Source organism: Cryptomeria japonica, chromosome 1, assembly GCF_030272615.1.
Source record: "Cryptomeria japonica chromosome 1, Sugi_1.0, whole genome shotgun sequence".
Taxonomy (NCBI): domain Eukaryota; kingdom Viridiplantae; phylum Streptophyta; class Pinopsida; order Cupressales; family Cupressaceae; genus Cryptomeria; species Cryptomeria japonica.
The window spans coordinates 391,227,099-391,299,187 of NC_081405.1; the positions used below are offsets into that span (position 1 = coordinate 391,227,099).

Genomic DNA, 72,089 nt, shown 5'->3' on the forward strand with positions numbered 1-72,089 from the left:
AACATAGTCCCTAACATGATCACCCTACAATAATTTAAGAGTGTCCTTAGTATTATCAATAGACTATCAAAACTCAAGAGACTCACCCATGAATCCTCCCAAAATAATTATTTTCAACCATCGTGAATATACCATGTGAGGTAGTCAGTAATGATTGACTTACAAAATTTCATAGAATTCCACACCTTAAATATTTTATGAGGGTTAGATGTTGTTAATAATGTTTTTAAGGTCATCCCCATCCAAATATTTTCCCTATAGAACCTTTACCCATTTCCTATGGGGCCTTTGAACATGTGCCATACTAGATTTTCTCTTAATGCTTTGCTATGTAGGATTATATCCCTAATACCAAGACCCATGTTATCCTTTTATTTGCAAATTTTGTCCCACGATATGAGTGCTATTTTGGCCTTGTCCTACGACCCTTGCTAGAAAAATTTCCTCATGTGTTGACGTAGGGTATGGTTAAAACCAACTAGTAGCACCAAGTATGACCATAGGTAAATAAGGATGGCAAGGAGCACTGCATTGATCATCATGATTTTGCCTAGCCAAGAGAGCCACTTCCCCTTCCAAGTTGATAATTTGGTTCTCACTTTAAAATTAAGGGGTCCCACATCTTCGTTGATCTAAGTACCTTAGCTAGTGGTAAGCCCAAATAAGTCCACAATAGTGTTCCTTTTATAAAACTCAAAACTCTTAGGATTTCTTGTGCTTTCCATGCAAGTGTGTGAAAGAAAAATAAAACTTCTAATTTTTTCTTGTTCATCGTCTACCCCAAGGCCTTTGACTATAGGCTCAAAACGTTATTGAGAAGGAGAGCCTCTCTCCACTTTTCCACCTCAAATAACATGGTATGATAAACAAATTGTTGATGGGATAAAGGTGGGAGTCCACTGGTAAGGTGGGAGGCATGGATATGCAGTTGAAGATCTAATTAAACAATATTCTACTAAATCCAAAGGCTGCCATCACCTCCAGGAGAAAATGCTAATCAACCATGTCATAGGATTTATTGATATCTGGTATGATAACCATACCCTACATCTTGGTTTGTTGTATAGAGTGAAGAGCTTCCTAGACAATAATGACTTCATTAAAATGGATCTTTCTTGAATGAAGCCAGTTTGCTCATCAAAGATGATATCTGGTAGAATTTTCTTATCTATTAGCCATTGCCTTAGTCATCACCTTGTATATGGTATTGCAAAGGGAAATCAGTTGATAAACATCCAAAGGATTCATAGCCTCCTTGGCAATCAGTGCTATGAAGGTATTGTTTACTTCCTTAATAAACTTACATGAGTTCTAGGAAGTCTCAATGGCCTCCACTAAGTCCTCTCCCACTGTGTCCCAACATTTCTAGAAGAAGTTGGTGGGAAATCTATCTAGGCCAAGAACCTTGTCAAAATGCATTTGAAAAAGAGTGTCCTTGATCTCCCTATGTGAGTATTTCTCATTCGACATCTTATTCCTAGTCTCAATTACCAAAGAAGGTATTTTATGAAGCATCTTTTTCTGAGCCTCCAAGTTAGAACCTTCCAAGTTATTTGTAAGATTGGAGAATAAATTGATTGTTTCTCTAAGATTATAATTTGAGGGTCCTCCAATAGAGTGTTAACTTGGAGTTTGCACAAGTTAATTCATTTGATTGTTCACCTATGCTTGGTGAGATAATGGAATAATTTAGTATTCCTATCCCCAACCTTGATCCATGTCTCTTGGGATTTTTGTTAACAAAATACTTCTTCCTTTGCTAGAATGTCTTTGTAGGCCTACATGAGCTCCTTTTCTTTAGAAAAGCAAGCTTGGTCCATACTAATCCTGAGTAATTCTTCGCCAAGGTGATGTAAATCATTTTCAATCAGACTTTTTGTATCAAAGATATTTTTAAAGTGTATCAAATACCACTCCTTAATTTTTTGCTTCAAGAGCTTAAGCTTAGTGACAAATTAGAACATCTTTGAGCCCCTAGGTTGTTCCTTCCACAAACAATCCACTAGGTTTAAAAACTCGTGATCTTTCATCCAGATATTTTCAAACATAAAGGGGCATCGTTTTGGATGCCTCTCCCCCAAGATATCTATCTGAATTGGGAAGTGGTCCAATGTAGAGAAAGGAATAATTGAGATTGTTAGGGTGAAAGGGATAGAGTCCATATCTCTTAAAAACCACTACTTGTCCATGTATCACACTTAATATCCCTTTTGAGCAAATCAAGAAGTATGAACTACATTTTCTATTTGATATTAGAGCTAATTTGAATACTGCAAGATATAATTGCTTTCGCAAAGATGCTTGGGAAACATGTCAAACAAAAGTATCTTTTGGTAAAGAAAGTCATGTTTCACATCTTATGTGTAAATGCTCCAATTGAATTTGTTGATGGATATAAACAAATTGTTAGATTTATACATTACGAAATAGATGGCTATGATCGAATCATTGGCAGTAAAACAATGCAATAATGGGACCCTATCACAATGACTTCACGATCATTCATTATCAGAGGAAATGAAGTCCCAAAGACTTCATACAGAAAAGGTTATTACTCATAAAATAATAGTACAGCTTCCAAGATCCCATAAAAGAGATACTTGTGTTTGGTTCACTAGACAACAAGACACCTTAAAGGATAGTTTTTCACAATTAATTGAAGAATTCAAAACTCAAGTATTGTCCAAAGACCTTTAATCAACAAAAATAAATCCTTCCTGCACCTTTCCCATCAAGAAGAATTCAGATGGAACGCAAGTTTTGCCTAAGGGGCATGCTAATTATTTTCTTCTTAGTCGAACTAAAAATGAATTATGTTAAAAATAAATTTCTAATCTTCTCAACAAAGGTATTATCTCACCATATTCATCACCCTTTTGTTGTCATGCAATGTATGTTACAAAGAAAGATGAAAATGGAAATGAACATACAGAGAAATGCCTAGTTGTCAATTGTAAACTCCTTAATGTTTGTTTACAAGATAACTAACATCCTTTGCCCTCCGAGGGTCATATATGACAAAGCATTCAAGGATCGAATGTTTACTCCAAATTTAATCTTACCAAGGGATTGTGGCAAGTTTGTCTTGATCCTTTAGATCACTACAAAATTGCATTCTCAGTACCTCAGGGTTTATACCAATGGAATGTTCTTCCATTTGGCATCAAAACTGCACCCTCTATTTTTCAACAACATATGGATACACTGTTTCAGCCTCCTGCCAAGTACCTCATTCCCTATATTGATGATATTCTTGTGTTTTCTCAATGTTCTAAAACTCATCTTGAGCATCTTTATCTTTTCCTTCACACCTATGCTACCCATGGTCTTCCCCTTAACCCTGACAAATATCATTTTGCTCAAGAACAAATCATTTTTTATTGTTATTCGTCTTCTTCCCCAAGGGAGAATGGAGGCACAAGAACACATTTTGAAACAAATTATTTCTTTGCTAGTTTCTAATCTAAAAGAGCTTCATCAATTTCTTGGGCTAGTTAATTATATTGCAAGATTCTACCCAAATATTGCATGGGATAGAGCTCTTCTCAATAAGCTTCTCCATAAAAATGCACCTAGTTGGGAACAAAACTTGATGCTTCCATTCAATGCATAAAAGATAAATGTAAAAGTCTTCCTACTCTAAGATTGCTAGAAAATCATCCCAAGATAGTAGAAACTAATGCAAGTGCAAAAAGTTGGGGAGGAGTACTCAAGGAAAAACTCCCTAATGGCCATGAGAAAATTGTTCAATATGTATCACACAACTTTAAAGGGAGGGAACTCAACTATCATAGCACACACAAGGAAATTATCGTGGTAAAATTCTTTGAAGCATTTAAGATTTTTATCTTAGATCAACCTTTGTGCTAAGGTCTGATTTGTATAATCTCCAAGTTTTCTTCAAGAAGGAATCCAAAAATAAAATCAATAGAGGAAGGCTCTTGAGATGGGCACAATTTCTGGATACTTTTGATTTCCAGTTTAAACATCTTCTAGGATAAAATCATATTTTTGTTGACTTTCTATCTAGAGAAGGACATATCATTGAAGAAGCCAATGTATAAGTCATCATAATTTGTGAAGAAAGGTGGATTGAAGCATGTGCTCTAGAATTCAATGTAAATCCTTTCAATCGAAGGGATTGATGCAATTTTGACCTTTCTAATGATTTTCTACATGATAGGAAAAGAATGTTTGAGATTCTACCATTCTTGCTACTCCAAATGTTTGGCATATAGACAATTTCATCCGGACCTATCTTATAGAAGAAGTGGATGATAAAATTGCTCAATATTTAGGGATTCAACATCCTTTTCCTTAGTGTCCAGTTAGATTTTTCAATCCCCACATCCATCATCTTGAACGGTGATTACATGTTGAAGGAGGAATAACAAAATTAAAAGACCTTTTCTAGGGACTTGAATCCAAATTTGTAATAAGTTTTCCTTTCTCTGAATATAAGGGCAAGTTATGGAAACTAACATTTCAATCTCATGTTGATAATCTGATTAACAAATAGGTTTGTTAGACATATGAACCAAGAGGAGAAGGATCTCAGTATCAACACTAGAGCATAGGAACTCGACTTCATTACCTATTCAATAACCAAATTCCCATCAGGATCCAAACCAATACCTACTATGCATAATTGGGAAATCCAGTTGCACATGCTCTTGGAATCTACTGACCCTACAAAACAAAGACTCAATGCATCATGTGGAAATAACCAGATCTAGTGGTTCATCCGTGCTCCTTGGGACTACCAAAACTACATGATGATTATAATTGTCCAGGATGTGTCCATGGTGAGCTGGATACAAATGATGACTAGTGATTTAGTCTGTGAACCACCAAAGTTACCTATCACTTTGTTATAAAAAACAAGAGTGGACCAAACCACTAGCAAAAGGAGTAAGGTTACCACTTTAACATAACCATGAGTTATACTTCTCGTGACCAAAAAGTAGATTCCCATATTGGCTTTTGGGTGTAAAGCCACCTCGTTAATGCATCAAGGGTCCCAATGTGTTTTGTCATTAGTTCATGCCTTGTTGGTATCTGTGCCATCATATAAGGCTACAAAATGCTTTAACAAAGTGGAATGTTTCGTTGTGGGATTCCATGTGTAGAGTCCAGATCTTCGAAACTCAAACCACATTATCTCTCTAATCAAGAAAGACAGTGGGATGGGTCTATAAGAGGTGCCTGCTCACTCTAATAAGACACAATGTAAGCAATAACTGAGTCTAGGTCTATTTAGGTCTGCTAGAGAGACGAGAAAGTCTTAATAGGTTTTGTCAAGCCATAGCGCGTATTTCCGGATACTTTTGATTTCCAATTTGAACATATTCCAAGATAAAAAAATATTTTTGTTGACTTTATGTCTAGAGAAGGACATGTCGTTGAAGAGGCCAATGTCCGAGTCATCATAATTCATGAAGAAAGGTGGATTGAAGCATGTGCTCTAGAAATCAGTGTAAATCCTTTCAATCGAAGGGATCAATACAATTTTGATCTTGCTAATGATTTTCTACATGATAAGAATATAATGTTTGAGCTTCTACCATTCTTGCTGTTCCAAATGTTTGGCATACAGATAGTTTCATTTGGACCTATCTTACATAAGAAGTGGATGATGAAATTGCTCAATATTTAGGGATTCAACATCCTTTTCCTCAATGACTAGTCAACTTTGTCAATACCCACATCCTTCATCTTGAACGATGGTTACATGATGAATAAAAAAATTAAAGAACCTTTCCAGGGACTTGAATCCAAATCTGTACTAAGTTTTCCTTTCTCTAGATATAAGAGCAAGTTATGGAAACTAACATATCAAGCTCATGTTGATAATTTGATTAACAAATATGTTTGTTAGACATATGGACCAAGAAGAGAAGGATCTAAGTATCAACACTAGAGCACAGGAGCTCGACTCTGTAACCTATTCAATAACCAAATTCCCATTTGGACCCAAACTAATACCTACTATGAAGAATTGGGAAATCTAGTTGCACATGCTCATGGAATCTAAAGGCCTTGCAAAACAAAGACTCAATGCATCATGTGGAAAGAATCAGATCTAGTGGTTCATCCATGCTCATTGGGACCACCAGAACTACATGATGATTATAATTGTCCAAGATGTGTCCATGGTGAGATGGACATAAATGATGAATCTGTGATTTGGTTTGTGAATCACCAAAGTTACTTGTCACTTTGTTATAAAAAAATAAGAGTGGACCAAACCACTGGCAAAAGGAGTAAGGTTACCACTTTAATGTAACCATGAGTTAGACTTCTCGTGACCAAAAGTAGATTCCCATATTGCCTTTTTGGGTGTAAAGCCACCTCGTTAATGCACTGAGGGTCCCAATGTATTTTTATCACCAGTTCACACCTTATTGGTATTCGTGCCATCGGATAAAACTACAACATGCTTTAATTAAGTGGAATGTTTTGTCGTTTGATTCCATGTGTAGAGTCCAGATCTTGGAAACTCAAACCACATTATCTCTGTAATTAAGAAAAGACGACAAGATTGGTCTATAAAAGGTGCACACTCGCTCTAATTAGACACAATGTGAGTAGCAATTGAGTCTAGGTCTGTCTAGATTTGCTAGAGAGATGAGAAAAGTCTCAATAGATTTTGTCAAGCCATAGAAAGTATTCTCTATCTTCTCTCGAAGATATAAGAAATTAGAGGTAATTGGCATTGTTAACAAGTCAGAGTGCGTGATGCAAGAGATGATCTGTATGTATCTAGCATGTATTTAATGTATTTGATCATCCTCACAACTCTCTTAAAGTTGGTATCGGAGCTCAAAGTTGTATCCCACAAATCTACAAATCTACATGACAGAGGTTAGGGTTAAGATCAAAAAATGTTTCTACTCTGTCCATAATTCTCTCTTCCTGATGCAAGAGTTTGGGCCATATACATTCACCAAAACAAATTGCAGATTTGAGAGAACACTTTGCACCTTGTAACCCAACCAGTTGGATCCCTGTGCTAGTTTCTCTAGATGTTTAAATTGAGGCTTCTAGAAGGTAGCAATGCCCCCTGAGGAACCTAAAGCTTGCACTCCTTAAACTTATCAAGTCTTCACTTTCCTCCTAAAAAGGTCTTAATTTGTGCTGGTTAGTTTAGTCCCTTGGATTAAAACAATGTCAACTTTGATCAACTCCATGCTTTGCTTGATCAAATGCTTCTTGTTAGGGGCATTTAAGCCCCTAACATTCCAATATAGGAGCTTCATGGCACCATGGGAAGGGGGGCTCCCTTCCCTAATCTCAAAATCATAGTTATCTTGGCTTGCCCTTCTGCATCCCTATCCAAAGCCCTCAACTCCCGAAGTGATTTTTTTCCCTTCAATTTTCCCTTTCCACAATCAAGTTTTTTTTTTCTAGACATTTTTTGAGACACCCCTAGCTTTTTGAGGTTGTCCACATGATCTTTGCTAGTGCCTAAATGTGTAGATTCCCCAAAGAGCATCATTTGTTCCTCTACCATGATATCCCCTACTTCTTCCAAGGTTGGATGCAAAGCCTCATGAAGGCTCTTCCCCTAAGGTTCATCTTCAAAGTCCACAAGATTTGCTCCTAACCCTTGTAACTTGTCCCCATGGTCACATGCTATTTCCAAGAAAAGCATATTAATATCCCTTGTGGGGGAGATCATTTCTTTGTGAGTTGAAAGATTATTCAAAATGCACTCCTCAAAGGTCTCTTTACCTAGTTAATTTCATTGAGACAAGGCTACAACCTCTTTGTCTTCCTTCTTAATATGGGTTTCAAGACCCATTTTTCCTTGCTCTATGTTTGGAAAGGGTTTTCTTTGCTCAGTTTGATTGCAAGCAAGCTCTTGAGATTGAGTTTCGTTAACCAACCTTGGAGGAATTACAACTAGCTGCTCCTTATTTTTCAATTCAAAGAATTTTTGGGAAATATTGAGGATTAAATTTTCCTTAGACACCTCCAAGTCGTTCGTTCCCCCAATCGGGTTGCTACAATCCATCCCTTGAAGCTTTGGCGTAAGTGAAATCTTGCATTTTTTGTGACTTTCATCTCCTTCTCCTCGATCCCCATCATAGGAGCCTTGCCTTTGTCTTTGTTCTGGGAATCCACTTCCAACCCTTCTGTTGCCGTCTATGGAATTTAGGGTGAACTCACAATAATGGTTCCCACTTTTTTTGCCAACTTTGACATAGAGATGAACATTTTTAAAATAATCTTCACTTTCTGACACCTATAACTTTTAAACCATTAAGAATTTTAAGATGATGTAAATTAGTGATTTGCAAACATATATATTTTTTAATTTTTTTGAAGAAAATTGGTTTTATTTTTTCATCTCCCTCGAAAAGTAGTTGTTTACAACAACATTTTTTAAGAGTGACGTGCCTCCTGAAACACATAACTTTTTTTCTATAAATGATAAAAACTCAATTCTTTCAAATTTTGGTTTGTAACATCAATATCTAGGGCATAGAGTTAGTTTGATAGTGATATGCTGAATATTTTTCATTTTATTAAGTTTCAAAGTCCAACTAATTATATTTTAGACATAGGTGTATGTTTGAACACATAACTTGTTCTATATATATCGAAATTCATTTTCTTTTTGTTAGAAAGAAGACATCAATACCTAGGGCATATATATTTTTTAGATTTTTTTTGAATTAGTTTACTATTTTTCCCAATGCGTTGAACAAAGAAGTTCATCTTCGGTCAAAAACCTATATTTAGTAAAATTTAAAAAACAAGATCATAATAAACTCACAATGTAATAAAATTAATATAGTTGTTGGAAAGATTGCTTCGAGCACTACCATCCTATATTTTTGGGTTGTCTAAATTCTTTCATTTGAGCCTTGAACCAATGATTTCAAGGCCAAAATTCTACAGAAAGTTGAAGAGTTTGGGGTGGAGAAGCATAGAAAGGGGGTTCGAATGAACACCCCTTTGAATGACCCCCCCTACGTTCATTTTATAATGGTTAAAAAATAGTTAAAAAGGGGTTGGCTTGAAGGGGGGGGGGGGCGGGGGAGTTCGAGTGAACCCCATAAAATATTAATAAAAAGGGGGTTCGAGCAAACCCCAATGATGTCACATGTACGATCGAAGTGGAGGGTTGGCTTGAACCCCAAAGGGTAGTTCACTCGAACCCCAAAGGGTAGTTCGCTCGAACACCCTCAGAAACTTTTTTCTCCCATCCATGTTTTTCCTTCGCGGGTGAAAGTGGGAACCATTATTGTGAGATGACCCTTTATCTTTTGTTCACTACTTATGAAGAAGGATTTTGATTGTCCTAAGAGCTTCAGGATTTTCCATTCCATGAGATGAGAAGCTTCCCATGAAACCCCTAAATCACATTGACCACCCCTCTAGCAACTATCAATAGCCACCTTTTAAAACCATCTGCCATTTTCTGTAATAATCTCAGTTGCTTCAACATTTTTGTCTCCAAATCTACATCCACATAGATTCTTGCCTATGCATTTGATTTCCCTTTAACAAAATCTTCTACTACCCAATAAAGGAACCCATGACATCCCAAATAATGTTTAAAGCCTCTAAATTTCAATATTTTGAGGGTTTATTGTCTAATATGATCCACTTTAGAAATTTCTTGATGTGGTGTTTTGAAGGGTCAAAATTGGGTTCCAATTTATATGGTAGAAATTAAAACCCTTGGAGAATAGAGGTATTTCGAACAAAATTTATTGCTTCAAAAATCTATCTATGCACTCTATCAAAAAGAAATCATTGGGAAAGGATTTGATACTTATTTGTCCTCCGTAGCTACCCTGTCACCACTCCATGATCCGCTTGCTAGAGCATCCTACTTCGCACTGTTTTACAAATAACATGCAACCCCTAAGATGGAACCATATCGAAGCTAGGGTTTTGGAGGAGATAACAAAGGCTAAGCTCTTCGATGTTGTCATATAATTCCTACCTACCTTATTCCTTAAACCTTGGTTTCAGATCCTCCCATTCCTCGTGTTAGCCCTCTTCTTCTCCCATCATGGCAACCTTTCGTTTGCCATTTGCATTCTATTTTTGAAGTTCATTCCATCTTCCCCTAACAAAATCACATTTGCTCCTATGACAAAGGCAAGTGTTACTAAAGACAAATTTCCCCACCTATCAAAATTTGCTTTGCCCTGCTTTTTCATGTGTGCCAATTTTTTTTTGCCTCTATGGAATTTTGACATAATAAGATTTTTATTAAAATTATTCTACTATTTGATAAATTCATATTTAATTTTTCAACATTTATTACAGTTATTTATTCCAATTCTTTCATTTAAAAGAATTAATACTTGACCACCAACATTATTTGTGTTTAATTACATTTTATTTGGTGTGATTTACTCCTCGAAGAAAGAACAACTACGGCATAAGGTTTTGGTTTACCACAAACCGCACGAGGACATCTTATCCATTTTAAGACCTTATATCTTTACAATTAACTTCCTTCGCTCCCCGTGGTCTTTCGTACATGCTGGTTCGAAGCCTTCAGATTGCACTGTCGGGTATAGAGGTAGTTACAGCAATTGTGTTCGCTTTCAAAGACGATTTCTAATGCTTTAGCAGAAAGGTATGTATTGTCGTGAACGCTGCCAATTCTTAAAGATATATTTTTAGTATTTATCCGTTTGGATACTGGTAGTAGAGTTTGGAGAATCAGGCTGTTGGTTAAGACCAATCGGAATAATCTAGAAACTTATCTGCAGGAATTCAGTTGTGAGACGGTGGGATTTTTCTACCTCGGGGTAGTGTAAAAGATGGCAGCTTCCTGCTTTTCCATGGCAACTACCCACAAACTGCCCCCTTCATTAGAATCATTGGCAGCAGCAGCAACGGGAGGGGGTCTTACTGTTTCACCATGTGTGAAGGGTCACCCTAGTTTCAGTGTGGCAATGCTGACAAAACCCAGAGCAACAGTAGCAGTCTCTTATGCCCTTCGTGGGTTGTCCTGCATTATCCCTGTTATGGGCAACAAAAGTAGGAGTTTTCTCAGATCTGCTACAGCGTGGTCAGAGGGAGTTCCATCAACGGAAGTTATAGATGAGGAGGAAGGTAAGGGCTTTGTATCAGAAGAACTCTCAGATGGAGAAGTTTTAGAGTCAGAAGAGACGGAAGGAAGTTTTGAAGCTTCTGGACAGGACCATACAGAGCAAGGGAGTGAGAGCGAGGGCTCATACGAGCAGATTGACTCTCCAATTCCTGAAGGTACTAAGTTGTATGTGGGTAATATTCCCTTTGACATTACCAGTGAAGAGTTGGCTAGAATCTTCGAGGAGAGTGGGGTTGTCGAGATGGTGGAGGTAAGGTCTGGTCTCTGTCACTTGTTTAAGCAATGAGAAAGGCTTACAATGTGCCAACTGCCCCCGTCATGCATATTTTTAGTAAGCACTAAATTAAAAAGGTTTGTAATGTGCCAATTCTCTCGTCATCCTTGGTTTTTCACTAACAAAATCACCTACGGTTTCCATTTTTTTATATGTATTTTATAAAAATTATCTTTTTAAATAAATACTAAATAGAGAGAATACCATCTTAAAAAATTTCCAGGTTAAAATCATGTAAACAAACATAATTCCTAAATTACTATAGGAGCTGTTGAAATGAATCCTATCTATCCAGAATGATGAGATGAAAGCCTAGGGATCTGTAAAATCATTGTCTGTTATTATGGGTCACTTTTGCAACTGTGGGATCGATTGCACACATGCAGATCTGATCTATATAAGTGTGGATCCGATCTTAGTAAATCGTTGAATGTTCTCTTTAAGCTTGCCTTGAATGCCTTTTTGTTTTTATATAAAAACCTTGGTTTTGTGGCCTAGAGCTTGCTAACAACATGAATATGTCTCCCCTTGGTCAAACTCCTAGGATATCGAGTCAATGACTTTCGGAAATGATACAGGCAATAGATGCCCTAGATGTTGATGCAAGCAGGTAGGACAATAATGAATGTGTTGATTATGCAAACAAATGTTTCTTGAATGCTCGTGTTGGATGAATACTTTAGAATCATCAAAATGAACTCAGATTAGTTCTTTAAAATATATCCAAAGGACACATAAAAACATTTTGTGGAAGGGTTACAAAATTTGAATTTGAAACTAGAACCTACAAATCTTGCAAATGACTTGGGTCAATTGCACAAACTGCAGATTTGACCTTGGGTAAGGAAAAGATAGAATTGAGGATCAAGTCTAATCCCTGGGAGTGAATACAAATGGAATTAGTTTTGGTTTGGGTTATGTGCCAACTTTTAGCAGAAATCATGTCACCTATACGTTTGTCACGGTGTAAGGAATAACCGTCTCAGCAAGTCCAAAACAAAATGGAAAAGTGCAAGGTATGCAATTTTCACTATTATGTTTTACCCTCACTTTGACTAGTGTGCAAACCACCACGAGGATGCATGTCAAAGTAAAATCAAGCCTATAACATGAATGCAAATTTATCCAAACACTCATAAAAAGGATATGGATAAGAATATGGATGCTGCTTCTCGATATACACTCCCTTGAAATGAGTGCCTCGGGATCTTGCAAAATATAAAAAAATTCAGTAAGCAGCATCATATCGGCATTTAAAACAAGAACGTTTTGTATAAAATCAAAATAAAAGAAAAATAGAAAGAGGGATTGAGAGGTATTCCATTTGTGGTGGACCAAGGATATACCACCTAGGGGCAACAAATGTTGCCATACTTCAGAAGGAATGTTAGTGATTTGTATGCTCCCTTGCATGCAGAGAATGCAATTTATCTTGGAGAAAGTAGAAAAAATATGTGAAAAAAATTTAATCTTGTGAATCTCAATAATCATATAGGTATATAAAAATATCATCATATGATAGAATAAAAAGATGCTAAGTAATGCTCATGAAAGCACAATGGATGATAGGCAGCAAGATGCCGCCAATGATGCTCCCAAATAGGGCCATTAATGGAAGTAGCCACAAGTGCTAGATAGGAGATCTTGTAAGTACAAAGAAATGTAAGATTTCATCATGATAAGCATTAGGAAAAAGGCATAATTATCATAAAGCATATTAGCATAAGATATGATTGTGGTTAGCATAAACATGGACACGCATAGAATCATAAGATGCGGGTGTCATAATCATTGAAGATCCTAAAGCATCATTAGAAAAGATTTTGTTAGTGAAATGTGTGATAAAAATTGTTGTGTAATCATAATCATTGGAATCATATGGAAAATTTTGGAAGTATATCATGAATTTAGTAGAGAGTGGCCAATGCCATAAAGGATATGCTCCCCAAGTGGGAGACACCATCGAAATAAAGTAATATTACGGAGATTTTCACTGACTAATCAATGGCTGTTAGGCCTTCGATGAATAGCTGTTCTATCCGTGTATCCATTGGACAAACATATGCAGCAGTCTTATCTAGTTTAGGCTCGGTTGTGTTGTCCATGGTTGTGAAGTCAAGAAGCTGGGTAATGGTTACACCAGGCATTCAATATATGTAGTTAACTTTGTCATGTGCTCTTTCAATGTTGTCTTGTCTTGCCCATCTTTCTTAACACTGTTTTGTAAGTGACACAAAAGTAACTCTTAGAAGATTCAAACCTGCTTCTTTGGTGCTCCTCCTTAGGGGTGTCTTTTTTATCATGTAATCACCTTACTAGACTTCATGCAGTTCTTTGTCTAGCAGAGGATTTGTCTTTGCACACACAAAATTACTTGATCATCCCTCCTTGAAATTGTTTGCCTGTGACAAAGGCAAGAGATCCTTTATCATAATAAGCAACTAGAGGGTTATCAACTCTTTATGCAAAGAAATCAACTCAACAAGCCTTATGAGCATGGAAAGAATACCACTAAAACAAGCATAGATCTAAGGTACATTTGCACAAAGGTATAGTACAAAAGACTCATGTTCATTCAATGGAGTAGTGCAGAACAATGGAATGACAAAGGAGAACCATTACATAACTTACCTGACATACAAAAGATGCTAAACGTCGAAGAAATTGATTCACAGAAGTCTTGTTCTCACAAGGTCCTTTCTTCTAGCTCTAGGTCAATCTTTGAGCAACCGTCAAAGCATCCCCAAGATAGAAACAACCTCCTCTTAACTTTGGCCCCACAAAACATTTTGCAGCCAACATTACAACCATATACACCATTAGAAAAGCAGAATCCTGAATCCCATGAGAAAATCTCCATGTCATAAGTTCTCTCTTTGTTTTTGGTTCCTTTTATCTTACCAAAAAATTGTAATTGACAACCTCTCTCACTTATCCCATAAACCTTCGACCACCAAAATAGGCACAAGAAAAAGCATGGTGCACAAGTTTCTTGAAAATAAATTTGGAAAGAAAATGCATGCCTTTAGCCTCCCACTCATATCACCTTTTGAAAACGTAAATACCTAACAACCAAATGAACTAACAAACCCTTCATTGCCATCATAAGCTTTGGGAGTTTCAAGGCCAATCAATGCCTCAGTCTCCTCTGACAAAAAATTAGTGGGATAGACCACCAATGCTAAAGCAACAAGTAAACTTCTCGCCCAAGAACTATGGGCTCAAACTAAAAATCAAAACAAAAGGAGATTTAAACGATTCAATGGATTATTATCCTAAGTCAAGTGTCCTAGATTCGGGTCCAAGGATTTCAATCTAGGATTATGACATAATCTTCATGAGAAAGTAACCCCTTTAAGACATGCCAACAATGCATTAGTTTTGCAAGACATAATATGCCAAAAGGCACGAGGAATGCAAAACACTAAAGGGACAGAAACCCAATACTGTTCAATCGATTTAAGACATTGTGCTTGTCATGCCTCCGCCATAAAATATTGCACACAAAAAACAAGTCGCAGCCTCACTTTATATTAATCCCAGGTGACAAGCATAAATGTCATTTAGAGGCTGACTCAGGATTATTTTTCCTGGAGGCCGATTCAGAATTATTCCCCCTGAGCAGCAGCATGAATAATGTTTAGATGGTGATGGAGTTCTTCATCAAAGGGCCAACTTAGTGAAAGGTTTTAGGGTAGCGATGGAAGTGATGAACCCTTTGGTTAAGGGTTGCGATGGTAAATAAGGTGGTGACTATTCATCCCACCGTGGAAGATATAATAGTGGGGGAGACCAATCCATTTGAGGGCATCAAGGAATAAAATGAATAAGATCTGACTGGGAATTAAGGCAAAAACAGCAGAAAGGAGATCAGCATAAGAAATAAGTAAATAAAGTAGATTACAGGAATTTAAAAGATTAATAGATTATATCTATTATTCCAGCCTAAAATTTATAATTAGTTACTGTATGTAGGGGTATAATATAAATAAAAGATGTATATTGTGATTATAAACAAATAATTTAGGATGATTATATTATGTGAACTTTATAACTATGAACTAATTGTAGTTTCCTTGAAAAAGTCTATTTTGTACCATGTTTTGTATATGGGTGCTCAAAATGGGTCCTCAAAATGTTTGCTCAAAATGGTTGCTCAAAATAGATTCTTAAAACAGGTCTAAAAAATGGGTACTCAAAAATGGGTCCTCAAAATGGGAGCTCAAAATGGGTCCTCAAATTGGGTGCTCAAAATGGGTCTAAAAAATGGATACTCAAAATGGGTCCTAAAAGTGGGTCCTCAAAATGGCTTCTCAAAATGGGTACTCAAAATAGGTGCTCAAAATGGGTACTCAAAATAGGTGCCCAAAATGGGTGCTCAAAATGGGTCTTGAAAATGGGTGCTCAAAATGGTTACTATAATTAGGTAGTAAAATCTTGTCCGATGAATGCATAGGCAAGTAAAGAATACATGTGTTGAACCACCAAGTATATAACAACTCCCAAAGAAGCTAGAGCAATACCTAATTGAAAGTGAAGGGAATTATTGATTGTGTTATAAAGACCCTTATGCCCGTATCCTAAAAAGACTTTTGGAGGAACATGTGCTTCTAAAATATCTTTTTGATTTCTATTTTCCATACATTTACAATCACCTAAAATACAACATGGCATGATTAATTCATTATTTTCCTTCATAAGTACACATTGGGATTTACATACTATCAATATATTTCATCCCAAAGAAAGATTCAGTTACTCATTAAATTAATAACACTACATGACTACAAGGGACAAATGGATGGATCACACTCCATTACTGAGATGATATAAATATATAATTGCCACATTTCCACACCTTAACAAAAGTTCACCAATGCCCAAGTTTCTGAAATGGACAAATTACAATAGTCAACAATTGAGGAGAGATGAGATCCCTGCATGCTCTCCAAGATGCACCATTACAATACCATCATGTGGTCCAACGGTGATCAACGCTACCCAACCATGTGGGACCTTGAGGCCAACCCTCTGTACTAAGAGGCAAATGCCATGTTTGCAAACATAAACATGGCATACATGATTGGTCATAAATGCACAATGCAATCAAGAATGGTGTCATTTCACAAATTGTTTCCAGACAAGGGTTACAATTTATACAAGAGGAAGAGAAAGGGAGGCCTAAGAGGAGTGTCTTTGCCTTGGTCTTCTAAGACACAAATTGACCTTATGGAAACATGAATATCTCAACTAGCACCCATGACAACGGATGCATTTCTTTTAATAGTTTCTGGAAAGTAATGATCTCTTGCCTACAACCTTTGCATCAACTCTAGATAAAATCCAAATAGAGTTGAAAGATGATGTATTCTCCTTTAAATATTTTCCTAATTAATAATGAAAAGCATACAAAAAATACTAAGAAGGGTGGGGGGTGTGAATCAGTATTTTAAACTTTTTAAAATGAAATCACATAAAACATGGAACAACGATCAGTATAACACAAACTCCGAATTTTTCATGGAAAACCCTTTCGGGTAAAAGACCACGACACACAAAGAATTTATTAGCTAAACTTGAGCACCAACCTAGATTACAAAAGTGAGCAGCAACTCATTGAGAGCACTAACTCTTCTTAAATCATGAACAGTACTGGTGAAGCACCTACTTCACCAAATGTGAGGCACCAACTTTGAAACTTTTCCTTTAGAATATTTAACTACTTCAAATTTAAAAGATTCTCTGTTTCACAACTTCATCAATCTGATTTCCAATCTGCTAAAGAACTCCGTAAGGATACTTTCATATAATCAGCACTCTCAAATTAGTTGTAGGCAATACATAACACAGTCTCAGTTTTCAGAATCATCTTAGGAAAAATTGTAAATCTGTAGCATGCATTCAAACTTTTAAAAATCCTCCATAGTACATTCTAAAATTGACCTCTCCCTTTTTAATCCTTTTAGATTGCAGCAAGTACTCCACTTCTTTTACACAGCTATAAACTTGTAGCAGGCAACCTCCTTCATGTCATCGTTGAAAATCCTTACCTGATTCAAACTCCACAATACCAAATCTTCAAATGTAATGGCACACACCATGCAAGTATAACTTATTAATGCATTGAACACCACAAACCTTTATTTCTGTAATCTCAAATTATTCTCAAGTCCCCGGCTATTTTACGGCTAGGCTAATACTCATGTTAGACTCAAGGCATATACACGCTAATTCATGATCTTATTTCACACTCCCTATTTTTTTTTTGATAGGTAATGGGCGGAAGCCGATAAGGTGTACCCTACCCCCTTGTGGGATTTGAGCTTGTGACCTCTCTTTTAAGAGCACAAATTCTCCACCACTAAGCCAACTTAGGTTGTACGGTTTCACACTCCCAATTTTATTACCATCACTTCTTCTAATTTTATTTCTTCCGCTGCTTTATATTAAATTTTATTTTCCACTCACTAGATGAATCGAAACGCTTCGCCACATCATTATTTCAAATAAAACACTCAAACCAGTATATCTACAGCTCCCCATAAGTCAATTGCATTCAATTATTACTTCATACAGCAAGTCTCATTCAAATTGATTTTAAATACCACAACACCTCACTCCCGTATCCATCCTATAGTCAATCTTTTAAAACATTAAGGCTCACAGTAATTAAAGATACCATCATAGCCTTCAGGAATAATAATATATATCATCACTTCATCTGGCACAACTTCACCAGCTTGACGATTTCTTCAGTTCCAATATCATTTCAAACTTACGCCTTCACCTAGGCATTAATGGAATAATCCATTTAAAGCCATCACAAAACATATACAATCACAACCTTCAGAAATAAAACCACCATCTGCCAAAAACAATAAGCTGATAACATATTCTTAAAATAGTTCATTATGCGTTGACCTGTAACCTTGCCGGCGTACGTCAAATAGATATTCAACCTTTTGAACAAAATGTTTTATGAAGCATCCTATGAATAGCATAGAATCATTTATCTCCAAATACACGTATTGTTAAGTCTGAAAGAAATATTAACTTTAGGCCACCTTGAGTTTGAAAATTCAAACAATGATGTGTCAAAAGGAAATAGACAAGTTGGCAGGTGAAGCGGACAAGCAACCAGCTTAAGTTGACAGCCAAGTAGCTCGAATTGACACCTAGGCAGCTCAACCAATTAAGCAAGTAGCTCAACCAAAATCTGATGAATAATCACTAGCTTAAAGATGTTTCATTCCAATTCTCTTTTCAGAAACCAACCTTTGACATCAATGAAAAAATCTGCAACAAACTCCCCCTTTGTCATTGATCGCAACTCCATCTGCAACAAGCCTGAAACCAAAACAATACTGCTCTGCCTGAATTACTACTCCCCTTTTGACATCAATGACTAATACCAATCTGCAAGACTGAAATAGGGCATAATATGTGACAATAAACACTCTCCTTGAGTTAGAACAACACTTCAAAAATGGAGTGAAATCACTCTCAACTTCTTCCTCAAGCATTCAAAAGTATCCTGTGTGTAATGTCCCCTATTTATAGGCTGTCAATTCCCAAAGGAAAACATGTATTGCTACCTAATATATTACATTAATTCAGAGTAGATAATTAAAGTCGTCCATGATTCGACTTAATGTTGTCATTACTCCAGTCCTAATTCCTAATCCCTTCTCATTCGTAATCCCAAAAAAGGGCATTGGCTTGTCTAGGGCGCTATAACACCACCTCCCTAATTCAGCCTAGATGTCGGGAATGTCAGTCCTTTCATCCTTGGGGCCCTTTTATCTTGGAGTTGATTTACTCTGCCTCTCTCTAACAACATCCGTCTCCCTTGGGGAATAGAATTAGAATTGATTAAGTACTCAGACTGGGAATATATTTGTCTTTCGATATTATGAATATATATGAAATTAAGTATGACTCATACATATTATAGTCTATTTTAATATTATTAATATTAATGCTAAATTGTGCATACGAATATTTTTAGGCTTCATATTCTAAGCATACATATTAAGCACATCCCCATGCATAGCGCCAGGAACAAGGATGTTACTGCTTGTAACTTAATAACAGTTCTGATTGAAGAGCACACGGTTATACTGAGAGGGGGGGAGGGGGGGGAAGGGTTGAATCAGTATAACAATGAGCTTTAACAATTTAAACTTTATTAATCATAATAGCATTATTCACTATCTTTCAACAATCATGCACATAGTAAGAACACAATAACACAATGTTTTACGTGGAAACCCAAATGGGAGAAAACCACAACAAATTAATGTTTTTATATAATTGTTCCTTTACAATGTTTGTAGGCACCAAACTACTAGAGGCGCCGACCCCTAACTTAGTTTTTGAGCACCAACCCACTGGAAGCACAAACTCCCACTTCTGAATTTGTAGGCACCAACCTATTGGAAGCACCAACTCCCACAACTGAGCACCAACTCAGCAAGAGACACCAATCTCTTATTTTATAGGCACCAACCTACGAATTCTTCAATGGATGATAGATACTATTTCTCTCCACAAATCTGATTATATTTCCTTCTCCAATCTACTATTATTATGACAATGAACATGTCACAAAACTGAATACAATCTCCTCATAAAACTCTTATAAATCTGCCATACTATTTCTCACAACCTTCACTTCAATATACTTCATGATCTGCCTTATGTTGAACACTATCAGATGTATAATTGTATTTTCAAAATTTCCATTTGCTATCCCACCTTGTACATTTGAGGAAGATTGTTGAACAACACTTTCTACTTCATCTCCTTGAGAGCTATCATCACCATTTTGCAACTTATCACATGTGTTAGTGTTTTCATGAACTTTTACATTAGCACTTTCAACAATCTTGTGTAATATTTTGTTAAAACATCTAAAGCTTTACTCTTGGAAGAGTATCCTAAGAAGATACCTTCATTAGCCCTGGGATCAAATTTCCCAATATTGTCTTCATCCCTCTTAATGTAACAAGGACTACCAAAAACTCTAAAATAATTAACTGAAGCAGCCTTGCCTTTCTACAATTTGTATGGTGTTTTGTTATGCTTTTCTCTAATCAGCCCTCTATTCTGAATATAAACAGCAGTATGGATTGACTCTCTCCAAAAATAATCATCCACCTTAGACTCATTCATCATGCTATGAGCCATTTATTGGACTGATCTAGTCTTCCTCTCAAAAACATCATTTTGTTGATTTCGCACAAAAGTTTATAAACTCATTACATATGAACTCTCCTCCATTGCCTAAACATAAGCATTTGATTTTCAGCCCCTTCTCATTTTCAACTAAGGCTTTAAAAGCCTTGAACTTCTCAAGTGCCTGTAATGTCCTCTACTAGGATTTGGTCTATTTTAATCATAATTAATCTTTTTCAAAGTACTTATGACTTAAACTAACTTGTCTATCTAAACATGAAACAAATCTGTGATATTCTTTCTTTAGTCTATCAAATACTTGCTAATTTACCATACTAGATAAATGATCTTATTCTGATTCATTTATAAGTCATTTACATATTTAATCATATGAATTATTATGTGTTACTACAGAGCAGTTTCTAAAAAATATTCTATTAATTATAATCATTATAATAATATCTATTATCATAACAATATCTATATCTATAACCCTTATATTATTCCTTATTCTGATTGGAATATATATATATATATATATATATATATATATATATAAATAAATGAATTAAATAATATTACCAATAATTTATGTACTTGCTAATTACCTATTCTATAAATTATTAATACTATCATTGGTTAAAAATATTGGTTATTAATATATTTAGTAGCTGGTAATGGCAGACAGAACTGACGCATGTCAGATCTCTGCCACTGTCATGAAATTATGTACTACCATAATACATATTTGAGTCTATGTTAGTATTATTATTCAAATTCTGCATAAAGACATTATGGGGCTTCATATATTAAACATACTTATCCCAAAATGCATTAATCAAGAAAGATGAATTCCCGTGGCCTTTTCCTTATTATTAATACATACCCTCAGATTTATATCATTAACTTTCTGTAGTTTATTGACAGATTAATGAACTGATGATACTTGTATATGTTCAGAAAATACTAGTCTGTCTATTATCTTTATTGCTGATATTATATTTTCATCTCCTCATACATTGTTGCCATTATTATTCTATTGGTATAGAGTTTTACGTGACTTACCTGGTCGGAGTCCTCTTTTTTAAATCCTCCCTGATTGAATTTGTTTGAAGCTGCTCATATACCTCTCACCCGAAAGGATGGCATTCTTTGGAGTTCGATGAGACACCTCTCTTCCCAATCGAACTTCTTCATAGCTAATGTTTTTGTTGATCAAGGAATATCGTTTAATCTAAATTATTAATCGATACTTGTTAGGATGCCTTGGTTGGTCTACTTGTAATCGTATATTACAACGCCCTTGATAAAAGAATCTCTATCCATTATCAGCACTGCTCACAATTTATAATCGCTGTTTATTAACATCAATCAATGCCTCCTATTTCATCGATATTTTTGCTTTCCTCCACTGTATATGCCTTAATCGATTTCCGATCTGTATTGTATAATGCTTGATGTCATCAGAGATACATGATTATCGGTTTCCTCTAGTTCTGGTCAATACTTAACATGATACTAAAACATGACAGATCAGATGCTAGTGTCGACTATTATTATGTTGATATTTTATGGTCTATTGGCTCTTATCTTCTGTCAGTATAATTTCAAGTAGAATTGAGATGCCATGATGATTGTCTTCATAGTGAACAAATATATAAATTATGTTTTTAATATAATATTAATTTAGAATATTTCAAGAATATCTTTTTTGCTCGGTAGAATATTATTAATAATGAATATTAATTAACTAATAATATTTTAAAAATGAATAAATGTTAAATAACCATTTGTTGGTAATTATATATTAATTAATAATAATAATTGCTTCATTTAGGATATATATATATATATATATATATATAATGATCAAGGAGGGGGCATGACAGTGCCTCTGAGTTTTCCTTAAAAAACGCAACCCAAGTCATTCTTGAAAAGTCATCAATTAAAAGCATAAAATACTTCTCACCTTGCAAACTTGTGGTTCTTGTAGGCCCACACAAATCAATATAAATTAGCTCAAGAGGTTTTGTGCTTGAATGCTCCTTAGACTTGAAACTCTTCCTTGTTTGTTTGCCAAGTTGACACTCTTTACAAATCGTGTTTGAAGGCTTAGTGAGCTATGGCATGTCTTTAACAACTTCCTTTTTGCTGATCTGAACCAGACTATCAAAATTTATGTGTCCCAACCTCTTGTGCCATAGCCAAGTTTCATCCAGCTGACTCAAACAACACTTTTCACTTTTGACATCATCAAGAATGTAGAGATTGTTAGCTGCCCTATTTGCACCAACATGTTTACCATTTTTACTAATTTCACAACAATTTGAATTGAAAATCAAGTTATGTCCTTGATCACATAATTAACTCACACTCAATAAGTTGTACTTTAGACCTTCAACATATAAAGCATTCTCAACTTTTGTCTTACCATCATTTAAAACAAGTGTGCCTTTATCTGCCACTTTGGCTGATGAGTTACCACCAAATCTCACCTTACCTCCATTTGTCTTCTTGAGAGTCAAAAACTTACTTTTATCTCCAGTCATATGCTTAGAGAAACCACTATCAACATACCATATGTCCTTTTCATTTTGTGCAAGAGAGACTGTTTGCACAATCAAGGATTCTACTGGGACTTGTTTCTCGTCCTTCCTTTAAACTTTGGTACCCTCCTTTGCTTTGTCCTCTGTATCAACCTTCTTAGAGAAATATACCATGCCACTTTTCCAATCTTTTGCAATATGACCAAAGTTATTACGTTTACAACATATAGCATTATAATTCCTTGGAGGAGAAAAATACTTCCTATTCATAAATCTGAAATCATTTCTTGCAAACATTCTACAGTTGATTGCTTTGTGTCCAAAGTAATTGCAAGAGAAACAATAACCATAAAAGAAAGATTTCTTAAACCTAGTCATATGTGCTTGCCTTGAGATGGGAGGCCTTTTGAAACCTTTATTTGTGACTTTTGAAGGTGAATCCTTTGTGCTGTTATCATTGTTCTTCTATTGTTCTTCTTTTGTAAACTTTGAACTTTGACCTTCTTCAAGGCCAACTCCACCCTTATTAGTAGAATATTTTTGGGAGTCCATAATCTTGTCCAAGGACATGAAGCTTTTTTGATCTATTTTCTCGTGATTCGGCTGCATCAAAGATTTGTCCAACTTCCTAAGAGAAACAACTTTAGCTTCAAGTCTCTCACAATTTTCTTCTTTAAGCTTGAGTTGACTTCTAAATTTTTCTTCAAATTTCTTTGCTTCTTCAATTTGAATCTTTAAATCAATTATCAATTTCTCTCCATCCTCTAAGGCTTGAGATGTTTTGTTCTTTCCTTCATTTCCTTCTTGTAGCAACAATTTCAAGTTCTGATTTTTCTTTCTAAGTTTCTTGATTTCATTTAGAGCACTTATTAGCTCTTGTTCAAATCCACTTCTCCCTCTGCATCAAAATAGTGTTCATCTTCTTGATTTTCAATGTTAGTTTCTTTTAGGGCCATGAATAAAATCTCATCATTTAAGGATTCCTCATCACTATCATCCGATGAACAACTTTCCTCCTTAGAATAGAGACTCTTTTAGAAATTCCGAGTGTTCTTTTCCGTTCCCTTGTATTTCTTTTTGTTGAACTTAGAATTATTTTCATAGCTGCTATCCTCACTTTTCTCATATGGACATTTGGTTGCAAAATGTCCTACCTTGTCACAATTGAAACACTTGAAAGGCAATTTGCCTTTTTATTTACCAAAACCCTTTTTTAACTTTCTTGTGAAGTATTATGTCTCTTCAAAATCAGATTCTCCATTAGAACTATCACTTGACACACATTCCTTCTCTTTACTTTTCTTTGAGGCTAAGGGTTGTCTCCCTTTTGGATGAAGAATTAGAATTTGTCCTCATCTCATAGGCTGTTAAAATACCATGAAGCTCATCAACCGTCAATTTATAAAGTTCTTTCATTTCTTCAATTGCTGAAACTTTTGCTTCAAATCTCAGTGGAAGAGACCAAATTTTTTTTTGAATTACAATAGTGTCTTCAATCTTTTCTCCTTTAACCCTTAAGAGAGTTTACAACCTCATCTACTTGTAGAAAATAAGCAGCAACATTTTCTTCTTGCTACATTTTGAGACTCTCAAAATGTCTTCCATGAATCTAAAGCTTTGCTTTCTTAACCTTGTCATCTCCTTCATATGGTTTTTGAAGTTTCTCCCAAATATCATGAGCAGTATCACAATGCATAACTTTCACAAATTGTCTCAAACAAACCCCATAAGATTGCATTTATGGCTTTTAAATTGTATTCAAACTCCTTTCCATCAGCATCTGTTGGAGGAACTGAAGGAATTGTGTAACCAAACACAACATTATTCCAAACATCAAAACCAAGAGACATAAGATAAGCTCACATTCGCATACTCCAGAATGCATAGTTGGAGCCATCAGATAAAGGTGCTTTATTTGTAGCAAGATCTTCAAGAGCTCTCATTTGTGTTATCAGAATCAACCTCCAAGCTTTTAAGCTCTATTTTTTAAGGTATCCTGCTGTGATACCAATTGCAAAGCACACAAAAAATACTAAGAGGGGGTCGGAGGGTGAATTAGTATTTTAAACTTTTTAAAATGAAACCACATAAAACAGGGAACAACAAACAGTAAAACACAAATTCCAAATTTCTCGTGTAAAACCCTTTTGAGTAATAAACCACGACATAGAATTTATTAGCTGAACCGGGGCACCAACCCATATTACAAAAGTGAGCACCAACTCACTAAGAGCACCAACTCTTCTAAAATCACGAACAACACTGCTAAATGTGAGGCACCAACCTCGAAATTTTTTCTTTACAATATTTAACTACTTCAAATCTAGAAGACTCTATTTCACCACTTCATCGATCTGATTTCCAATCTGCTAAAGAACTCCGTAAGGATACTTTCATATAATCAGCTGTAGGCAATACATAACACAGTCTCAGTTTTCAGAATGCACTGCATAACCTCCTTTAATCATCTTAAGAAAAATTTAAAATCTGCAGCATTCGAACTTTTAAAAATCCTCCATACTACGTTTTAAAATCGACCTCTCCCTTTTTAATTCATTTAGATTGCAGCAAGTACTCCACTTCTTTTATGCAGCTATAAACTTGTAGCACACAACCTCCTTCAAGTCGCTTTTGAAAATCCTTACACACCACGAAGGCATAACTTATTAATGCATCGACTACCACAAACCTTTATTTCTGTCATCTCAAATTATTTTCAAGTTCCTAGCTATTTTACGGCCTGGCTAATACTCATGTCAGACTCACGGCACAGACACGCTAATTCACGATCTTATTTCACACTCCCAATATTATTATTGTTGCTGCTTCTAATTTTATTTCTTCCTCTGCTTAATCTTAAATTTTATTTTCCACTCACTAGCTGAATTGAAACGCTTTACCACATCATTATTATAAATAAAACTCTCAAAACTGGTATATCTATAGCTCCCCATAAGTTGACTGCATTCAATTATTACTTCATACAGCACGTCTCATTCAAATTGATTTTAAATACCACACCTCCTCACTCCCGTATCCATCCTGTAGTCAATCTTTTAGAACGTTAAGGGTCACAGTAATTAAAGATACCATGGCAGCCTTCAGGAATAATAATTTATATCATCGCTTCATCTGGCGCTACTTCACCAGCCTAACAATTTCTTTGGTTCCGATATCATTTCAAACTTATGCCTTCATCCAGGTGTTACAGCAATGATGTTTTTAAAGCCATCACAAAACATATACAATCACAATCTTCTGAAATAAAACCACGATCTGCCAAAAACAATAAGCCAATAATGTATTCTAAAAATAGTTCATTATGCGTTGACCTGTAACCTTGCCGGCATACCTCAAACAAATATTAACCTATTGAACAAAACATTTTATGAAGCATCCCATGAATAGTGTAGAATCATTTATCTCCAAATACACGTATTGTGAAGTTTGAAAGAAATATCAACTTCAGGCCATTGTGAGTTTGAAAATTCAAACAATGATGTGTCAAAAGGAAATAGACAAGTTGGCAGGTTAAGTGGACAAGCAACCAGCTTATGTTGACAGCCAAGTAACTCAAACTGATACCCAGGCATTTCAATCAAGTAAGCAAGTAGCTCAACCAAAATCTGATGAATAATCAGTAGTTCAAAGATATTTCGTTCCAATTCTCTTTTCAGAAACCAACCTTTAACATCAATGACAAAATCTGCAACAAATAATTGAACCCATATTTTATTAATTTAATGAATCTAACATGTATTAACCCTAGGTAAAATTTAATAGAGTTAGAGCAATCATTGCCAATCCAAGCCTTTACTTATTTAGTTATTTCTCCATGCCTAACATAATGATTTAATCATTCATGCTTTAACCCCAAATAAAATACTAGAGTTGAGCATTGGTAAATCTGTTTTTTATTCAAGCATGCTTCCCAAGGAGCAAACAATCTTATCCTATGGCAAAACTCATTACTCCTCAAAATAAAAACCATTCACAAGTTCCAAATTTCAAAAAGAAATAATACAAGATTTTTCAAAATTTCTCTATTATCTATGTTCCACCATTAGAGAACCTTCAATTTTTCATAAAATTTGAAATACAATCAATCCAAAAATTCTAAAAATACCCTCTTGTTTTGAATTCACCCAACAACAATATCCAACCATATAAAATTTTAAAAAATTTCGCAAGAGTTTGGGTATAAAATTCATATTTTCCAAATTTCTTAAACTTTGAAAATGAAAATATGTAAAGTTCGAAAACTACCAAATTGTTCTACAACAATCCTTTCCAATCTAAGATTCCCTTAAAAGCATGGTTGTAAGGAGACTGTTATTGATATTGGTACAGGAGATTGGTACCAATACCGGTACATCTATTTTTGAAATAGGAGACATGGGTACTGTAGTATCCCTTGGCTAATCTGATCCTATTTCGCTTATTTGAACCCCAAACACTTGGCATACAATGTTTGTAGCCGCCGTTATGAATTTTTTATTGTCTTCTTTGGGTTGTAGGCTGCAATTGAAGTTATGGAAAGCTTCTAACAATGCAAAGTTGTTATAGAAATGATATGCTAGCTGTTTTAGACCTTTACACACACATGTAATGACTGAAATTAACTAGTACAGCTAGTTGACATTAAGACAAACACTTGTCATGCATCCCAAAGTATACCTACAGCCATTAGGCATTTAAGCAAATAGTTGGCATGAAAGCTAAGTGGCTGATAAATGTTGAATGTCACCATGAATGTGGAATATGCAACATATATTTCCATTAAACATATGCAACCTCCAAGTATTTCATGATATAATCATAATAGCAAATGATGCAATGAAGTAATGATTTTCTAATACAATGACCATAGATAGAAAACCTGGAATTTCAATGGCTGCCTTGATATATTGGTTTGATTCTCCTCATATGCAAAGCCCCTGTCAAATATATATAGCTGTTCACCTTTCTAAATTCCCTTCTATAGAATTCGAACTACTGTAGCGCACTGTTCACGACAGTGTAGCAGCAAATAAACCCTTTGTATGATGTTCTCAGTCTGCCATATACATATGCCCTCAGCTATGCCAATAAATCTGAAAATAAATCTCCAATCAGCACAATGTCAACTTCTGGATGAAGCCAACCCTAGGAGCAACTTCAGATGAATATCTCACACCCTCAGATTGCTGATGCAATGAAGTCTTCACGTTCTCCAATGCCGATACTCTGGACAAGTTGCAGAAACCCCAGCTTCTTCTCCAAAGCCAAGAGACAAGTCTTCTCATAAAAAATAACAATGATCAATCCCCCTTCTCTTCTTTTCAAAAGCCTTATATATATTTCCCATGAAGGTTCGATTTTCTCCACTAAGGCATTAAATCAATTAATGATATTAAATGACATTTAATGATATAATATTTTCACTTTGTCATTTAATATTTCACCTTGGTAAAAGAGCCACAATTAATTAATTAAATGGTCCCCTTTAATGGTACTTAGACCCATACTTAAGTTATAATATAAAATTATATTATAACTTAATAATATAATCTCAAAACATTAATATCTCCATTAATACTCAACATTTTTGAATGCCGTCTGAACTGGGAGCTGACATGATGAAGCTGCATATGACCATACCCCTTTACTAAAAATAGAAGGGGTCCATCTCTAACATCTCAAACTTACTATAAATAGTAAGTATAGCAAATGAAGTCCAAATGATACCAAACGAAAGCCAGATCGAAACACACTGAACTCTGGAGACGATACAAGCCTCGAGAGACCCTCTATCCATACTCATTAGCCTACGAGGGTCAGAATGATAGGCTAATCACCCAAAAACCATGTCTGCTAAAATGGGGACATTACAGTCCGCCCCTCCTGAAATTGCTTGTCCCCAAGCAATATCGGCTGCAAATAAACTCCTCCACCTGGATCCCAAATGAAGACCTGTGTAATGTCCCTGGTATTACCAACCAACTCTTGTAATGCCCACGCCAAGGGCACAACTAACAAGACCTGCCAAACTAAATCAACCTCAACAACAGGTGTCACAAGAACATGAACATCAAGTGGAAGCAACTCTGAAAACGGACAATGTTTGCTTCCCAAAATTGCGCAAGATAAGCTGCCAAACATATCATCTAACACATGCGCAACTGAACTATGCATCTGAGACAAATCATGTACACGAGAACCTGAAATGAGACTACCAACGATGCACACCATGTACATGCAATGAAACCTACCAGGAAACACCAACCGGAACTTGGATGCAGACAAAGGATCCCTCAACATACTCGCTAGTGTCCCACATAGTATACCTGGATTCCAAATCCAGGGTAGAAATCTGCCATGTAAACCTCCCTCAGACTTTCACTGCTCAACACTGATCGCCACTTCACCATGCGAGATGTGGTGAAGCCAACCCATGGGACCTATCCAAACTGCAACACTAACTCTGTCATCACCTGGATCCCAGTGCAATCTATACACACATCCATCTATACTGTGAAGATAGGAGTACCTGGAAACATCTGCTACGCAACATCTCTCCACAACCTCTGCTAAACCCTCATGGATGTGATATCCAACTAAACCATCATGCCCATTGTCACCATAGTCTCTCCGAAGCTATGTATCCAAAGATAGCCTCTGTGTCATAGGAGTAACAATCTTCATTGGATACACATCAGCATGATGGGAAATTGAACACTGCTCGAGCAAGTAGCCACCAACAATCAACCAAGTCGGGTACTTGCAACTGCTAGTTCCATCTACTGAAAATGGTAACTCTCCATCCCACAATGGATGGTATAATTCTGAAGCCAATCCACACCGATGCATCATCAAGTCCTCCACGCGTGGATCAAAAGAAAAGTGACGAGCACTCCTCACTGTGTAGTTGCGATAAAACACTCCAACCTCGGTCAAGGGCTCATCTCTAACAATACGGGAATCATGAGATTGCTCCAATCTCTGACCCAGAACAGTTGATTGGGTAGGGGCTCTGGTAACCCTCTCTGCAAACCCAATCACAAAATCTCTATTAGGAAGCATTGTAGTCAGAGTATCAATAATTACTCCCACACCACGCCTGATGGCGAGAGAACCTCGGATGAGAGTATCCTTGGTGGCTCCAAGTGGACCCTCTCGAAACTTAGGACTCTCAAGAAGGTACTCAATAAATGAATCTGTGCAGTAAAAACAATATAAGGCTGAGTCAACCTTATCTTCTAAGACCTGCAATTGATCACTCTGACTCTGAGAAACAACAAGCTGGCGTCTAAAATTAGTTGCATGGGATGAAGTAACAGATTTGCTTCTAGGAGAGGGAAACAAATCTACATGAGAGCCATACTCCCAACTTGATGACACTATGCAAGTTCCATGAAAAGTGGATGGAGTAACGTCGCATACTAACACACAACTCTCTGGAGAGTCCACCACTGCCACACAAGAGCTATCAACAATCTGACTTGTATCATCTGTCATAGCACTAACCTCGGGAGAACGTGATGCAACAAGTGGTTCTCTGCTGCTCTCAACCCAAATACTCATCCCAGCTAAGTCACTTGTACCTGCATCAGTGACGGATGTAACCACATCCTCAACACCCCCATCACTACAACCCGTGGGTGTAAACTCATCACCAAGTGATGCTATAGGAAACTCAACTGTATCCACAGATGGTGAAGATTGTGCTAAACTCAACGCCACGGTGAGTTCCTCAACCTGTGACTGTGACTCACGAAGGGCTGACTGAGCTCTCTCCAATGAGTCCATAGTCACCTCAAGCTCATGGGTGAGCTCATCAACCTCCTCTTTTCCCTTCAGTGCATCGTAGCAAGTGCAATCCCACTCGAGAAGATAATCCCTATCAGCAAGTAACTGCAAGTAATTCTGTTTCATTATCCCAATAGCTGCTCGGAGTGCATGGAACTCTGCTAGGGAAAGACTACTATCACCGTGCTCATATGTCTCGGGAGTACTCCAACCAAAGGTCGCCAACATTTGTCGAGCGACATCAAAATGCTCCAAAGCTGTAGCAATCATATCACCATTAACCTTCAACTGCCCAGCCAGATGATGATACCCCCGTGACTCATTCTTTCCACCCAAATCTGCACTATGGTATGAAACCGAATCAACATCACTCACCTCGTGATCAACAACATCATGTGTGCAATCAATTGTGCACACATCAATATCTAAGGTACTGCTGCTATGTAACTCGTAGAATGGCTCAACTGGCAAGGTAGAAGTTGTTGTTATGACAATATCTTCACACACTTCCACTTCCAATGTAACTACATGGCCATCCAACTCATGATTTTGGGATCCTATGCCAAAGCATGAATCTTCAAACTTTTTTTCCAAGGTCTGATATGAAAAATCAGACTCAAAATGACATGAATCCACATCACACATTACCCCATTAGTACCCAAATCTCGAGTACCTTCATGCAGCAACTTAATAGAAGCATCTTGCATATGTGTAGTCACTGCTCTCTCATGCTGATGCAAAATTTCATCACTGCTGTCATGTAGATCAGAACTTTTATGAGCCAAAATTCCCATGCAATCCTCGTTCTTGACAATTGTATCACGAGTGCCAATACTCAAGGTCACTCCCACAACACTTTATGAACTTTCCATGACTTTCAAATCATCATTACGCTCAAGTGCAAGGCTGCTGTCATGAAAATCAGACTTGTTATCATGACTGATAACAACTTCTTAAGTGCCAATAATCACCACATTCTCTTCAAGTTGCACCTTTTTATCCTTAAAAATAGATGTCATATACCGAGCAATTCTATCAAGTTTTGTAGGGTGTGAAATCAATTCATCCAGCTTTTTCTGGTTTTGTTTTAACTTTTCCAATGAGGAATACACTTGCTTCATATTCTGGTCCCACTGATTCTGGGTACTTGAAGTAACCATGATTAACTAGCTGAATCAATCTATCCAACAGGTTGGCAGGAAACCGCTCTAATACCACTGTAGTATCCCTTGGCTAATCTGACCCTGTTTCGCTTATTTGAACCCCAAGGAATATTGTCAAACACTTGGCATACAATGTTTGTAGCCACCGTTATGAAATTTTTATTGTCTTCTTTGGGTTGTAGGCTGCAACTGAAGTTATGGAAAGCTTCTAACAATGCAAAGTTGTTATAGAAATGATATGCTAGCTGTTTTAGAACTTTACACACACATGTAATGACTGAAATTAACTAGTACAGCTAGTTGACATTAAGACAAACACTTGTCATGCATCCCAAAGTATACCTACAACCATTAGGCATTTAAGCAAACAATTGGCATGAAAGCTAAGTGGCTGATCAATGTTGAATGTCACCATGAATGTGGAATATGCAACATATATCTCCATTAAACATATGCAACCTCCAAGTATTTCATGATATAATCATAATAGCAAATGATGCAATGAAGTAATGATTTTCTAATACAATGACCATAGATAGAAAACCTAGAATTTCAATGGCTGCCTTGATATATTGGTTTGATTCTCCTCATATGCAAAGCCCGTGTCAAATATATATAGCTGTTCACCTTTCTAAATTCCCTTCTATAGAATTCGAACTATTGTAGCCCACTGTTCATGCGCACTGTTCACGCACACTGTTCACGACACTGTAGCAACAAATAAACCCTTTGTATGATGTTCTCAGTCTGCCATATACATATGCCCTCAGCTATGCCAATAAATCTGAAAATAAATCTCCAATCAGCACAATGTCAACTTCTGGATGAAGCCAACCCTAGGAGCAACTTCAGATGAATATCTCACACCCTCAGATTGCTGATGCAATGAAGTCTTCACGTTCTCCAATGCCGATACTTTGGACAAGCTGCAGAAACCCCAACTTCTTCTCCAAAGCCAAGAGGCAAGTCTTCTCATCAAAAATAACAATGATCAATCCCCCTTCTCTTCTTTCCAAAAGCCTTATATATATTTCCCATGAAGGTTCGATTTTCTCCAATAAGGCATTAAATCAATTAATGATATTAAATGTCATTTAATGATATAATATTTTCACTTTGTCATTTAATATTTCACCTTGGTAAAAGAGCCACAATTAATTAATTAAATGGTCCCCTTTAATGATACTTGGACCCTTACTTAAGTTATAATATAAAATTATATTATATCTTAATAATATAAGCTCAAAACATTAATATCTCCATTAATACTCAACATTTTTGAACGCCGTCTAAACTGGGAGCTGACATGATGAAGCTGCATATGACCATACCCCTTTACTAAAAATAGAAGGGGTCCATCTCTAACAGCTCAAACTTTCTCTAAATAGTAAGTATAGCAAATGAAGTCCAAATGATACCAAACGAAAGCCAGATCGAAACACACTGAACTCTGGAGACGATACAAGCCTCAGGAGACCCTCTATCCATGCTCATTAGCCTACGAGGGTCAGAATGATAGGCTAATCACCCAAAAACCATGTCTGCTAAAATGGGGACATTACAGGTACTTGTAGATGGCATTTTTTAAATATAATTCAATAATTTATGAATTTGCTATGTTAAAATGGAAAATAGCACAATGTTTTCCAATTTTTCCAATTTGTTTTTTCTTTTCATATGAAATTCATTTTTTAAAGTTTTTTTTGTTTTGTTTATTTTGAATGAAAAGTAGGGAAATGTCGACGAGATGTCTCTTGCAAGTAGGGGTGTCTTCATAGGTGTCTCTGGTATTGGAAACAGGTTCCAATCCCTGAGACACATCCCAGGGGGTCGGAGATTTATCTTCTTACGACTATGCTTAAAAGCTTGAACTAGATTTACCACACTACCCAATACAATCTTCCATTTCATACCACGAGTTTATAGAAAATCTCTCTATCTATGAACTTGCACATTAAATTTACAACAAAACAAATATGAAGAATACCTCTAGGCTCTATGAATTCAACGCAAACATAAGGTGAATCCTTTTCCAACAAACAAGTGCTCAAACATACTTCAATCCACTTCGAGGGCCTCACAATCCTTTTCCAAAGGACTGTTACTTTTCCAAACTTAAAGAAAATTTGCCGCCTTAAATAATTCAAAAGCATATTATAATTCCTAAGACTAAAAGCCCTTTTAATTGTTTCACATGTATGCCAACATTTCACTAAACCTCTAAATCAATTTCACTTCTAGCAAACAAAATGCACATAAGGAAGTAATGGAAAATACATAATAGGCAAACATGTTACTAGGGTTGGTCAATAGGGATCCAGACTTACAATTGATTTGGATACAAGTTTTATGGATTTCAACATCTCATGTCTTATTATTTTACAGAGAGTAGGATGGGTTTACAATATCAAACAAATGATTAATCACCATTGCATTTCACCCAGACCTGCACAATGCAATCAAACATTATGCACATCTATTCAGTACATAACAATAGTCGAAGTGAAAGGTAAAATCAACCAATCATTATAATTCACATTTCCAACAATAATATCTAATTAAAACATCATTATAATATATAGACAATACATGAATTAATCATTTATTAAACATGATGGGGCAAGAGTTAACATTGGTAGGCATCATAGGGTGCATGCGTGCCCTTTGCATGCATTTTTTCCCTTTTCTATTTTTTCATGTTTTCATCACCTTTGGTAAAAAAGTGAGGGTGTTGCATGCTTTTGACCTAGTGTCGAAAATGCCAAATTGTGTTCTAGGTGTGCTTGTTTTGCTAGTTCCTCTTTTTCTGTTTTTTTTTTCAATTATTCTGAATGCTCACTTTGACATTGTGTCAATAGTGCTAAGGTATGTGCTAAGCATGCACTTTTTTGCCATTTTCATCTTTTTCAATTTTATTTTCTAGAGGGTGCTAGAGTCTAGACAATTCTCATGTAACCTTGAGCTTTAAATTTGCAGCTTGCTTCACCTCTACTTGGTTTCAAATTTACTATTTATGGTGCCATATTATTATTTCCTATTGAATTTTTTTTTGTTTTCTGTTCCTTTGTTTTAAAGAAATAAGTTAGATGATTTTCTGTTTCTAGCATTTTGTTTCATTATATTCACTTACTCAGAATGTCAAAAATGCCCCATGGATGCAGGTAATTTATGATAAAGCTACTGAAAGAAGCCGAGGATTTGCTTTTGTTACAATGAGCACTGTGGAAGAAGCAGAAGCAGCCATTCAAAAGTTTAATGGCTCTGTAAGTGAGGAAACATTTCTGATGTGCATATCAGTCTCTTGGTCTGAGCTTTGTATTCATTATTCAGGGATCATTTCAATTTTGTTTTGTCTGTCCTGCTAGTTTTCCACAATAGGTCTGAAGACCTTCAGCTGGTATGGATATTGCTCATAATTTTTTAAATAGCTGGTTTAGAAAAGGAGTACTGTTAACTGAGTTTGTGATTATTGTAAGGTAATATAATGCAATTAAGGAAAACTCACTGGCATCTTCAATGCATTTTTTTTTGTATAATTAGGTAGTCCTTTGTGTCAGCAGATGACTGAGAAACTGATTGCTGAACAATTACAAATGCAGGAAGTAGGTGGCCGTTTTTTGCGAGTAAACTTTCCAGAGGTTCCTAGAGGAAGTAGTAGAAGTCCAAGGCCAAGGCCACGTTTTTATACCAGCAACTTTGTTGACAGTCCACATAAGGTTTATGTTGGCAATCTTCCATTTAGCATAACTGCAGACACTCTTAGAAGTGCATTTGAAAGAGTAGGGAATGTGTTAGGTGCAAGAGTTGTATTTGACCGTGAAACAGGAAGGTCTCGAGGGTTTGGATTTGTTACTTTCTCCACAGAAGCTGATATTGATGCTGCCATATCCTCGATGAATGGAGTGGTATTTACCTTTTCTAGCATTTTTCTATTTAATAATTTAAAAGATACATCCCATTATCATTCTCTTTCCTTTGTTTTGATTCCTTGTACCCACTGCAAAATTTACTTTTCCTGCCTTGTCGACAAAGAATGCAGATCTTGAAAGATTTGTTCAGCAATGTGGACATAATGTGCTATATGTCAAATTGTTTTCAGGATTATGAGCTTTTTTTATTAGGTGTATCTGTTTTTTATTCAATCTCTCTTTCTGTTTTGTGGGTCCAGGATTTGGAAGGCAGATCTATACGAGTGAGTATAGCATTATCTAGGTCAATCCAAACTGAAGTTTGAACCTGTGGATTGACATTGCAAAATGAGTGAAAGGATGATCGATTTCTTAGTGGTTTATGATTATAAGGGCTATGCTAGTGATTAGTTTCTACCTTCCAGTCAAAAAGGCCATCTATCTTATTTGGAGAATAGAAGCTCAGCATCGTATCTGTCCTTGTGATTGTCCAAGGGCACACAAATGCAAGTTCTGATTGGTATGGATCAAATAGATTTGTCCATCATATCAGTTATGTCTTATCTACAAATGAGAAGTTGAATAGTCCTGGAACACATCTTTTCATTGGAAGTCATATTTAAGGAACTGGTGATGCAAATGTTGGGCTGGCTGATTTAAATGGTTGAATTGTTTCTGATGATAATGACCATTACTTGAGCATTAAGAGTTTTTGTCTTTAGCTTCTGTTTAGTTCATTAGAGTGCAATAGATTCATAGAATAATTCTTATGCACTCTGCTGGGTGTATACTCCTTCCTCCTTCCATCTCTCCATGGTATTGTGTTTAGTTGTTATTATGACACAGCAGTATACATAAACATAAACATTTGCTAGTTGTGCTTTTCCCGTTAGCTTGTAATATATATCATTGTGCTTTGCAGTATTCATTCAGGATTGTCATATAAGCCTTAATATTGTTAAAATCAACCTTCTAATTCAAAATTTATTTAGCGCTTGCACAGTGATGTCAATGAAATTTTACTTTGTACGTGAAATATATTTATTGAAATTGTTATAAAGATTAATCATTTTATAAAAATGCAGAATGCCCAGAGAAATTCCAAATTCTCAAGCCTGTACCCTGAATAGTTAGCAGTAATCATTTTGGACTGTTTGTGTAAGTAATCTTCCTAATGATGGATCATAGAGTTTATTGATTAAAAAAAATTACACACTGTACACATAAAATGGATTCATTGAAAAGGGCCTCAGAGGATTTTAAACCCTGACAAAGAGAGCAAGTTTCAAGATTACCATTTCAACTTTAACATGCTCCCAGCCTATGTCAAATGGCAACAACGTAGAAATAAGATATGGACATCTGGCAAAACAGGAAAGCACATGCACCTACGAAACAATTTACTTATCTCAAGAGAGATGATAATCTCCAGAAGCATGAACTTCTCCTCGCATATTACTGCTATTTATATATAATGGAATGAGGGCTAAAGATATCAACGAAGGGACACATCAAAACAATCAGTTTCTTTGCATTTTTCCTTGATGAACCAACTGGAAAACTATAATTTTTCGCGACCTTTAGTCCCACGGAGGGATTTACTTCAAATATTTATGTAGAAAATGACAAACAAGATACAGTCGGATAGAGAAACTTGAACATTATGAATACAATTTATGCAACAAGAATATTCTTTGTTCTTAGTGGAGAAGTATGATGAGCTGAGATGAACAGAAACACAAATATATTCCCTTGAAGGTTACAAATATTTCTAAAACAAAAAAAGGAAGGAAGGAGACTGACTCGTGGTGGGGACCACGATATCTTAGGGTTGTGGATTCACCATGGATGGAAGAAAGTTTTCAAAAAAATGAAGGCAGGAAACTTCTGTCAGGTAGGTCAAGAATTTCTGCAATGGCAGTGTCGGATGAAGAAGCAAAAATAGAACCTTTGTCACAGTTTCCAAGAGATCAACATTATTCTACAAAAAAAATTGAAGCATCGCCAACAGTTCTTCACCAAATCACAAGCTCGTTCTCAATCTTAGCTCTCACAAAGAGTTTTCAAAGTATACTTAGGGCAACAAGACTGCATATTGCTCATCATACTGTACTATCCCCAAAAGATCTCAAGATGGCCATCGTGGCTGATTGGGTGCATGTCATTCATATCCTTTACTCTTTCCATCGCATGACACTATGAATCCTTCAGAGCCGCATACGTCAAATTATAAGTCTTAGCCAACAATGTATGATGGTAGTTCAGTATCTCAACCTGTGAGCCTTATCTCGTACCCTTTCAATGTTTCATATTCTCAAAATGTAAATGGAAATCACCATAGTTCAATCACTCATCAAATCCAAAATATTAATTTAATTCGCATTACAATTCTATTTCTTTAGAAATCCTGTGTAGATTGAACCAACACCACATAACATAACGAGGCGATGGGGTCCCGATTTAGATGTTGAATTTTCTCATCATACCCACGTACATATATTGCAACAGAAGCAACTGTTTTAAAAAAATGAATTCAAAAAAGATATGGTTCACATCTTGATATCGAGAGTTCTTTTGTGAAAGGAACCAGAGTAAACTTCTTGTGAGTAATGCTGTAACATATATTGGAAAGACAAGCCGAAATTGAGCAGCAAAATAAACCATTTACAAGGGAGGAGAAGAAAAAGAAACATCTAAACATGAACGTTTATAGGTTGAACAAATTATGAGCCTTTTCAGGACGATTTTTGACAAGACGCAGACAGCTTTTGCAAGGATATGGGCAACAACGTGGTTTTCATTGCACTCTTAGGAAAGACAGTAGAGTGGGTGGAAAAACAAATATGGTTACAAGTACTACTTGCTTCCATCCCTGAATGTATGGCACATTTTTCTCATGGATGTAAGGAGTATATAAAAGAAAAATTGATTTAGAATAGTAACCCAGTTTTTCTGCTTTGTGACCTACTCTATTGGCTCTTTGACCATGACTAGTTCAAGCAAATTTTTGTCTCTAATCGTGAATTTGGGATTTGTTAGGAAGGGTGTCTCAATCTTGCTTTTAATGTTAGGTATATGAAAAGTACACTTTTTGAATTATGAAACATAAAAACTCAAAATATGTGCTACAGATTTTTTTTTCAGGTTATCGAGCATTGCTTCCAAGGCGTCTATAGCATAGATCTTTTTGAATTCTACAAATAAAAAAGGTGGCCCAATGGCCTCCTAGATCAAATGTTACAGCCTTAAGATGTTGGGCCTCCTACATAGGAAATGTAAAAACATACATGACAAAGAAAATAGTTAGAAGAGGGAGTTACACTTGTTGATTAATGCATGATGTGTCTTATGATGTGCCATAAGACATATTTGAATAGAGATGATGATGCCAAAATATAACACGTAAGTTGATGTGTGGATTATCACACTTGTAATAGGTGGAAAGAATGTGTTGTTTTAATCTTGTGAGCTCATTTTGGGATTTGGTTGTTGGTTTAGACTAAAAGGGGGGTAAAAATTTATTCAAAAAAGTACAAAGCAAGAAGGGCCATCCGTCCAACAAAGAAAAGAGCACTACACAACCCTATCGTTATCCATTAACTAGTCCAACACGTGAGACAACTCCAAAGGTAATTGTCCCCTATCCACTAAATTCCAACCCTGCATTTTATCAAAAGCCTATTTGGCCAGACAATCAACAACTTCATTCCACTCCCAAGGAATGTGAATAAAAGTAATAGATTCCAATGAGCCACACAACCTGAGAATATGTCTAATAACCAAAGCTTGGTGCCAATTGGCATTGTCTAGTTGATGCTCATTTAGTAGAGTCACCACCACTCGAGAATCAGATTCACAAATAATCCTTGGCCAACCAAGAATACAACATTGCTCCACAACATACAAAATGGCAAGAGCCTCCATATAATTATTCGTTTGAAAACCCTTATAGATAGAAAAAATAAATTGAACTTCTCTAGCATTGTCCTGCCCTACTTCGTCAATACCAGCATGACCGGGATTCTCTTGGAAAGAGCCATCGATGTTAACTTTCAAAAGTCCTTGAGGAGAAGAAATCCATCAACCCTCACGGTTTATCTTCTGCCAAGGATGTCTGCAACTATTCCTCATGATTTGCCTACCATTCCTCACACCAAGAGAAGGATCACCTCCTTGGAGAATAAAATTCAGTCGAGTGTAGATATCAACATCTTCAGGAGCCACACCTACAACAAAGTCACACCTTGCCAAGATAGTCTCACAAAGAGAATAAATAATTTTCTACCACAAGTGTTGGACAACAATCATAATAGCATGAAAAATCCTGCGATTCCTCTCCATCCAAATATGCCAAATAATGAAAGTGGGTCCTAGAGTCCAGGCAACCTGCAAAAAATGAGTCTTAGTTGTGGGCTTACCCCAGTGAGCCCAAAACTTGGCCAAAGAAGAGACATGCCAGTAGACCTGATTCCAAACTCTCCACTAGAAGTACCAAATTTCTTTAGAGAAAGAGCATTGGAAGAAAAGATGAGAAACACTCTCCTCACTATTACGACACAAAATGCACATAGAGGGACCAAGGAAACCCCTCTTGCACAAGTTTTCTCGGGTAAGACAATGATTCTGAACCATCGACCACATATAAAAGTTGCATTTGGGCCATGAAAAAGTTGTTCCACACCTGTTTCCACCAAGGAACCTCTAAGCCTCCAAAAACTTGTCTATTAAGCTCCAAGTACCCCACAAAAATAGAGTACTTACTAGATGAATCGTTACCCTATGCCAGAATGTCTTTGCCCCACCGAGAAGCCGAAATCTTAGCCAACTCAGTATGAGCCTCCTCCGACCCACTTGGCAGCCATTCACTAGAATCATTCCATCTATAACTAGCAACCATCCTTACATTCCGAACAATCTTATAATTCGCAACCATAGTCCAACCGGCTTCAGTAAAATAATCACATAGTGGTTGTAAGTGTGGAAACATGGAAAGACCAAGAGCTATTTGGGCACCAAATTTCAGATTTATAAACATTGAGTGCACAAGGCATTTGATTCCTAGTAGGGTTTCCAAAAATCATGAGTAGATAATTTTATAACCATAGTATCTTTGTTAATAAGCCTAATAGACAATAACAAAATCACCATTGATTTGATGCTCTTCCTCTATGTTTGAGTCGATTTTGGTCTTTGGTACTTTTAACAATAAAGTATTTAAAGGAAGCAAAATGGAAGGGAGAACTAAAAGCAAATGGAAGAAAAATAGAGCGGAAGAAAACCTTTTGATGAAGTGAAATCAAAATTTTATTCAAGATCTAAATAATGTATCTTACTCATTGAAATGAATGACCTTCTTCAAAAAATAATAGCACAAAGTCTATCAATATCTCTTGCAGGCCCCTAGTACAAATCAATACAAATCAATGAAATAAATGCTTTGTATATACAAAATAAAGGGCTTAAATATTAATAGCGCAAAGTCTTAACTTTCCCTACAAATGTGATAGAAAACCCATTGTACATCCCAACAACACAGTTTAATTTAGAAAGTGAATACAAGAGGGCAAAAATAATTTATTTCTTATTACAAATATATCACCCACACTTGGCTACATACACACATAATATGATAAAATATCCCTCTTGGTACACTTGCCTTTGCACAAGTATCTACACAACTTGAAACTGCTAAGTCTCACTTGCTAAACTTGAATGACCTTTTACTTTGCATTTATGAAAACAACTATAAATTAGAAAAAGTCGATAGTCTATGGGTGTTAAGGATCTCAATTAATCTCTTTACACTAAAATGGAATAATGTTGCTCTAACAATTTTCAACTCAACATTATTTAAAATATTTTGCTTAATAAAATTCTCTCAGTAGACATTGAAAACCGCCCATCGCGTACTAGCAACATTTTTACTAATTATTCCTATTAAATAATTAAATAATTTTTTTATTTAATTAAGCTAACAATAATCTTCTAAGTTAATTTCAAAATTCAAATTTTCCTTTGCATTATAATTATATCAATTTTAATTATTTAATCAATTTTTTTTTGAACATATAATTAAATATCTTTATTATTTAATTTATTTAATTATTATTTTTTCTTCTAGTTCCCTATTTAATTAGCTAACTAGTTCCCTATTTAATTAGCTAACTATTGTTGGTGTATGTGTTTATGCTGTAAATGCGTTTTTAAGTTATTTAGGAATCAACATTCTTCTAGATGCATAAAACTTTATATTAGTTAATCAAGTTATGTATATCATTCTTTGGGCCAGAGTGGTTATACTTACTCTTCTCCCTGTTTGGGACATTTGTTCTCATCACTTGTATTTTTTTCTCCTACTTTTTCCTTTATAAGCATGAGGTTGTACAGTATAAGATATCTCATTCTCATCAATGCATTGTGTACATTGACTTGTAAAATAACTTGTGGTTGCTTCTCATTGTTTGGTGGAGGTTTGAGGTTTGGTTAGGCTTGCAATAGAGGCTCTCGGATGTGTCAACATGATATCATAGCGATTGTGACTACAACCCCTTCATGCTTAATGAGTTTTCACTAGGTTTGAGATCTAGTGTTTTTCCTACAAGAACATCTTGTTTGGCGATTATTTTGCCATTATCATTTGGCAAATATCATTTTGTCCTCCAAGTTTATTGTTAAGATTTTTTTTCTAGCAAATCATTGTTTATGGTTCAATCATTAAAGCCTTGGTGATAAAGATTTGTGGTTTTTTTTGTTTCCTGTGAAATTTTGGTTGGGTGCCCCTTTGTATTCGTTGTTTTAATTCCTTGCAGATCAAAGTTTTTGCACTTGCTTGGTGATCTAATTTGCAGTTTGCAACTTTTTTTTGTGATTGTGTGGTTGTATTGGGGCAAATTTCATTGGGTGACCGATCCTTTGTATTAGCGTCTGCAATTACAAATTCTGGCATCTTCCTTCATCTCATGTGGGGCCGTATATCCTTTGCCTCACTGCATTTGATAGCTTGTTCACAACGATTTAATATTTGCTGCAATTTGATTGTCTTTTGTGGAGCAAGTTATAATCAAGGATCGGGCTTTTTGACTTGGTGTTTTGGACTGGTGAAGTAGTGAGGCATGTGTTTCTTCATTTGATCGAGCCATCATCCACATCTGGCTTCTATATTGCTAGCGTTTTCTTTGGTGCCATCGTATTCTTCATTTGGCCATCAATAGGTATCTGTGGATTCTTTGGTTTTTGCGATCTCTTCTCACATTGGCTGCATATTCTTCTTTGGCTACGACTCAAATTGTTGGCGGATTAGTCAAATGTGGAGGTGATTGGTGGTGGTTTTGTCATCGATTAGAAGTTTTGTTTTGTTGGATTGGTTGAAGAGACCATACTGAGAGGGGGTGAATCAATATTCTTACAAATTTTAAAACTTTCACTAAACTTAAATCTTTTGTTGATATATCAAACTCATTAATTAAGCATGTCATACATGGAATATCAGATGCAAATTAGACATGAAAAACACAACCACAAAAGGAATACCAGATTTTATACATGGAAAATCCAAATGGGAAATACCACGGAGAGTGTTAATTCTCAAGAGAATATAACTAGTTAAATGGTGTTTTACAAAAGGGTGGCTCTCTGCAGAATACAAAAATGGCTCATTGCCGGAATGCTCACTGCAAAGTTACAAAGATGACTTACTGTCGGACTGCTCATTGCAACAAGTAGGATCGAACTGAAAAGGATTGCATCTCCGAATGCATGAGATCAGTTCCAAGTTAAGCTCATACCACAATTCTCAAACCATACAACAGATCCGGTAAAGGATCTCTATACAACTATCCTTAAGAACTTGCAGCAGGTCTGGTAAAGGACTACTGCAACACTGCAATACTATCTGCACTTTGATTATGTACCAACTGGCTTCGCTATCCACAACTCACACTTCACACTTTGCTTCTCTGCTATCTTCACTTCTACCCACTCACACACACATATATTCCATGCTCTTCTATACATCACACACACACACACAATATATATATATATATATATATATATACACCAGAGGACTCATACACCAGGATAATGTGTAGGTGTAGCTCAACACACTATCCAATACAACTTTAAACATAAACATGACAACCATGTTGGCCTCCACAAGATTATGATTATATATATATATATATATATATATATATATACCAGAGGACTCATACACCAGGATAATGTGTAGGTGTAGCTCAACACACTATCCAATACAACTTTAAACATAAACATGACAACCATGTTGGCCTCCACAAGATCTTTACACGCTTCCTTTTTCATAATTTATTTATCGATGAATATACCTTAATTACTGAAATGGGACAAAGTCACTCGTACCCATAGAGACATACCCATTATCACAAAAATCAAGCATAACATCTCCAAACTCCAATGATACAGATTCCATGCATACCAAGAATACCACAACATGAAACTTGAAGAGATACAACTGACATGACCAAAATACCTGATACCAGAACATGTAGTTGATACCGGGACCAATGTAAGCATAACTCAGAATTTTGGAACACATAATTGACAAGGAACTTCTGGAAGTCACTCCATTAGATCAACTATATCTCGTTGCATCACATCCTATAGCTATACAAAAACATAGATCACTTGCTCATAGAAAAAACTGCTCATACCAACTGAATACTGTATTTGGCACCAATTTCCGACGAAAGGCCCAAAAAAAATTTGTCGCTAAAATTTCGTCATTTTGTCAACACTTCGTAACTCGTCGAAACCTTGACAAAGAACTGTTGGAAAATGCCACCAAAAAATGTGACCGGTTTACATCTGTAGAGCAACAAAAACTTCGGCCATCTTGCGACGAAAAAAACCCATAAATATTGCGAAATGTTTTAGTATATCGTCGCAATTACGACGATAATGAACATATCATTGCGACAAAAATGCCGTTGCACATATAGTGCACTTGTCGGAATTTTGTGGTTGTTCGTCGCAATTTCGACGATGTGTAGCAAGCCTTTACGACGAAAATTTCGTCGTGCATACAACAACTTTGTCAGATGATTTAAGGGGTTTGTTGGTATGTGTTCGTCGAAATTACGACGAAAAGACTCTTTTTGAAAGAAAGAAAAAATTCGTTCAAATGAATGCTATTGCAAAATAATAATAATAGAATATATTAATATAATATAATAATTGAATAATTGAATATAATATAATATAATAATACAATATAATATAAGAATAAAATATATTGTCTCGGGACATGTAGTGTCGCGGTTAAAACACTTTGTTGGTGAAGCGACCACCAAGGTTCAAACCCCTGCTGGGCCATTGTGCTCGCAGGCCTTGTGTCTTCGTTGGGCCGTTGTGCTCGTAGGTTTGAACAAGTGAATGTGGGGATGAGGTCCCCTTGTTGTGGCCTCACCGGTTCATAGCTCCGGGTCAAAAGCGTTTCACATGGAGTTGGAGGGCATGTCATGCCAGAACCGCCAGTCACGTTAAAAAGTTTACTAGACATTATTTAAAAAAATAAAAAAACTAATTTTTTTTTTAATATAATATAATAATAGAATATAATATATTAATAGAATAAAATAGATAGAAAGCAACCGAGAAGGGAAAATGATTCTTCTTGCCCGTGGGAATAAAATTTCTTCCCCAATTAGTCTCTTCACACATTTCTTGACTTGAGAATTGTGAACTTTAAACACTTGCCCTAGGATTTCATCCAAAATGTGGTCTGTGAAAGACTTTTCCCAGTGTTGAACTGAAACATTCACCCTGTAGTTGCACGACATATACTCCATATGTGCCAAATGACAACCTGAGCACCATTGAGTTGTTTGAATTTTGCCTTCGTTTGAAGAAGATGAAATTTGCTACATTTGAAACAAGGCGTATAAAACATGTATTCTTAGAACTTCAATGAATATAAGTACACTTACATCTTTTCCCCCTGCCGATTATAATTGCTATTATTATCAATAAAAAGAATGCAAGATTTGAATCTTGCAATATAATGATGATCATCCTTGATAATTGCCATTCCCGTGAGAGCAACATTTATGATAAAGTTTGCTAACATTCATAAGATATATCGCTTGTTAGTTTCCTGTCTTTGTTAAACACAATTCCTCCTTCATAATGTCTTCCAGGTGAGGAAATAGTTTTAAGTCAATGCCATGAATTGTCGAGTATACTTCTATGTTATTGCACCCCACATTTGCTAGGTTGTTAGCTAACCTATTGCCTTCTTTGTATGTGTGTGAGATATTGTATGATTCAAAGGAATCCAAGAGAACCCAAACTTGTGTCAAAATATATTGAATGTGCCAATTAAGAACAATCAAAAGACGATTCCTTACACAATGAGATTTACTGTTGTTCTCTGCTCTATCATCAGTTGAAGAGGCTTTGTATGCTTTTGTTGAGTTGCAACCATGCCTTATTACTCACTCATCTTACCTCTGTATCCTCATGCTTAGGAAATTAAGTGACCTTTGACCTCAAGCTTTATTAATACCTTTAACCTCATTGTCTTCCTATCATATATATCTAGCACTGTCCTCTTAAGGCTTATTCAGAGCTCCTATGACTGTCACAACCTACAATGACTTCTTTTTGTCTAGGTTACTATATTTTCTTTGAAACTTTGTCCTTTGTCGATGAATGTTTTGTGTAGAGGATATGCCTTCACAAGTTTTGCTGCTTTAACAGTCCCATATACCTTTGGTCTATATAGAAAATAATGCCCTATGAGCTATTACTCACTATATATTCTCTGAGTTTGACATTCAAAACTGCTTTTTTATGACAAAGATCCTTAATGAAAATCAAAACATCCTTTGAACTTCTTCACAAAAAGGCACACAAATGCAAAGAAAGGAAAATAATGCTTTCTACGTTAGGGTCTTTGCTTGTTAATCTTTGCTTGGAACTAACCTCACATATTGCTACAGTAACAACATTATCTTCCTGTAACAGTCGCAAATACTTAGGACAGTCATAACAAATGGGGTTCATTCCCAATTCCCATTCACATCACTCTCAATTCCCCATACCCGATCATATAACATTATTCATTCATTCATCCATTAATAACATATATCATTCATTCATTCATCCATTAATAACATGTAATGCTCATTCATTCATCCATTAATAAGACACAACATTCATTCATTAACATATTCACATTCAATCAAAAACATATAACATTCATTGTTTTAGTTTTTACATATTATCAAAAATATGCAGGTTGTCATAATATGATTACAATCATTTTTTTTGTTTATTTTTTGAAGCTAAATAGAGATGAAGTGAAACATCATTTTCTAAATCATCTGTCTCCCCTTCAGTTGTTATGTCCCCTGGTTGTGATCTTAATGTATTCCTAGTCGTGTACTTGCGACATGGAGGCCGCTGCAATTGGGGGGGGGGGGGGGTTTGCTGCAATAACAAAGAAATGTTAAATTGATATGTTTTATTATTATTATTATTACAAGTATTTCATTAATTAAAGAACATTAGAGTGGCGCTCTTTACCTGATGGGGCCACATCATGTTCCTGATCTTGTCTTATATCCTCACGCTCAACATGCTGAACACCCTCTAAATCCTCTAGAGTTGAAACATGAAATGTTACATTAATTAATACACCAATTGCAATTAAAAATATTTAAAATAACATTAGAGTGGTACTCTTTACCTGATGAGGCCACATCATGTTCTTGATCTTGTCTTATATCCTCATGCTCAACACGTTGAACACCCTCTAAATCCTCTAGAGTTGAAACACAAAAGGTTACATTAATTAATACACCAATTGCAATTAAAAATGTTTAAAATAACATCAAAGTGGTACTCTTTACCTGATGGGGCCACATCATGTTCTTGATCTTGTCTTATATCCTCATGCTCAACATGTTGGACACCCTCTAAATCCTCTAGAGTTGAAACACTAAAAGTTACATTAATTAATACACCAATTGCAATTTAAAATGTTTAAAATAACATTAGAGTGGTCCTCTTTACCTAATGGGGCCACATCATGTTCCTGATCTTGTCTAGCCTGATCATGCTCAACATGTTGATCATGCTCTACATGCTCTAAAGTTGAAATATGAAAGGTTACATTAATTAATACACCAATTGCAATTAAGATGTTTAATTGTATTAATCCATAATGTGTTTTGTATAGCACATGAATACATCCAATACTAGGATGCACACGACCATGACCATCATCTGTAGGTTGTGCTCCACCCTCACCATGCTGCATTCCAATGTCATGTGTAGTATTATCATTGCTTGCCTGTTTAAAACAAATAGGCACATAATTACTTTATGGTGGAAATTAATATTGAATAGATTGCAAAAGTATTCAATTTTAAATAAACTTCATTGAGTTTATTTACCTGCGTGTCAAATGCAGTGGAAACTTGTGTTTTCCTTGTTAAGAGTCTTAGGCGTTTAGCCACGACTCCATAGCCTTGCTGGAAGGCAATCTTTAGGTTGCTTCTGTGGGCACTCTCTTGAATTCAGAGCCCTCCATTTTTGCATAAGGTCATGAATTTTGCTTATATGGTGTGAAAAAACCAAAATTGTTTGCAATTTATAATTTGGATGCTATATTTCATTTATTGATACTTACAATTCGTGCGACTAATTTCATATAACCACCAGAGCCAAGTTTGTGCTACTCGTGCTTTTCTACTCTTGCCTTTGTTGCGTTCAATGTGTTGGACAACCTATGAAATGTTTGAAATATGTGAGATTATGTAAAAAGAAAGAGTGATCAGTATATAATTACATTGTCGATAGTATCACATACCTTTCTTGGCTCGGTGGTGTCTTTCCTTTTTTATTTTCAGCCTTCTCCTTTCCATCCGACACTAGGCCCTTCCACTCCCTCTCCATAATCATGGGGGGATGCTTATACTTTTTGTTCTTCTCTAAATATTTCCTTTATTTTTCCCTCACATACTTTAGATAGGTACCAACTTTCATAAGGACCTTGGTTCGGTTGAATGTGTTATTATCGAACAACACAACTAAACGGTTAATGAGCTCATCTTTTAAATCTTGATTTTGGGCATTCCACCGTGTACGTATGGTGGGCCCGAAGATCTCCAATGTAATATCATTTAGATGTTTATAAAAAACATTATTTCCTGCAAAAAATTAATGGGATCATTAGTCTAAAAAGAGTGATCAATAAGTAAATTTCAAATGTATTATATATAATAATAATTAAAACATTTTAAAGTACTTGGGACCTTCTCTATCTTTATGGTAATGAAATCCTCGGTCACCATAAATGTGACCGACAATGTTTGCGTACTAGTAATACGGGAAGATCCAGGAAATGCTGCTAAAACATCACCAGTACTAATGGCCTTTGCATCCCCAAGTACATATCCTAACACATGTTTTGGCATTTGTTCACTGCCAGAGGGTGCAGTACATGATGCCTGCATGCTATGTGTTGCCGACATTTGAGGTGACAACATAGGAATGGATGATGGGGTCGGATGATGTGGTGAATGTGCAAGAAGATTAGGATCGACACTTGAAGCAACCCCAACTCCCTGGGCAACACCTGCAGTACCCTGATCATGGCCAACAACATCATGAGGACACAAAAATCCTGTAAAAACAACTCATATTTTAGTTCATGACATAAAAGAGTACAAAATATAAAACCATGAATGAACTTATGTTATAATTAAAGATCTCATGACAACTTACTTGCAAGTTTCGTGCTCTCTCAGTCAATATATTAACCCTTTCTCTTATCTTATCTGTTTGAGACACTATGAATAATAACTAAAGGATTTCTTCATTGCATTTTTTTTGGGTCTTCCTTATCATATCTAGAGGGTTTGCGGAATATGCAATCTCATCATCGCATAATAGTGACTGCACCTCCCTATGGATGTTCTCCTCTATTGCTAGTGACTTTCCCCTATCATCCGTCTGCGAGGAGAATATTAAAAACATTATCGAAATTAACATTATCATTAGTGTGTATTGAGTTGTAGTATGAAAGCCTTGAAGGCTCCAAGACAATATGATTCACTCCCAATTGTGTTTTCTTTATTAAAGATTGTGATCAAAATTAGAATGTGATCAGGTAATGAAAGCAAGGAATTGACAGTCCTAATTAGATACAGTAACATGAAACAATAAGGTAAACCTATCGGGTAGAAGCGCCTAAATATGCATCGTGATCTGTGCTCTGGGCCAGAGCCTTCCCTGTACGATCAATGTCCAGTTGGGACAAAAATTAAATATAAAAAAACATTAACGAAATGAAACCAATAGACTTACGAAAAATAACATAATAATAAAATGGTATATCGGAGTCATTAATTGGAGGTTGAGTAAAATGGTTTATAGTATGTACCACCCCCATAGTAACTGTGTTTGTATCTATGTGATTCAAATTGTAATCAATTAGCAACTCTTCCCCTACAGTTATTTATTTTATTGCACATACAAATACACAGTTTTCCTTGCGTGCCTCGAAAAATGCAATTGGGTTGCTTATTTGTTGACCCAGGTCATGTACTGTTTATAAACCCTGTGGTATTTCTTGATGCTTTTGGCCTTCCATCAATGTACATAGCCACTCCTTTATTTTGATCCCTATCTTTTAACTGTATATAATTTGCTGATAGTGCATACCTACGCATACTTCGTGTATATTGAACCAGCTATATCCAATCTTTGTAATTGTAATAGAGTTCGATATACTCCATCAATTCAGTAACTTTGCCATAACAAACCTTTATGCCATCCATGCAAAATAGGCCCAAACCATGTAGTGACGATGGTGTTATGAGATATATCCTTTCGTTGACACAAAAAATAGTATTTATTGGAGGAAGTTCCTTGGGTACCCATTGTTTCCGTAGATGTTTGTACCTCAAGGGCACCTCGCTTTTGCCTATCCTCTCATCATCATAAGAAAACGACCCCCCCTTCAGGAAGAAAAAATTCCATTCGTTTACGAAATTTTCTTCTAATCTTTTCACCTCTAGTTGATTTCCCTCTTTTAGACCTACTACATGTATCCCTTTCCTCTTCTCTTCCCGAATTTACCTCGCTCAAGGAAGATAGATCTGACAAATACCTATTTGGTGGTACCTGCACTCCATCGAATGAAAGAGATAGTTACCAAAAATTCCTTGAGGTTTTTCATGGTCCATCAAGACGTGGGTGAGCATAACTATAAGGTGACAAGTAACATTTACAAGAGATCATGGACTTAATAGAGGTTTCCTAGAAGATAGACTTAGTTTCCTCACCCTTCAACTTGGCCAGTTATTTTTCATGGACTTTGATTTGATTTCAAAAGGCATTGATAAAGCTAAGACACATGTCATCTTGTGTCATTCGAGATCCAGAAGATCATGCAGTGGTAGCAGGCTATGGGAAGATACCAAATGGAACCAACAACCTAGTAGAAACAAGGGCTCTTCTATTTGGTGTTAAATTAGCAATTAACAATAAGGTTAAGAATATTATAATTGAGGGGGATTCTCATATCATTATCACAACTTTGATCAATTCTCAAACCCCCAACTGGCAGTTAGATTATATCATTCAGGAAGCAAGAGAGTTGATCTCTTGTCTAGATTCATATCAAACTATGCACTACTATAGAGAAGCCAACAAGATGACATATATTTTGGAAAATAGAGGATGTGAACAACAAGATAAAAAGATTACTCTTTCATCAAGGGAGCTCCATGAAGACATAATTCTAATGGAGCACTTGGAGAGAGATTTCAACAAAGTTTAAGTATCATTTTACTAATATATTTTATTATTATTGATCATAGGAAAGACCTTCTGTGCAATAAATCAGCAAGACAAGATGTAAATGTCTTATCCCAAAATAGGTTTCTTATTTATTAACCGTTGTATGGATAAGATATGGCAGGTTGGGCTTATGACGTAGGACACAACTGAAAATGTACAATATAGCTAACTCAAATTAGTCGGATCGCACGTTCAGAATAACATTTGGCAATGTTAAAAAATGGGAATTAAAGAGCACGTTTTTCACGGAGGCGTCACTTCATGACATCAGGCCAAAGATAGGAAGACACGTGGAGAATCAAGAACCAGGGCAATAGTCTATTCAAAAGTGGTGTAGGATTTGGAAAATAATCCATATTTTTTAATGGGGATTCTTACGTATGACATTCTAGAAATCATTTCAGCGTTCAATTTGATGCAGGCAAAGGCTACCAATGTGGAAGCCAAGGACAGAGTAAGGACTTCATATAGAGCTACTCCACATGAGTTACTGGAATTTCAATGTCCTTCCTCACTGGTTGTGTAATTTTATATATTTGTATTCCAAAAGTTTTTTACAATGTGGAAAGGTTAAATTCATCTCTGCGTAGTGTTTTGGCTCTGAGGTCTTCATTACAAACAATATTCTACAGTTTTGAGTGGTCTACCTTCATAAGCAGTTATAATGGTATCAAGAATCCGGATTCACGGGAGAACCCAAAACTTGGGTCTTTACACAAATGTTCATCCACTGAGCATGTTTGACACATTTGCAATACCGTGTGGAAGTGTCGAATGGACTGTGAGGACAATCATAGGTGAAGAATGGATTATGGCACATGCAGTGGCTACTCCAAGAATGGTGGCTTCAAGGCTGGCTTCGGTGGTTATGGATATCACACATTTAAAAGACTATACCAGGCTGGTATTTGGGGCCTTTGTTCACTCCTTTCTTTTCACTTGGGAAGATCTCAATTTACAATTAAACAAATATGATATTTTTGCTGGAGAAATCTGGTGGGGTGGTTTCCTGAATAAGGATTTCTTTCTTTTTGATTGAGTGCCACATTCAATTTTTCTCTCCTTCATATATGGGTTTGGATATGCTTCTCCACAACCCTTTCTTCAATGGGTTTGACAACACACCCTCCAAATTGGTGAGCACCTGGCTACAATAGCAATGACAAAGTTTTATGCAGTTTGGGTTCTTAGGGAGCACACTTTGTTAGATCCGCATGGAACACATTCTGCATTCCCTCTTCCAACAGATGACGCCTCATCTTAGGAGTCCAACATTGCTGCATGAGCAGAGCTTGAGAGGGTGCTAAATTATGTTTGATACTAGTTGTCTCCCTACTACAAGTTTGTTGCCACCTGTTCATACTTTGTATATTTTGTTGGAAATATCCTATTGTCCATAGTTGGGCAATATTAGTCGAGGTGTTTTTAGTTCAGATCTTATAATCTCTATGTAATCAAGTTATTTAATTGATGATCTAAAAGTCTCTATAATGAATGGTTCATAAGGCACAACACTTAGTTTTTGCAAAAAACACAATTTTCTGGCCTAATAAGCCCTACCCACTCAATGTAAAATATCACACTACCATTTCAACCCTGTTTAGTAAATTGGAAGGATTTTATAATGGATTTAAAGATTAATGGGAGTTCACCAAAATATAGAATGCAACACTTATAGTGGATTTGCTAGCACTTGCACTTGTTCGTCCTCTTTCTCCCTCCATTTTTCAATTTCCGGCTGGCTGGATGCTTTGTGGGTGGCTTGGTATTTCAATTGATCTTGCAGTCATTATGCAAATGGGGGTTCTGCTGGGATTGCTTACAGTACTGGGTTATGCCTTCTAGTGTATCATAGCCCCAACTCTCTGCTCCTGCACGTGTGGGATTCAAATAATGAGCCAAATATGAGTTCATTTTATACTTTCATCTTGGTTTATTATTTTCATCCTTGAACCTGATGCTCACTCTCAGGGGATGATCTAAACTTATTTTTGTAAGCAGTATTAGCACTACTTTTTATATTGTAATAATGGTTCATCTTGCCCCTCGAGACACCATATGACTCCCTAGGACACCATATGACCCCTTAGGATACCATATGACCCCTTAGGACACCATATGACGCCTTAGGATATCATATGGTCCTACTTGGGGCTGTATGGTGTGCTAAGGGGTCTTATGGTGTCATTAGGGGTCATGCGGGGTTCTAATGGGGCCACACGTGTTACAACACCATATGACCTCTTGGGACACCATTCAACACCTTAAGACATCATAATGGTCCAAAAGGGTCATTGGAGGAAGGGAGAGAGGGGGAGCATATTGATTTATTATTTTCATCCTTGAACTTGATGCTCACTCTCAAGGGATGATCTAAACTTATTGTTGTAAGCACCATTGGCATTGCTTTTTATATTGTAATAATGTTTCATTTTGCCCCCGAGGACACCATATGACTCCCTAGGACACCATACGACCCCTTAGGATACCATATGACCCCTTAGGACACCATATGATTCCTTAGGATATCATATGGTCCTACTTGGGGTTGTATGGTGTGCTAAGGGGTCTTATGGTGTCGTTAGAGGTCATACGAGGTCCTAATGGGGCCACACATGTGTTAGAACACCATATGACCCCTTAGAACACCATATGACCCCTTAAGACATTATATAGTCCAAAAGGGTCGTTGGAGGAAGGGAGAAAGGGGACCATATTGATTTATTATTTTCATCCTTGAACCTGATGCTCGCTCTCAAGGGATGATCTAAACTTATTTTTGTAACCTGCTTTTTATGTTGTAATAATGGTTCATCTTGCCCCTTAAGACACCATATGACTCTCTAGGACACCATACAACCCCTTAGGATACGATATGACCCCTTAGGATACCATATGATGCCTTAAGATATCAAATGGTCTTACTTGGGGTTGTATGGTGTGCTAAGGGGTCTTATGGTGTCGTTAGGGGTCATGCGGGGTCCTAATGGGGCTACACATGTGTTAGAACACCATATGACCCCTTAGGACACCATACAACCCCTTAAGACATCATATGGTCCAAAAGGGTCATTGGAGGAAGGGAGAAAGAGGGAGCATATTAATTTATTATTTGATGCTCGCTCTCAGGGGATGATCTAAACTTAATTTTGTAAGTAGTATTGGCACTACTTTTTATATTGTAATAATGGTTCATCTTGCCTCTCAAGACACCATATGACGCCCTAGGACACGATACGACCCCTTAGGACACCATATGACCCTTTAGGACACCATATGACACCTTACGACATCATATGGTCCTAATTGGGGTTGTATGGTGTGCTAAGGGATCTTATGGTGTTGTTAGGGGTCATGCGGGGTCGTAATGGGGCCACACGTGTTAGAACACCATATGACCCCTTAGGACACCATACAACCCCTTAAGACATCATATGGTCCAAAAGGGTTGTATGGTGTGCTAAGGGGTCATATGGTGTCGTTAGGGGTCACGTGGAGTCCTAGTGGTTCAATATAGATTTCTAATATTCCTTGTTCATGGAGGCCTAACTCTTTTCCTTGAAAATGTATTTTTTGACAAATTATATTACTAATGGGATACTTTTTCTTTTAAAACAAGATGCAAGTCAATTTTGAGGAGGGTATGATATTTAATGAATGATAGTCTCATGAAGTAAACTAGATTGGATCAAAGTGAAGAAACCCATTTGATAATTATGAGGTTCATGAATATTTTGGATAGCTTTGAGGCATGGATAAGTTGGACTGATATGATTGATAGGTTCATTCAGATGACATGGTTTTGTAAGAGAATGAAGGTTGGTATGATAATTATGTTGATTGTCTTGGAGGTTGGTTTGATGGTTGGGGCTTGACAATCACAATCATAAACCTAAACCAAATCACAATCCTAATGGTAATCTTAACCTTAGTCCTAACCTTGACCCTAACCCTAGCCCTTGCAAATCTAAATCTTCACCCTAATCCTAATTATAATTCTGATCCCAACCCTAATAGTAATTCCAACCCTATTCATAAACTCAAAACTTGTTATAATTATAATCAAAACCCTAACCCTAACCATAATTCTACCCCTAACCCTAAGTACATAATTGTAACCATGACATTAAACCCTAACCATGACTATAAATATTCAAATCTTAACACTAAACCCGAACCCTAATCATAATAATAAATCTAAACTAAACCCTAACCCAAATGCTAACCCTGACCATGATATAAACCCTAACCCTCATTGTAACCCTAACAAAGGTTGAAGCTACAAAAGTTTTCTTATAAAATTTTTCACAACAGTATCTGGGATAAAATGTCTATTCCCACCTATTAGAATGTGAATGTTGTGAAGCATATTTATCCTAATTATCCCAAGAACCATCCCATGGGTTTTTTCATATCCTTATATATTTTTACACAATCCATACCTCATAAGCCTTCAAAACAAGTTTTAAGATATCATGTGCAATCAATGAGGACCTCTCTCCATATGCTATTTGTTGTTTCACAAGAGTCAAAAAATAAAGGATGCGAAATGGTGAACCTTTCATTGTTTTGCAGAGTCTAAAAATGAAGGGTGCAAAATAACGAAGCCATTTCGCGAAATACAAAAGTGAGGATTGCGAAATAGCAAAGACATCTCCAATTTGCGAAAGAAAAAAGTGAGGATTGCAAAATAGCGAAGAGATCGCCATTTTGCGAAAGACAAAAGTGAAGATTGCGAAATAGAGAACTCAACGCTATTTCGCGAAGGGCATCATCTACCACTTGTGAATTGGCGAAAAGGCCACCATTTTGCAAGGATGAATAAAGTGGGTTTGCGAAATAGCATCAATAGTATTTAAGCAGACAGTACACACATGTGGAGGCCCAAAAAGAATTAAATGTTGTGAACTTGAATTAAAGGAGTTGGCATTCGATTTAAATCACATTAGAAGTGCAAATTGAGTGTCAAAGAAGTGTAGAAGTGAGAACCGAGATGGTGTAAGAAGTCGTAGGGAGCTGGATGTTGTAGAGAGAGCTAAACAAGTAAGTCCATCTTCTTCTTCACTGCTCGAATTGCATTTTAAAGAAAAATTCATAGGAAGGAGGATGTAGGAAAAAATGAACAGCCCATGGTCCCTTTACTAAAAGCCCTTCTAGATGCATTACTTTCAGGATGCTTGGGGAAAATGTAGAGATGCTGGCATTCCTCACACTGGTAGATCCCTTTTCTGGTATTTTTACAATAATAGAGATGAGAAAGTGCCTTGGTCCAGCACCTAGAATCTTGAATTAGCGAAGGTTATAGTACCAAATGTGTTTATAGATGTAGAACTTAATGAGGTCTTGGCTCGTAATTATAAAAAAGAAACCAAATCAGTCAGGTGAATTGATGAAAATAGTATTTTGGTCTTCACAAGATCATGCATTGGAGAATGCTTTGGCCTGAATAGGAAGGCAATTACCAAGATTGATAGGGAAGGATAACCAATGGATTATGAAAGGATGGTAAAGAGTTTTGGATTGCGAGAGGTAGCCTATTTTAGGAAAAGAGGCAAGGATAACAAACCAATGGCTATGAATGATAAGGCTCCATTTCCTAAACTCCAATTTATGGATTTCTTTCAGAAAACATATCATGGTTGGTGTCAATTTTATGGTGATAATCATAGAAGTAGAATGCCAGTGGATTTAATGTATTTTTCCATGAGGATCCTGTAACGCCTTGCTAGGAAACCCGAAGGGATTAAACTAAAACACTAGAAAAGAGTGCACATAATTTAAAAAAATAAAATTTAATAAGTTTAATGATACAATGAGTTAACATAACTTTAGATTACACAACATAAGACTTAACACCTAAAGGGTTTCCCAAATTGGTTAACTAGGTTACCACTAACATAACTGAACATTAATTAATCCAATTAAGTGATTAAACTTAATAACATCATTACACTAAATCAATGGCTAATTTATCCAATAGAATAAAATATCGATAACATGTCTTAATTCATTTATTACAAATCTAACCATTTCATTATATCCAATATTCAAATAAAACATATGCATTGCAATAAATTTCCATACATACATTGCTTGCACCAAAGATTATAATTACATTGCATTTAACTAAATCAGATAAGGTTACATTACAATTTACATCTTGCCATGAAGGAATATAATATAATAAATACAACTGACCATGAGAGGTCCAAGATAGACAAAGAATGATTCATAACAAATGGGATCCAACTGGATAACAAAACACTCAAATCTTAGCGCAACTGGAACACCTATGAAGCCAACTTCCGCAAGAAGGAACAAACACACACTCGATGTAAAGTGGCACTACCACCCGGCCATGTGGCTCCAAAAAGAACCACCCCACCATGCTAGGAGATAAGAATAAGACCCACTAGCAACCTATAGGTATGCACACACATATGGTTGAACTCACAACATCAGAATGACTGACAAGAAGTAAATTCGTAGAACATGAATCCACATCCAAATAGGTGAAATCAACAACACTACACACTAGTGACCATAAGGGAAGAGTGTCATCACATAGCTTGGTATGGTTATCCTGGCAGGCCTCCATAGGTCCCGACCCCATCATGGGTTATCTTGGTAACCTCTCACGAACCCTCGGCCCCATCCAAGTCTCATGTGGACCCAAACAATCCTTTTGTGAAGACAAGGTTGTTGGTTTTCCATTCCAGGCCTTCTCACTGCATCCTAAGTCTGTACTAGCACTCAACCATGAGCGAGGCATAATTATCTTATTTAGTGTTTTTATCTACCAAATCCCTAATAATTCATTTAGTGATCACTTACTTAAGAAAACTTTTGATGGTTTACCCTGCAACCACTTTGGGCGCGACCCCCAATCGAAAGCTACTCTCCCATATGACACTTAACCAAAAATCATACGAACTCCCAAATCCAAGGTACAACATGAAATTGGACACAAAGTTCAAAATGATAGAAAACTCACTTGGCCAGACAAGCCCTTAGACGACGTAACCAACTGACAAATTCCTTGACTCAAGACAAGAACAACCATGATAACCACCACATGACAACATTTGATACATTTGCAGTTTCGAAAATAAAGGCGAATACAATAAATAAACACACATCTTCACTAATCTAATAAATAAACACACATCTTCACTAATCTAACTTGATAATAATTTCCATTTCTTTTCAAAAATACATGTTGACCAAGGTCTTCTAAAACATCTATATCTCAAAATTTCGTCATAAATAAATATAAAATCACCATCTCGTAATAAATTAAAACCAAACTATCATTTATATAATTATACATATATTATATACACATAAAAATATAAAATAACTAATTTACTCATTAAACTATTATTAATATTTTTCCCAAAATAAAATAATCATTTCTTTTTTCTTCATTTTTAAAATAAAATATCTATTCAAATATATATTTTTTACTATAATTGAATAAAATAGAACTTGTCATAAAAAAAATAAAAATAAAATAAAATAAAAATAAAAAAAATAAAAATAAAATATATATATATATATTAATATTTAATAATAATAATTTAATTTATATTAAATAAATATATTAAAAAGAATTAAACTAATAACAAATTCGTGGGGGCTGGCCCACCAATGGCAGTGCTCCCCATGCATGGGGGGTAGCACTGCTTGCACAACGCTTCCCACATAGAGTGGGGACAATGTTGTGCAAAAATCGGTCCCCACTGTATGTGGGGACAACGTTGTGTTAGCAATGTTCCCCACCGTGGTGATGTGGGGTCAAGCCCATGGATCCCGTACACACCACGATCCAAAAAATAACTTTTATAATAATTAAAAAAAAAAAAAAAAAAAAATAGCTTTCCCAGTTGTAAAGTCAGGGAAATTTACAAACTCAAAAAAAATTTCAAAGAAAAAAACAATAACAAAAAATTTAAATTTTCTTATATATAAACATATATATTTTTTATTTCATTGATTTAAGAAAAATAAACAAACTCCCAACATAAAATAAACCCAGAAATTTTCTGAGACAATAAACAAAGGAAGAATAATTTTTTTTTTTGAAAATTTTGGCAGCATAACAACTTGCCAGAGAGATTTTTCAAACACCAAATAACCCCAATTTTGGGAAGAATTTAAGAGGAAATAACAAAACTTCTATTCAATTAACAATTTAACAATATAATTTGTTTCTCCTATGTTAATATGAACACAACAAAATGTGAAATTTGCTTAATAAAATACATGAACAGCTGAGAAAACCATTTTTTTTTCACACAAATTCAAAATTGGTTGGAAAATGGAAATGAAAACCATAAGGAATTCAGATTTCAAATTAAATTCAAACCCTTCCTCTTCCAACAAGAATCTCTTTTAATTGACTTGCAACACAAGAATTTAAAGACAAACATAGAGAAATTTCAAATCAAATGAAAATTTTAAAACAAAGACTTTAAATAAGTAACCAATCTTAATGAGCAATCCGGGAAGTAGTTTGAGAAGAGCCCAACCTACAACTGAAGAATTTCTTCAACCAAAGGTGCAACAAAAAATTTCCTTCAAAAACTCCTTCCTTCATTCCTGTGAATGCCCAAGATAAATAGAAATTTTTTAACCTAAAAGTCTATTCTAGGTTAAATTTTTTCTCAACCAATCAAAATTTTCCCATAAAATAAATTTCAAAAATGTCTTCTCTCCAAATTTATTTTCCCAATTTAATTAAAAACTAAAACTTCTATTTCAAAAAGTCAATGAGGGTATGGTTTAATTTTCCAATTTCCAATAAACTTTTTCCATAAATGCATAGCACATATTTAATTCAAAATTTTGAAAATAACAATTAATCAAACTTGCTAGTAATATGAATTAAACAATTTGATTTAACCATTTATAATACTAAAGTGCCCCAATTACTTTTGATCCCTTTATTTAAATAAACAAATAAAACACATTAACTAATTAAATACTCTAAGATTTAATAGTTAATTTCACAAAGCAAAACATGTAACTCAAGAAAACCAGATAAACACATGACCTGCATACCAGACATAGGAAATTGACGGACGACTGGCGATGCTCACTTTGAGAAAGACTAGGGTTACAAAGTAGGGTCTTACAACTATCTCCTCCACTTCCATCGGGTCAATAAGATACGCTCAGACTTGTGAAGCTAGGTGGAGACGATACCCCGTACCTACATGGTACATGTACTTGCAATTCCTTGCATCAACGAACCACATATGCATATATATATATTTACAACCACAGAAAACACACCGGTGAAGGAGAATCGTGACGTTCCCTATCTCACAGAAGTGAGTGAAGGAAAATCATCTCCTCGCACCCCATACACTTACAAACATGAAACATGTATATAACGCATCGCATGTATAAATTAAATGTGTCAGTCCATGTCAGTAATTTAATAGAATAACATTTAACCATCATTAAGGGAAATAATACGTAAACAACATACACTGAAACTTAAATCAAAGTATAACACATCATCGCATAATGTCTAAGTAAAATATCACAATATAATGTATCCACTGAAAAAGTCAACTGCAGTCAAACATGAGTCCAAAAAGTCTGATCGAGGAATGGGTACTACATTCTCCCCCCCAAAACTAAGCTTACTTCTGGAAGCCTAAAACAGATAAGAGTAAAGCTCTCTCATCTTCACTGCATCCTCCCATGTAGTCGAGGTCTCATCATTTGGGTCCCATAGGACCCTTACCTGGTCGATGATACAACCCCTGAGGGTCAAACCCCGACACTCTAGAATGCTCACAGGATCCATAGAAAGCTGCCCTTCCTCGACCTGCAATGCATTCCAATCGAGAACATGGGTCACATCACGATGATAAGGTCTAAGAAGTGAAACATGAAAAACATCGTGGATGCGAGATAGGCTCGGTGGTAAGGCAAGATGGTAGGCAACAAGTCGTATCCTCTCAAGGATCTCAGAAGGGCCAACAAAACGAGGTGCCAACTTAGAACCCTTTCCATAATGGATCAGACACTTTCTCGGACGCACTCTCAAGAACACACAGACACCAATAGAAAACTGACGATCCACTCGATGAGCATCGACATACTTCTTTTGCCTATCTTGTGCAGCTACTAAATGCCCATGAATTTGCTCAACCTGCTGCTCCATCTTTCAAATCATATCTGGTCCTATACACACCCTATCCTCTAACCGATCCCAACTCAAAGGAGTACCGGAAGGACAACCATACGATTCCTGGAAGGGAGACATTCCTATGGAGCTATCATATCCATTGTTATAAGAAAACTCCACAAGATATAGATATTCCTCCTAGCGCAACTATTGGTCCATAACATACATGCAAAGCATGTCCTCCAAAACCCGATTCATACGCTCGGTTTGACCGTCAGTCTCTGGGTGATAACCTGAACTAAAGTTCAAGTGGGTCCCCAAAGCATGATGAAGTGAGGTCCACAATATTGAAGTAAATATATGATCTCTATCAAAATTGATCCACCTAGGAATCCCATGAAGCCTCACCACATCTTCCATGAAAACACATGCCACCACTGCTGCTGTATAGGAAGATCGAATAGGAACAAAATGAGCAACTTTGGTCAATCTATCCACAATGACCATGATGGCATCATGACGACGTGAAGAAACAGGAAACCCCACTATGAAATCCATGGAAATGATATCCCATTTCCATTCTGGTACCAAATTAGGCTGTAAAAGCCCTGTAGGGTGCTGATGCTCTGCCTTGACTCGCTGACATTCTAAACACTTCGACACAAAGTCAGCAATATCACGTTTCATACCATCCCAATGATATATCTGTCTAAGATCCGCGTGCATCTTCTTGACACCAAGATGTGCCGAATAAGGTGTACGATGGGCCTCGGTCATGATCAAAACATGAAGTCCGTCGAAAGGAGGTACATAGATCCATCCAAGATGTCGAAGAAGACCATCTGCCTCAAGGTTATATCCATAATATCTACCCTCTAATGGCCTTCCAGTCTCAGTCACAACTCTAACCTCCTGATACCAGGTGTCTTGAGGAAGAATCCCAAGAATCCTCTCTCTCAAATCCACCCCAAGGGACAATGCTGCAACCTCATGTCACCTATGACTCAAAGCATCTGCCACTATATTCTCTTTCCCCTAAATATATCAAACCTCAAAATCATACTCGCAGAGGAATTCCATCCATCTTCACTATCAAGCATTCAAGTTTGGCTGCATGAAAATGTACTGCAAACTACGGTGATCATTGTGCAACTCAAACTGATGCCCTAACAGAAAATGTTTCCATTTGACTAAATCATGAACTACAACTGCCAACTCTAAGTCATGAACTAGATAGTTTAGCTCGTGGTCCTTGAGTTTGCGAGACTCATAGGCTAACACACAACCATCTTGCATAAGCACCGCTCCTATGCCTTCTAAAGAGGCATCTATGCAAACCATAAAATCTCTAGATGGATCAGGAACTGCCAAAATCAAAGCACTACCAAGGTTCCTTCAAAGTACAAAAAACTAACTCACACTGTTATGACCAAACAAACTTATTCCCTTTGAAGAGAAGTGATTGGGTGACCTATCCAGGAAAAACTCTGAACAAAGTGATGGTAATATCCGACCAAACCTATAAAACTCCGAATCTCAGAAACATTATTAGGCATTGGCCAATCTAAAATGGCCTGGATCTTATATGGATCCATGGATACACCTTCTCCCGAAACTACATGACCAAGATAGTTCACCTCAGATTGGAAGAAATCACACTTCGCCAAGTTGGCATAAAGTTGATTCTCCCTCAAGCACTGCAATACCTGTCGCAAGTGGCCCTCATGCTCTTCCATAGATCTAGAATTAATCAAAATATCATCTAGGAACACAAGGACAAAACGATCAAGGTAGGTGCGGCAAACCCCATTCATGAGGCTCATAAAATTGAAGGTGCATTCGTCAACCCAAATGACACCATTGTGAACTCATAGTGATCATAATGGGTACGAAAAGCTATTCTATGGATATTTGCATCATGAATGCGCAACTGATGATACCCAGATTTCAGATCAATTTTAGAGAACACCTTGGCTCCCTTTACTTGATCAAAGAGATAATCTATACGAGGCAAAGGATAACGATTCCTGATGGTTACCTTATTCAACTATCGGTAATCAATGCATACCTGAAGAGAACCATCCTTCTTCTTAACGAAGATAATTAGTGCACCCCAAGGAGAAACACTAGGATGAATGAACCCCTTGGCCAACAATTCCTCCATCTGTAACTTCAACTCACTCAAATCCTGAGTGGTCATCCGATATGGTACTCTTGAAATAGGTTCTGCTCCAAGAACTAAATCAATGCGAAAGTAAATATCTCGCTTCAAAGGCATACCAAGAATGTCAATAGGAAACACATCGACATACTCTTGAAGAAGAGGGTGACTATCAAGAGAAACTTCCCTACTACTCTCCTCATCCATGTCCTTAAGAGCAACTGCAAAAAATTGACATCCCTAATGCATACACTGCTTAAGCTGCATAACAGAGATCATATGAAGGGAAATAGGTTTAGGAATACCAACTATCACAACTTTCTTGCCATGGTCATCTAGACACTCCACTGTATTCTGATGAGAGTCTACTCTAGCACCGTGAAATGCTAACCAATCTATCCCCAACACAACTCCATAAGACCCCAAAGGAAGGACTCAAAGATCAACTGAGGTAGGAAAGGGTCCTAAGTCTAACTCACAACTAGGAATGAAGGAATCTATGGCCGCATGAAACCCAGTAGCCAATTCTACTTGCCACCTATCTGCCTGTCTAGTAGACGTGAGCCCACACCGCTCCACAATGGAGGAAGATATAAAAGAATCAGAAGCACCAGAGTCAAATAGTATTGAGATAGAAATACCACCCAACACACCTGTAGTCTCGATCATTGTGCCCCGGTGCTCAGCTTGGTGGTCATCAACTACCGTGAAAACTCTGTGGGATCTACCTGCATCCCCAACTTCTCCAACGCTGCCAGTCTCTGACTACTAGTCTAATGAGAATGTTGAGGATACTGTGCAGCTATATGGCCATATTGACCACAGGAGAAATGAGCTCCTCTACCAGGTCCTCTACCTCTAGACGACCCATTGGACTGCTAGAAACTTCCCCTACTAGGGGCCTGTGAAGCACTCTGACAAGACTGTCCTGGGAAACTCTGCCTACTTCTCTTCCAATTCTTGTTCCTCCTAGACTGAGAGTTTCCCCCCGTTGGCCCTAAAACTATTTTGGCCTCGACTGAAAGCTCTACTACTGCTGCTGCTGCCCACCCTTAGCTGGTGTTTGAAAGCTCCTGAAAGGTACAACAGTCAGACCGATTCCCTCTAGATCTAGACCCACTGTAAGGCACACTCCCAATCTGAACTCCAGACTGACCACCATGAGCTCGAGCAAGTTTCTGCTCCACTAGCCTGGCTTTCGCCACAACTAACTCAACTAATGCAAGGTCAAAAACTCTCACACCTTCACTAATGCAGTCATTCAATCCTCTCAAGAAGTGTCGGACCAACATAGCCCCGTCGTTCCCAATACCAATATATTATTTGAGCTCATAGAATCTATGCTCATGTTGATCTACAATCATGCCTAACTGATGCAACACATGAAACTCATTGACCCAACACTATCTCCACTGAACTGAGAGAAAGCATGCTCTGAATATCTCCAGAAAAATCTCCCAAGTCACTGTGCTAATGTCTAAACCGATCCTATCCTCCTCCAACCGCCACCAAATAGAAGCAAACTTATGGAGATGCATGATAGCGCACCTCGCCTTGGTGTTACTACCATATAGATGCATGGCGAAACACCTATCCAAGCCAATCAACCAAGTCTCTGCCTCAAGTCCGGTGCCCAAACCGTCAAAGGATGGAGGACGAGATCTCATTAGATCCCTCATATGCCCCATAGTGACTGAATCTTGGTCCACTAGAACCTCTCTCCTCGTGGGAGACCTCTCTCTCTCTCCCTCTCCTCAAGATCCTACTAGTGAGACTCTCCAAACTGCATATTACCTTTTTGTTCGACCTCTAGTCTAGGGCCAAGTCTAGCTAGCACCTCCTGAAACATCTGTCATAGGTCCTCCCTTTCAGGAAACTGTTGTACAACGTGTTTCTCACTCTGATGCATAGACTGAACCTGGTCTACATGATAATGAGTGGGGTGTGGTGAAGGACTATGATAAATGATACTGCGACCAGGTCCCTACCTCGATCTCAATCGCGGCCACCTCCACGACCTCTACCTTTGGCTTTCCTAGCCATAATCCTAACACTTCACAAGAGAAAAAGTTTAGATCTACAACCAGGATACTAACAAGAGAAATGCAAACACTAAGACTAGTAAAAGGTCAAGTTGAATGGGCTCAATTAAAACCAGAGTACCTAGTGTTGAAACCTGGCTCTGATACCAAATGTAAGGCTCCGCCAGGAAACCCGAAGGAATTAAACTAAAACACTAGAAAAGAGTACAAATAATTTTTTTAAAAAAACTTTAATAAGTTTAATGATACAATGAGCTAACATAAGTTTAGATTACACAACAAAAGACTTAACACCTAAAGGGTTTCCCAACTTGGTTAACTAGGCTCCCACTAACATAACTTAACATTAATTAATCCAATTAAGTAATTAAACTTAATAACATCATTAAACTAAATCAATAGTTAATTTATCCAATGGAATAAAATATCGATAACATGTCTTAGTTCATTTGTTAGAAATCTAACCATTTCATTATATCCAATATTCAAATAAAACATATGCATTGCAATAAATTTCCATACATACATTGCTTGCATCAAAGATAATAATTACATTGCATTTAACTAAATCAGATAAGGTTATACTACAATTCACATCTTTCCATGAAGGCATACAATATAATAAATACAACTGTCCATGAGAGGTCCAAGATATACAAAGAATGATCCATAACAAATGGGATCCAACTGGATAACAAAATGCTCGAAAACAAGCGCAACTAGAACACCGGTGAAGCTAACTTCCGTAAGAAGGAACAAACAACACACCCGATGGAAAGTGACACTACCACCCGACCATGTGGCTCTAAAAAGAACCACCCCACCGTGCTAGGAGATAGGAATAAGACCCACTAACAACCTATAGGTATGCACACACACATGGTCGAACTCACAACAATAGAATGACTCACAAGAAGTAAACTCGCAGAACATGACTCCACATCAAAACAGGTGAAATCAACAACACTACACACTAGTGACCATAAGGGAAGAGTGTCATCACATAGCTTGGTATGGTTATCCTAGCAGGCCTCCATAGGTCCCGACCCCCATCATGGGTTATCCTGGTAACCTCTCTCGAAACCCCGACCCCATGCAAGTCTCATGTGGACCCAAACAATCCTTTCGTGAAGACAAGGTTGTTGGTTTTCCATTCCAGGCCTTCTCGCTGCATCCTGAGTTTGTACTAGCACTCAACCATGAGCGAGGCATAATGATCTTATTTAGTGTTTTCATCTACCAAACCCCTAATATTTCATTTAGCTATCACTTAAGAAAATTTTTGATGAGTTACCCCGTGACCACTTTGGGCACGACCCTCAATCGAAAGCCACTCTCCCATATGACACTTAACCAAAAGTCATACGAACTCCCAAACCCAAGATACAACATGAATTTGGACACAAAGTTCAAAACGGTAGAAAACCCACTTGGCCAAACAAGCCCTTGCACGACGTAACCAACTAACAAATTCCTTGACTCAAGACAAGAACAACCATGATAACCACCACATGACAACATTTGATACATTTGCAGTTTCAAAAATAAAGACGAATACAGTAAATAAACACACATATTCACTAATCTAACTTTGTAATAATTTCCATATCTTTTCAAAAATACATGTTGACCAAGGTCTTCTAAAACATCTCTATTTCAAAACTGCGTCATAAATAAATATAAAATCACCATCTCGCAATAAATTAAAAACAAACTATCATTTATATAATTGTACATATAAAAAATATAAAATAACTCATTTATTCATTAAACTATTATTAATATTTTTCCCAAAATAAAATAATCATTTTTTTTTTCTTCATTTTTAAAATAAAATATCTAATCAAATATCTCAATCATATATATTTTTTTACTAAAAATATAAAAATAAAACTAGTCATAATATATATATATATATATATATATATATATATATATAAAATTAAACTAATAACAAACTCACGGGGGCTGGCCCACCAATGACAGCTCTCCCCACACATGGGGGGTAGCGTTGCTTGCATAGTGCTCCCCACATACAGTGGGGACAATATTGTGCAAACAATGTTCCCCACTGTATGTGGGGACAACGTTGTGTAAGCAACACTCCCCACACACAATGGGGTATGTATTGCATATCGCTCCCCATTGTGGTGTTGTGGGGTCGATCCCATGGCTCCCCTACGCACCACAATCCAATTTTTTTTTGTTATAATATATTTTAAAAAAAAAAAATAGCTTTCCCAGTTGTAAACGCAGGGAAGTTTACAAACTTAGAAAAATTTTCAAAGACAAAAACAATAACAAAAAAATTTAATTTTCTTATATATAAACATATATATATATATATATATATATATATATATATATATATATATATATATATATATATATATATATATATATATATTTTCATTGATTTAAGAAAAAGAAACAAACCCCCAACATAAAATAAACCCATAAATTTTCAAATAAACCCATAAATTTTCTGAGACAATAAACAGAGGAAGAATAATTTTTTTTTTTTTGAAAATTTTGGCAACATAACAACTTGTGAGGGAGATTTTTCAAACACCAAATAACCCCAATTTTGGGAATAATTTAACAGGAAATAACAACACTCCTATTCAATTTACAATTTAATAATATAATTTGTTTCTCCTTTGCTAATATGAACACAACAAAATGTGAAATTTGCCAAATAAAATACATGAACACTTGAACCAAAAAAAATTTAATTTTTGGAAAACCAATTTTTTTTCACACAAATCCAAAATTGGTTGGAAAATGGAAATGAAAACCATAAGGAATTCAAATTTCAAATTAAATTCAAACCCGCACAAGAATTTAATACAAACATGGAGAAATTTCAAATCAAATGAAAATTTTAAAATAGAGACTCTAAATAAGAAACCAACCTTAATGAGCAATCCGGGAAGTAGTTTGGGAAGAGCCCAACCTGCAACTGAAGAATTCCTTCAAACAAAGGTGCAACAAAAATTTTCCTTCAAAAACTCCTTCCTTCATTCCCGTGAATGCCCAAGATAAATAGAAATTTTTAACCTAAAAGTCTATTGTAGGTTAAAAAATTTCTCAACCAATCAAAATTTTCTCATAAGGTAAATTTCAAAAATGTCTTTCCTCTCCAAATTTATTTTCCCAATTTAATTAAAAACTACAACTTCTATTTCAAAAAGTCAATGAGGGTATGGTTTTAATTTTCCAATTTCCAATAAACTTTTTCCACAAATGCATAACACATATTTAATTCAAAATTTTGAAAATAATAATTAATCAAACTTGCTAGTAATATGAATTAAACAATTTGATTTAACCATTTATAATACTAAGGGGTCTCAATTAATTTTGATCCCTTTATTTAAATAAACAAATAAAACACATTAACTAATTAAATACTCTAAGATTTAATAGTTAATTTCACAAAGCAAAACATGTAACTCAAGAAAACCAGATAAACATATGACCTGCATACCAAACATAGGAAATTGACGGACGACTGACGATGCTCACTTTGAGAAAGACTAGGGTTACAAAGTAGGGCCTTACAACCATCTCCTCCACTTCCATCAAGTCAATAAGATATGCTCAGACCTGTGAAGCTAGGTGGAGATGATACCCCGTACCTACATGGTACTTGTACTTGCAATTCCCTGTATCAATGAACCACATATGCATATATATACAACCACAGAAAACACACCGATGAAGGAGAATCGTGACGTTCCCTATCTCACAAAAGCGAGTGAAGGAAAATCATCTCCTCGTACCCCATACACTTACAAACATGAAACACGTATATAACACATTGCACGTATAAAATAAATATGTCAGTCAATGTCAGTAATTTAATAGAATAACATTTAACCATCATTAAGGGAAATAATGCGTAAACAACATACACTGAAACTTAAATCAAAGTATAACACATCATCGCATAATGTCTAAGTAAAATATCACAATATAATGTATCCACTGAAAAAGCCAACTGCAGTCAAACATGAGTCCAAAAAGTCTGATCGAGGAAGGGGTACTACAGATCCAGAACCCTAACATTAACTTGGAATTTTATATTGCTAGTGAGCTTGAAATAATTCTGCATAATCAGTTGGTTTACTAGAATACTAGTAGAACTTTTAAGAATTATTATCTATTGTGTCATTTAATACTCTTCCAAAACAGAAATGTGTTTAGAGACACGATCAAGTTAACTACTGTGGATGGTCAGGGAAAATGACCCCCAGTTCATTTATGGTGTAGGACATGGGACAAGAATAGTAGAGACTGTGATTACAAGTCATTTCATGATGCCTTTGTTGTGTAGATATTCAGGGCACTTGGGGTTCAGGTTGAAATGCTTCCTTGTAAGATAAGGGAAGTTCTCAGGCCATTGGAATACAACCCAGAAAAGGGTCACACTCATAATTTAGCTGATTGGATATTCAAGAATGATCATACTCTCATTAGGGTATATGTATGCAAGCAGGCCCCCCACCAATTGCCAGTCTTTGTATAAAAAAGGGTTGCCTTTTTAGAATTTATTTGGAAGATGATGTGGTTTGAGAAGGAAGTGAATGGACCAAGGAAGAAGGGGACTTTGTTTCCCCATGTAGTCAGGTATGTTAGATTGTCTATTGGTTTTGGTTCCCTTGAACAAGTTCATGATAATTTAAAGAAAGCATATTGTCTGAAGGATGGAAGTGAGAGGGTCTATGATCTTGAAGGTTATATTAATTATTTTATAAAAGAATTTAAACATCAAATTGACATGGTGGAAGATATTGTTGGTAATTGCATGACTCCTCAAGATGTTATGCAAAGGTGGAAAAAGTGGAACTTATTAAAGAAATTGGAAGAGGATAGACAGAAGAAGGGGCAACCAAATTTTCATCATGATCAAACCCATGATATACTGAGGATGGAGTTGTGCTTGAAAGATTTTGAGAAGCCATATGGAAAAGCTACAAGCAGTGTATCACAAGAGGTTAAGCCCGATCCTCCAAAAAGGCATAGAAAATTGATTATCCATGATTCAGATTCACAGAATGCATCAAATTCTCTCCCTCTAAAGAGGCAAAAACAAGATGAGAGGGTAACCACATTCCCTTATGATGATTCAAAAGGAGAGGGGGATACTAAAGAAGCTTCTAGTGCACTCAAATCGCTTGGTAAAGGTGAAGAGGTTGATTGATCACTTGGCTTAGCATTAGTATTTCAAGAGGAAGTCCATGGCTATAAGGCTTAGCTTCTAGAAGTTGAAAAACCTATTGATTTTACGGATGAAAGGGAAGCCATATCAGCCAGATTTGTTGAAGATGAAGACTTTATCAAAACATAAGAATTAAAGGACTTTTGGATTCAAATGAAAATGAAATATTTCAAGGATATAACGTGATTGAAATTGATGGGGATTGAAGAATATAGACATGAGTAGGTTATTTAGCAAACACTCAAGGAGTTGCATCTTGATGAGGTCAATTGTACCTTGGAAGAGGCTAAAGAGATGGTGCAAAAAAGTGATATGCTCATTGTTCCAAGGCTGACTCTCAAACATTTGTTCTTGCTTGACCAAGTCAGAAAACAAGAGGACCCTACATTTGTCGCTAAGTTTGATATTGATGAGAAGATAAGTGGATTAGGGTACAATCCCAAAACTAAAGTTTTATCCACATGGGTGATTTTTAAGGGCCCTCATAAGCCCAATTTACTTGACATTGTCAAAGGAAATGATGGAATGGAATCGGTGCAAACAATGGAAAACACTTCTCCTTTGGTATCAACTACATAATTAATGCACAATGAAATGTTTAATAAAGACCAAGTCAAACATATGCAAGAGCAATTAGAGGAGGCACAAACTAGGGAGACACAAATGAACAAAGCCATCAATCAATTGTAGCTTGAGAATGTTGCTTTGAAGAAAGAACTGCAAAGA

At 36.2% G+C, this 72,089-nt stretch overlaps 1 protein-coding gene across 1 annotated transcript; it reads left to right on the forward strand.

The window, feature by feature from the left end:
- Nucleotides 1-10,449: 10,449 nt before the first annotated feature.
- Nucleotides 10,450-36,871, forward strand: LOC131070924 (28 kDa ribonucleoprotein, chloroplastic). The gene is made up of 5 exons (XM_058006613.2): nucleotides 10,450-10,606; nucleotides 10,743-11,336; nucleotides 35,197-35,298; nucleotides 35,635-35,940; nucleotides 36,204-36,871. The coding sequence occupies exons 2-5, from the start codon at nucleotides 10,794-10,796 to the stop codon at nucleotides 36,267-36,269; spliced, it is 1,017 nt and encodes a 338-aa protein (XP_057862596.1). The 5' UTR covers nucleotides 10,450-10,606; nucleotides 10,743-10,793; the 3' UTR covers nucleotides 36,270-36,871.
- The last annotated feature ends 35,218 nt before the right edge of the window (nucleotides 36,872-72,089 follow it).

Coding starts and splice junctions, on each gene's coding strand:
- LOC131070924 (XM_058006613.2), top strand. CDS start 10,794: ATGGCAGCTTCCTGCTTTTCCATGGCAACTACCCACAAACTGCCCCCT. Junction 11,337..35,196: donor GGGTTGTCGAGATGGTGGAG/GTAAGGTCTGGT, acceptor CCATGGATGCAG/GTAATTTATGATAAAGCTAC. Junction 35,941..36,203: donor TATCCTCGATGAATGGAGTG/GTATTTACCTTT, acceptor TTGTGGGTCCAG/GATTTGGAAGGCAGATCTAT.